This window comes from Apostichopus japonicus, chromosome 21, assembly GCF_037975245.1.
Source record: "Apostichopus japonicus isolate 1M-3 chromosome 21, ASM3797524v1, whole genome shotgun sequence".
NCBI lineage: Eukaryota > Metazoa > Echinodermata > Holothuroidea > Aspidochirotida > Stichopodidae > Apostichopus > Apostichopus japonicus.
In genome coordinates, this window is record NC_092581.1 from 16600938 (window position 1) to 16673026 (window position 72089).

Consider the following 72089-nt stretch of genomic DNA (forward strand, 5'->3'; position numbering starts at 1 on the left):
GAGAAAAGAGGAAGACAAATATATGTGTTTGCTAAAATTGAGAAATGTTCGGCCTTCGTTATTTTACTGAAGATCTTTGGTATAGAGCAGAGTTAAACCAAAACGACGCCATGCCATGTCGGGCTGTCAGTTAGAAACCAAGGCCTGCCTTGAACACTTGGTTAATGTTTCAGTTAACAATATATTTGGTAAATTAATTTTCGGCATCGTTTGTCTCGAATAAAAATACACCAGGCTCAGATTTCGGAAGAAATGACGCTGGTTTCCTCCACTGAATAGCTTTTTATTTTTGGCTAGAGATCAGTTTACTCGAAACCTTCTCGGCGACTGCATGAACATTTTACGTGAGGTAATTCAAGATAAGGCGTCCATTTACAGGGCTTATGTGATTGTCGCATTGGCTACACCTGTTTCCTCTAAGACTTTTAAGATCATACAGCGTTTTATTATTGTTAAGGTTTAAGCTAATTTTACTTTATATTCAAACGCACAAGTAAAGTCTTTCATCTGTTCCATGTTTATAGCGTGTCTGCACGTTAACTATAACTTTGCAAAATCTTGCTCAACAAAGTTCAAATAAGTTTCTCCAAATCGTACAGAAAACATATAATATAAAAGTGTGGATCAAAACTTGAAAGTGTGGCAGAAAACATGAAGGACACTATAGCAAAGAAACCCCACAAGTGTTTAACAACGTTAGCGAAGAAGAATGGTTCATTCATACTTAGTAAAGATTCCTAAATCCTATTGGTCCATTCAGGTCAGCTGACCGTGGTTAATCCTGTGAGTAACGCACGGTAAAATTGCGGGGCATCACTTTAATAAATCTTTGGTTATATGTAACCAAAAATGTTTTGTTTTATGATTTTTCCCCCACACAAATGGTAGTGTATGAATGAACGGGGTTAATCAACGGTCTAGCTTGCGTTACTCACAGGATTAATGCACGATCGGGGGATAATGCAAGCGATGCACGAGGGCGGAGCCCGAGTGCATCCAGCGATAGCATTAACACCCGATCGTGCATTAATCCTGTGAGTAACGCACGCTAGACCGTTGATTAACCCCTTTAATAACTGATAAGAAACAAACAAACTATATATACCGTCAATGACCGGGTGAGGGGGGGGGGTGAGGGGTAGGCAAACCAATGGGAGAAAAGAGAAGAAAAACGAAGTAATATAATTTAGTGATGATTTGGAAGAAATTGCTACTAATAAGTTGGCATTTAAAAGGATTTTCTTTGAGTGATGAAGGAAGAACATATTCCAAGCATCCTGCATGCGATGAAGTAAGTTATTCATATAGCATTATCAAGATACTGAACATAGAAATTTGTCACAGATTTGTATACCAAACGTGAACTTGAACCAACCCGGTATGACGTCATAGCTGCACATTGAACGGTGAACTAACGACACTTGAAACAGTGGACTAATGAAACTATGTACATATTTTAACTATATGAACCCTATACCGATATTGAATCACAATGATTGATCAAACTCAAGGCATCGAAAATGTGTGTCTATAACAATATGTTTATAAGCAAACAATGAATATTATTCAACATATTCATTAACTACGTTGATGGAAAGCAATCAACAACTGTAAGCAGACGACAACCAAAGAAGAAGAATAAACTAATAAAGAAACTATGTTAATGATGACAAACACGTGACGTATTTCATTCTCTTTTATTCCCCCCCCCCAAAAAAAAGCATCTTGTTTTGTTGTTTGCGTGTTTCAGAATATATAATTGAGGGGAATGGATAGTAAATATATCAGCAAATAAATATCCCCGAGGAAGCAGGTGACCTTATCAATTACCAAAATAGAATCTCACTCAGAATAAACTGATTATGCCACATGCTAGAATGATCAATAACTTGAAGTCAATTGAACAATTGTATACAGACTTGTACAACAAAAGAACAAAAGACATCGGCAGCTGATGTTATAATGCAGTTATGTCATATACATATATAATGGACTCGGTTGGGGTGGGGTGGGGTGGGTGTATGTAGGGGGCAGCATGTGACAGGAGTGGATGGTTGGACGTAGCCATGGGACAGACTTGAGTCAGGTCATATGATGGCAAATGCTGATGATAACAAGTTTCCTATTTATATTATGGATCAGTCGTGTGCGCAAGGGGGGGGGGGCAGGGGACCATATCCTCGCCTCCCATCGTCAGGGTGGGTGAGGGGTGGAGGGGGAATAGCTCACTCGGGGGATTTTGTACATTCAGCAGGGAAAAAAGTAGACTACTCGCCGAGTGTGCAGCCCCATTGCAAGAGTATTTACCAGCACAAACTTGCGCTAAGAGCTTATTATAGCCGCCTAATTTATAGTTACCATTCTGACGTCTAAAACTTTGAAATGTTTTTCTGCGGTAAGACCCCTAAACCCTACATGGCACCCGTCTGCACCACCTTAGGGCCACCCCATCCTTTATTAAATCCTTGATTGGCCTCTGGCCCTTCCCATACAAATTAATGTCCCTACCTAAATCAGTCAGGGAAATTAGGACCCTATATACCTTTGAGATCCTGCACGAGCCACTGTTATGAAGAGAATTCTCATGGCAAATCCTCGAACTTCTGCGACTGCGCAGATGACGAAAAAAGATCCAGAAGGAAACAAGTTGGTTATGTCGGATTTTTAAACAGTCAGTGTCAATCCTCTGCATAATTATGACGTCATAAATGCAAAGAAAGGAGAGAAAGAGAAGGAGAAGAAGAAGAAGTAAAAGAAGAAGAAGAAGAAGATGAAGAAGAAAAACCCTCTCCGATGTCTGTCTCCGTCCTTGAAATAGATCGACCTTCTATCGCTGAATGAATTTGTCTTTGTTTTTATTGTTTTCATTACGCAAGTTATTTGAAAGTATTGGTTGCTCCAAGGCCATTTCAATTTTTTTTTAAATTTTCTCCCAGTCAAAGACCCCTTTTGGGCTCTTATTCCTAAATACAAACCCACACCAGAGGCGTCATTAGGCTTTGAGGACTTGGGGGGGGGGAGGGGAGGGCGGTGAATTTGTTTCTAGAATTTCCCATAAGGTCAACTCCTAGCCGAATCATCATGGACGCTGCTACCGCTCTATAAACAAAGAACATTTCAAGTAATGACCCATTAAACTCGCATATATCCCTCGAAATATGAAATCGATATCAATAAATTAAATATTGAGAAGAAATATCGAGATAAAATATCAAATTTACGAGAACAAAATGTGGCAAATTCGAAGTACAAGGTCAAAGTTACGAAATAAATCATCACATTTTCGAGATTATATGTGAGAATTCTTAGATAAAATCTCAAAAGTTAGAAATAAACCTAAAAAACTTCACGACGTAAAAACGTCGGAATTTTATGATGAAATGTCACATTTTAGTAGGCGCTAAAATGTGTAAAATGTTGAGATAAAACATCAACATTTTGAAGTGCATTGTTCAAATGTCATGTTAAAACGTCGGAATGTAGAGAGGAAAGTGTGAACATTTAGAGATGAAGAGGGTAAGTCGTCGATAATTCATAATTTAATAGTTAAAACGTCAATATTTTGAGATAAAAGGTATACCGTCGTAATTTTGAAAAAAAAAGTTTTCTTTTATTTAAAAAAAAAAATTCCAGTATAGTAACTCCATCAAACACGATGACGTCCAAACACGGGTGCATGAAACTAATGCAGATATTTTTTGTTGTTATAGGAGTCAATTATTCTACATATCTCTTTATGATGGTATTCAATCATTATATATTGCATATGACAAACAAACCTATATTATTATAATGAACATAAATTGCTTAGTTAGTAGCAAAGGGGGTTTTCTAAATTGGAATTGTGCCTGACTGCCTAAGGAACCGAATAAACGCGCATTATATGATAATGGCGTCGGGTACACTCTAAATGGAAAATTGGAAACATAAAGAAGAGGAATAAAGATTATATTGATTTATAGACCACATCTCTATGTTTAGCCGGTTATCGACATCGTATATTGTTTCGCTAACGTCGGCCATTGCGAAACGCGCAAGGCTTCATAGAAGATCATGTTTTTTTCTGCCGCTGTTGTCGAACATAAGCGCATTCTATGAACTAATGGACGCCAGGCGGGAATATCTATATAGATTCTACATCAAGTGTTTACTGTTATTTTAATAGATATGGCAATTGAATGGGTTTCATATATACTAATGTGTATTTACTTATTATTATAAGTATTGCTGCTAACAAGAGACAAAACGCTACCGACATTCTATATTTGAGAACAATGGACCGTCGAAGGAGGTCGTGTGGTATAGGCTAACTAACGGTAATATTAGGTATTTGTGATGTGTTTATTTTCTTCATCTTTTTCCTCAAGATACCGGTAACTAATGACTAGAACTAGGGGTGGCGGATAAGAGGGTTGGGATGGGGGAGGAGGAGGGGGTGGTGGGTAGGGTGGGTGGGGAGGGGAGGGGGTTGGTAGGACACGTGACTTAGATGTGAAGGGAACACCACAACGTTACCTCAAAACGTTCCGACAGAATGGATCATGTGTGCACATTTCGTAACAAAACTGAAATTCCAGAATATATTTGAATATTTTTCAACAAAGGTTGCATTTTGACATGCAAAAGTTGGAAAAGGGGTATACTTTATATTACAGAAAGAGGGACACTTCTAATTTATTAAAATCAGCACAGTTTTGACAAACTTCTGTGAGTATGCTTCCTAGCTTTCCCTCGAATCCGCCCCAATTAAGGATGGTTATATAACTATAACTTGTGCGCAAAATGCCCAGACTGTCTGCATACCTGGCTGTAGGGTGAGACAATATTGCGGTTCAGACAGGAGCATTCTATTTTAATCTTACAAAGGTTCTTTTCAAATGGCATCTGAAGGCTTTGTGATTCCTTTGTTCAAGTCCTCAGTGTGAATACAAGCCACCCTCACCCACCATGCCAGCACAAACTCTCAGACAGATGAACCCCAGATGAACTACATCAATACAAAAACGACAATACAAGAAATACAGTTGAATAAAAGCAAGTATCTAAATAAGTGCAGCCGGCAGACAATCTGTAACAAAAGATTAGTATGGGGTCAATGAAAGGTCACAGGAGGTCAGAGGAGGCCAGTACCATGTTACATACTGTATTTATATTGTAGAGGAAAGTGTAACATCAGGCTATCCCAGTGGCGGAGCTAGGGGTATTGGTCAGGGGGGCGAGAATGGTCTGTAGGGGCGCTTTCGACACTATCTAAGCGGAGCGCCACCACAGGTTGGCGCGGAGCGTACATAATTGCTAATTTGCAGATAAACGAAGAATAAAGAGGTGTCATCGCCATTTTGTCAGAAAATTACACCAACAAAATGTGACAAATGTCAATAGGTATTTGAGAGCGCAATAAAAAAGTCAATAATCGCGAAAAAGTAAAAAGTGGTAAAAAGCTTAAAAGGGCACAAGCAGTCCATTTTAGTCCGTCGGGGGGGGGGGGCATCCGCCCCTCTGACTGTATGGACGCTCCGCCACTGGGCTATCCCAGTCACGGTTATACTATGTTGATTTCCTTTATTGCATAATACATTTCAATTAACACTGAAACCTATTCCCTATTCATTTCAGCAATAGTTTTAATGATATCATTAAGGTTTGAAAATGCGGGTGCATCCTTCGATATCGTTTGATAATTTATTCCACTGCATCCATTTTTTGTGTTAGTAAACTCTCTTTGAACAATTCAAAATGAGCATCGTCATAGATGCAACAGACCTACCTGACCAATCATGGCGTAGTTACATCATGTCCAAACAAACATGTCCGTCAAGGCTGAGTCGCTTTGAGAAAGTCAGCGAAGCAGACGATGTTTCTCGGAAAGTGGTGACGCAAAACAGATAAAACGAAAAACAATTGCGTAATGTCGTCGATAAAACCTAGCCACATCGAACAATTGCGTGGGCATTTAAGGACACGTCCTTTTGTTATAATGCTTCCACTGTGACCTCTCTCAGAGGTTACTATGTAGTCATAGTGGCCTCATCGACAAATGCAAGGTTGTACTATAGAACTATAGTCTACACTGCTTGGCATTGAATACTACGTCTATTCTAGTCAAAGTTAATCGGTGTGACGTTATCTTTACTCTTATTCTGTTTGTCTCGGACTTCTCTCTCCCATCTTATCGGGATTTAAAGAAAAGGATGGTAGCAATAAATCTCAAGGGAAGTTCACAACACAGCATGGCTAGTATATTACACAATATTTGATCGTAGTCCGTTGAGGTCACCGCGTTCCCCTTACTGCCCTTACGTTGCAAGATACTTCATAAATGACTATTACTAGCGTATTTTAAGATTTTATTTTTTTATTTGATTTTCCACAAAAGTAAAAAGTGGAGGGAAGTCTTCCATAAAGCTTAAAAGCTTAAACATTTGGAAGACTCCCTGAAGAAAGAAAAGAAAGAATAAATAAACACATATACATAAATGTAAATACAAATTAAATGTTCAATATATATATATATAGTAATTACATACAGGTATAATTTGGTAGTAGTCAGGAACTAGCTATTATTTCCTTACGTAACCACTTCTTAAAGGATGTGACTGACTTTTTACTCTTTAAATCGTTCCTTAGAAGATTGCATGTTTTTGTTGCACGGTTTTGTAGGTTTAAAGTTCCAATGGTGGTATTATATTCCAATGGTGGTATTTGTGCTTCGTGGGCGGGACTATTCATAGTGAAGCTTTGAATCAATGGACGGAAACCGAAATTCATGCACACTGTAACCAACAGTTCTTTAAACGAGGTTTTCTTAGACCTACTTCAGTCGATCGTGGAAATTAATGTTTCGGAACCGCCAGTAAAAATGTTTCACTGGGTATTGCAAGTTAGAATATTGTGGCCACTTTATCATAACTAGAAACATTGACGATGACAGTCACTTCATAGGAAACACATTCACGATTATAATAAAGTGTTATACGAGGTTCATTTCATTAAACTACGTGAGACGTAGAATAACCTGAATTAGAAAAAGAATACTTACTTTATCATGATTACAACTATATACATAGAGCTTCTAACGAGATTGCTGAGGGTACAAATATGTACGAACATAATGTGACTTGGTTCCAATAACTTATTATACACTAAGGTGGATGTACATGCACCGTACAAAGATCATACAGCCTTCGCTTTTGGAGTTATCGTGTTTACACACTTTGACCTCTGTTGACCTCACACGACAGGTTTTATTGTACTCACCTACTAAGTATGAAGTTCATCCACCTTAAATGACTTTGTTACAGTGTTTTTAAAGGTTTTCACACAGTTTGACATGTGTTGAAGCAACTTGGATCTGAGACGTTAATAGAAACTGGTGGGGTTGTTGTATTGAATAAGGTGGTTTCACACATATCAAGTATAATTTCAACTTATCTTTCATTTTACAGTTATCGTGTTCACGCAATGCATTTTGAATCTGACCTCAGTTGACCTGAAACAACCTTTGCCCGCCAGAAAAAAAAAGTGTCATTGCACCCACGAAGGTGGATTCACATTTCGAGTAAGAAGTTCCTCCAACTTTTAATTATGGAGTTACATGCTTACAAGGCGTTCAAACTGTGACCTCTGTTGACCTCAAATGACGTTTGAACTTCACACGAAACGATGGATCCTGACAATCCCTACAGTGGATCCCGCATGCAAAGTATGAAGTTCAGCTAACCTTTATATATGGAGTTACAATATTTACATGCCAAAGGCGTCTCACCCAGCCACCCACGCCATCACCATCGCAAAGATTTCAATTGCCTTCGACTAGAATAACAAATAAATAAATAAATAAAATAAAACTGTTGCTCATTCTAAATTATTTTCTGTCACCTTCAAAACCTTTCCCGTCATAATCAGATATACATTTCTCTAATTAATCATCCCGCTCGGTGTCTGGAGAAATTTCCAAAGGAGGTCCTCTTTGTAACTTCAGCAATTTAGCAATTTCTAACATGTTAAGTTGTAGTCATTATTAAAAAACCTTTATCATTAACATATCGTTCATCACGTGGTGCTTCCAGCGGGATGACAACAATGGTTTTTGACAAGAAACAAATTGTCATCGACCACTGAAATACAATTTTTTTTGTTTCTAATTCGTAAGTTCTCAAAAGATTAATATATCATGCTATAGCTTATGGGTTACGATATGTTCTTACTCTACCATCAACCATTTGTCCTATATAGTTCATATGGTTTATTTTCCATGTTTACCACAACTGCAATCTGCAGGTTACTTCCACCAGGTAATACTAATATACAACACTATTACTTTTATCCCCGATAAACTGCATGTCACTGAAGCTCGGAGAGTCCACCATTTCGTCGTAAAATTGAACTAAAAATACGTAATTTAACAGACAGGTAGACAGACAGACGGGTAGACAGACGGGTATACAGACAGGAACAAGACTGTATCCTCCAGGAAAACAAGTGTTCATTTTCATATTTATGTATATATGTCACACTTCTACATATATCCGGGGTAGGGAGTGGTTCATACGGGGGGCGGTGGCAGTGGCGGAGCTAGGGGTATTGGTCAGGGGGCGAGAATGGTCTGTAGGGGCGCTTTCGACACTATCTAGGCGGAGCGCCACCACAGGTTGGCGCGGAGCGTACAGACATTTTTTGAGTAAAGATACTCCCTAGATCTCCGGAAATGACCCTTTCCGGGCATTGCTAATTTGCAGATAAACGAAGTATAAATAGGTGTCATCGCCATTTTGTCAGAAAATTTTACCAACAAAATGTGACCAATGTCAATAAGTATTTGAGAGCGCAGTAAAAAAGTCAATAATCGCCAATAAGAAAAAAGTGAGAAAAAGCTGAAAAGGGCGCCAGCAGTCCATTTGAGTCCGTCAGGGGGGGGGGGGCATCCGCCCCTCTGACTGTATGGACGCTCCGCCACTGGGGGGGGGGGAGTATGCGGGGCATAGAGTGAATACAGAGTGCTTACACTAAGTTACAAAGAAACTTTATAGAATCATCAAACAAAGTTATCACAACCACGTCCTTGTACAGCTTTGGTTTTGTATCTTGTGGCCAACTTCTGCTCCACAAAAAGCAGGACTAAGTTTTCCAATATGTCATCATGAAAATGTCACGATTTCCTTCTGCTGTTCTGTCAAATGTGGGGGGAACTTATGGGGTGACATGTTTGTGGATCTTTCATCACCATAAATGTAAATGTTATTGCTTGCGAAGTTTTACAAGGCCATGTTCTTCAATCAGACATTCTAAGGGTTACATTTTCACTCAAGTGACATTTTCTTCTCCTTTGTCATTTACATGAGAGTCTCTCGGCGATGGAGAATGGTGTTTGACCTTGGAAGAAGGATAACTTTACCAGAGTTAGTGACATTCTTCATTCTCGCGCTCATGGTCATTTCCCAATAAATGTAAAACATGAAAAAGTCTGCATCCATATATATATTGACATGATATATGCAATAAATTAGAGTAGCATATAATGTTCATTATCGAACGTACACTCTTTTGTATACAATAAGGTAGAATTTACTTCGAAATGCGCGCAAATATTGAGGTACGTGTATAAAGGCAAGAATGACAATGACAACAACAAAAAAGAGAGTAAAAAACATGACCACTTGGTCGATTTAGTGTCACAGCACTAGTCACGAGTCTGTGTCAGTAAAGACTAAAGCTAATTCACACTTACCCAGTCATATTTTCATTATCATCAGCTCTATTTTCGCACTACTTTTATTCCTTATTAACATGTGCTTGGAGTAAGACATTCATTCAGGTGATGTTTAGAGCCTGAAATATTACTTCAAGTTCAGGGGAGGGTTGCAAGCTAAAAAGAGACTTTGCTAATTAGTCTACTCTCGAATCGATTCTACCGACAGTTCGCCCTTTCTGAGAATTTGTCGCTTATGAGCCATTCATTCCTTCGGTTGGAGACGCAAGGAGAGTGGCGCAGGCAGTGGAGTTGAATGTGTGTGTGCATGGGGCGGGGGGGGGGGGGTGGAGGTGTGGCACATATGGAATAACTGTGCACTTTGAAATCAACTTCGTCAAGTTAGGGGAGAGTTTGTACGCTTTCAACCTTGTCCAGGTTGGTTCTAATTCCAAGTCTCTAATTTGAATCATGACATGGGAAGAAGTTCCACTTTATTCGGATTCACAAATTTTAAGAAATGACGTTACTAGTAAATCGGTAATGTTTCTCTGTAATGTGTGTGTGTGTCATTTTGCCATTGCGAAAATAATTCATCAAGAATATGAGTTCAGACTCGAGGATTTCAACTGAACGTGCAGGTGACATGACAGTAACCAGTCTTGAAATCAAGTACTCTTATCCGAGCACCAAGTCCTTTCTGAGTACTTGAAATTCTGAGAACCAAGTACTACAGTCCGAGTACTGATTTTTAACGTCGTCTGAGTACCAAGTACCAGTGTCCCAGTACAACCAAGTACTTATATGATTATTGAATATAACAATAATCTTATTCTTATAAATGTCCCCTGATGATCATTTTAAACAGCTGAATATGATGACATTATTCAGATCCTGTTAATATTTGCCCAAATACAGAATCAGAATAGGGTAGAGATAACAAAAGAACTCATTGTTTCATATTTCAGTGCAGTGTATTTCAGTTGCGACAACAAAGCAATAGACAAGGTATGTACATAAACACCAACAAATGGAGCAGAACCAAGATTTATGAGAGACAAGCAAAATATATATCTATCTCATTGTGGTTATACAGGTATATAGATAACTAAGTACCCACCCCCACTCCCACCCTTCTCACCCACTTCTTCTACTTGTTATAATGAATCAACATATTAGATATGACACCTCTCGCCCACCAGTGTGTAGCTTCCTCCTTTGATAGCATCTGAACCTCTCTGTCTCTTATAGATAGCTAAAACAGGTTGCAAACATCTATTTCCCAACTATTTAATCACTTTATCCCTCCCCCACTCAACCCTGGTCAAAGCCCCTTTAACCTTTAGAAATACTACATGGTTCTTATCAGATATAATATGGCAAGAAAATGACAATATATTTGGATACAAGAAGAGCTTGTAGTTGATGTCAATAATAATTTGAAAATTATGCAGAAATTAAGAAGAGGAAAAAACAGTGCTTTTGAGTGGTGCCTAGTTTATGCAAAACGTATCAAATAAATTTAATGTGATCATAAAAATTGTCTTCTTTATATACAATGATTTACACCTAAAGTTGAAACGCAAGGTCTATTTCCATAGCAACTTTGAGCTCTTGTCTGAAAAATTGGTTCATAATCAAAATGTTAGAAAAAGAAATATCGTCAGGTTTTTCCGATTAGCTGTTTCTTTGTTTGTTTACCTGCAAAAGATGTTTCGATTCATGAGAAGAAAGCTTCTGTTCAGGGTGTCTGTTCAATCATTTTTACCTAAATAATTAGTATGAAATGTTGTATGATCCGAAGATATCGATTAGCAAGCCTTAGATTTAAAAAACCTTTCACACTTTCATTAAAAAAATGCAATTGTGTCCAGAGAGAGAGAGAGAGAGAGAATAAGTAGCATTTATAAATCATCATGCAGAGAGATTATTAAACATCTGGAATAAATTGCTGAAGAATTAAAACATGTACAGTCATAAATAAGCGTAGACATAGATGTCTGAATGTAGCCTGAATAAGGGTGTGGCATAGATCCTGCATAGTCTTGTTGCAGGTGAAGTCTGAATAAGGGTGTAGATCACACTGAGTCCTGTTGCAGGTGTAGCCTGCATAAGGGTGTTACATAGACCCCGCATAGTCCTGTTGTAGGTGTAGTCTGAATAAGGGTGTAGCATAGATCCTGCATAGTCCTGCTGCAGGTGAAGTCTAAATAAGGGTGTAGCATAGATCACACTGAGTCCTGTTGCAGGTGAAGTCTGAATAAGGGTGTAGCATAGATCACACTGAGTCCTGTTGCAGGTGAAGTCTGAATAAGGGTGTAGCATAGATCATGCTTAGTCATGCTGCAGGTGAAGTCTGAATAAGGGTGTAACATAGACACCCAACTTAGTCCTTCTGCAGGTCTATAAAGGGTAACCCAGGTACAAGTATAGCCTAGTTAGCTTAGAACCAATTGGTGCAGCAAAGTTACAAATGTTGTCTTAGAGTAGAGCCTGGATTCAGTGGTATTTCTGGGTAGTCTCTACACCAATGTATTCACAGGTATGAGTATAGCTGACTAAGTATTTTACTCATGTACCAGTTGATGATGAAGGTAATTAGCACGAGCATATCACCTCCTTATTTGGAGTCAGCTATAATGAAAATTTTATTTCTGGATCACTTCATCAAGGTTGGCAGACACATAAATAATTGACTGCTAATATCATAAATTGGATTAAAATGATGAAATGTTTACCAGTGAGCCAACACTACCAATCTACCGGCATTTTCTCCTGTTTTCAGTCTATCTCAGTTGAAGTACTGCTACATCATTAAAACAATGTCGGTTGAGTAAAATTTTCGCTTGTTATAGAAATTTTTCAAAAAAAATATTTTTCAGAACTTTTGAACTAAATATAAGACATACAATTCTTAGAATGCAAACTTTTACTTCAATATTGATTTGTTAAGTTAGAGATCATAACTATAAATACATGAAAGCAAAAGACATATTTCAGATTTTTCTTCAGGCTGAAAGTGAATTTTTAAACTTTTAACAAAAGGAATATGTAGGGTTGAAGAGATTAATAAGAATAGCATGAAATGTGCCACACATTCACCAGTATGCATGACAGGTGCTATGATAATACATGCCTGACAGAGGGCAAATATAACCAATATGCATGAAACAATGCCACACAATTAGCAATGCATGGCACATGCCAAACATCACATATTATGCATGGAAAATGCCAAAGATTAACACTATCGATAGCAATTTGTAAAACAATAGTAATAACAATAGTAAGATTCTGTTATGCATGACAAACACATGCCAACTTTGAAATGTCAAACGATAGGCATTGTTGCATGACACATGCCAAACAAAAAAAAATTATGCATGACATGCCAAACATCCATGACAAATTCAAAACCTTATCATTATGTCGATGCCAAAAAAACAGAAGCGTTATGAGTGGAGTGAAAATGCATGATATGTTTCAAACATTTATCCCTATGCTTGGCAAGTGTCATGCAATAATAATTATGCATGACAGACAGCAAACAGTAAACTATTATACATGACAAATGCCTCTCACATTAATGTTTATTTTTGTTCTTATTAAAGGTGAATTAAAGAGGGAAACTTCCTCCTCTTCCCGGTCGAGTCAAAGCTGCAGATAATATCATAAGAACTTACGGCAAGAGTAATAGACAGAATGTGTAAGAGTGATGTATGTTAACTTCAAAAAACTTAGCTGAAATTAATGTTTTTTTCTAAAAGATATGAAATACGTTGCCATCAAAAAAGTGAAAATATCAGTGTTTATTCTCCCATCCAGTGAAATATGTTACATGAAAATTTGCAATACCTTTAAAAGAGGTATGCTTTGAGATATAAAGACATATCTTAGTCTAAGATTGTAGATGGATTAATAACCCACACTAAAACTAAATTTGTCTGCCAAAAATGGAAAGAAAAAAAAATCCAAGAATATGAATAAATATAGCACGATAGGAACTCCATATATGCTATATATAAGATTCTCCATACAGTGGTCCCCTTGCCTTCACCTCCACAAAACCTCTCCTTAGGATGATGCTTGGATGTTGGCATGGCAACAATTTTGACTTTCAAAATTCTCGGAATGACAATCTAGCCTTATAATCCTTGATGAAAACATTCTTCTCCGAGATCACATTTGGGTACCAATTTCTACCAACGGCCAGGGATGGATCCCAGAGTTTTTTATCCTGGGGTGGTTTGTTCATCGTCGTCATCATCATCATCGTCATCATTAACAACCTCTCATGGGTTGGCTAACATCTGTTTCAGAAGCTCCTCCATTGGGGCATCCCCGATGAGGTCTTGGAAGAAGAGCTGGGTGATGACCTTTGACCTAATATTGCGGAGTGGAGGAAGACTAAGTAAGATGTGGGCGAATCTAAGTGGGTCCGTAGGGTACATGGCGGTTTCATACTCCCCCAATCGGAGTTGTGCTTGGCTCTGATGTGATTCCACCATCCCAGGGTTGACTAGGCCTGGTACATCTGTAACACAACACAAAAGTAAAATAAAACATTTTATAAATTTATCTACTTTTATGATATTTTCATAAAATAAGGAGGACATTTCTGTTTAAATGTCTCAGGTTTATAATAACCTTCAAAAACATGGATCATAGGTTTTCAGGGTTTGACCTCTGATGACCTTTGACCTACACTAAATTTTGTAAACTCTATACGCTACATAATCATACTGTGCTTATATGAGCTCCTTTGTTGATCAGGTTCTGGAGATACAGCACTATTGAGATTTTCACATTTTGCCCTCTGCTGACCCCAAATGACCTCTGACCTTTACGCAAAACAATATCATTCTTGTACTAATTATAGGGAAGCCACACGCCATGTATGAGAATTGCGAAGGTTTCTCATCTGGAGATATTTTGTTTACAAGCTAAGGGCTTCACATACCCACACACACACACACTCCAAACTTGACTGCAAAGGTTACTTGCCTGCCTAAGGCAAGTAACCAAAAAATGACAAAGCCACAGAAAACGTTGTAAAAACAGATGAGTTGAACCTGAAAGCAAAGGTAGTGATGTTTACAAATCAGTTAATAGGGGTAACCTTGAAATTTAATAAGTCACTTTATCAAGTTCAGTATCTTTACGTCAGACCTTGAATGTTCAAGGCCAACATAATTAAAACACCAAAAATTGAACAATCCCATGGAACAATATCTCGTCAAACTATTATTATTTTTTTTTTTTATGCGGTTCCCAGAGCTCTTTTCATTCCAGGGTACGGGTTTCTTTGCTAAAGTACATTCCCCTGATCATCCAAGGTTACACTAATCCAAGTTAATACAAGGAAGGTCACCGGGAGCACCCAGTGAAGGGGAAGAGAGGTCACCGGGAGTACCCAATACAGGAGAAAAACAAGAACGGAAAACAAAGACAGAAAGGAAAGCAACATTTCACTAAACTTCTGTGAGTAAAAGACAAATATACGACCAGAACAGAGAAGAAATGTATCTTAATAAACTCGTGCCAATTACGTTACCAATCCAGAAAGATTACAATGATGAGCATGGAATAAGGGTGTAGTGGGACATGGGGGGGGGGAGGGGGATGAAGGATACGCCTACAGCAAAGAACTTAGTGCTCACATTTTGTGTAGCAGTGTTTCAGGCTTTGAAGTATAAAATACTGCATGGTTTCTGTCCACACACACACACAGCTACACATCTTTGTATTTGTATATATAGCATGCTGCCCATTTACATAGTATTTTGCCATGCGATACCAAAGAACCACATCGTACCCTGACGGCCTGACCTAGTCTAAGATTCGTTCTTTGAGGCACAGTTTGTGCTTGGGTTAGTTGGTTTATTGTCCTTCTTTTATTCATAGCTTACTTTTAAAATGTGCATCCATATTAAACTGCTGCTACAATACCTCACTATGGAAAATTTATACCAACTTATAACCAAGGAGGAACATTTTTTTCTTCTTATTTCTTGGCATTTTGCTCATGAAAAGTACCTCATTGACAGGTAAACATGATAGTTGTGTTAAAGTAAGTTGCCCCATAGCTTAAATAAGTTGTTTTATAGTTTCTATGTAAAAGATTACTACGCATTCCATAAAAGTGGGTGTGGTCATGTCAGACATGTGTTACAAGTTACTTAGGAGCTGTAAGTAATTAAGCAATGCAGGTTTCTATTGAATATAGTAGATATTGTGTAATTTTGTTAAGTTTTGAAAAAGTAGAATGTGTTTGTCTGATTTATTTTTGTTGTTCTTTGTGTGTTGCACACTTTCAAACTATCAAGGTAAATAAATAGCTTAAAGTACAATGAATCCTTGTATTAACACCTTCCTCCTTAGAAACATGTGTACAGTGTTTTTTTTTTTGGTGACCACAATGTTACTGTGATCAGGTTTAAGCATTTGGCAGGCAAGCTATGAGAGAACAGATCAATGAGGGAATTTCTGCAGGAGCAGCCTTGCAGTGAAGAAAAAAGAATTCCTATCGCTTCATGCTTTTCTGAAACTGTACAGTAAAGATAGAAGCTATAGGATGCAACAGTAGTGTTAAGTTTTTCTGTAAGTTGGTCAAACCACATATATTCAGTCTACAATGACAAATACGATCATGGTTGAACCAAACTACCCACAACTTTGAGTTCATTATGAAGCATGAATTTCAGAAATGTTCATATTAAGTATTAACAAAATCTTTGAGTTCCCTAACACTACTTAAAACACTTTTAGAAGTTTAAATAATGACATATCATACAGTGTGGGTGCCATACATTACACAGACTAAGAAAGGCAAATTATCCTGGCAGTGGGAGAATTCTGTCAGAATTAGTGAAACGAGGGTTAGTATTAGTGTCTCAATAAAGAGAGATGTTATGTGAATGACAGTAACATTAACTACAGGCTATATTACATTAACTACTGCATAGCTCGACACTAAGCAATCACTTTATGTTATATTGTATATCCAAGCATCATGTCACAGGCTAAATAACATTAACTACTACAGAACTACATACTGTGATTTTCATAAATAGTACAGTGTTAAGCACTTCATATAGTCTTTGGTCCTTTCTCACATATTACTATTGATTCTATATAAATTGTCATGTGGCTACACCCATATGTCACCATGCTTTACAATCAAATTAAAATTGTCCAAGCAAATACAGAAACAAATGAATCTATGAGAAACTACTAGAGCTGGTTGGCCTTTCTAACAGTCAATTATTTCATTGATACAGTCTTGTAGACTTTCATAATTGTACTGGTATATGCTATCACTTTTTGGCGCCTGTGAGCATTCAACTCTCTAGTATGGCGGTAAAAATGCAATGAAAGGCAAAAATTCAGACTTCAGCAACAGTAGCCTTGAGAATATCATGGTATGGGTAATGGTAAAACTACTCACATATCGTTGGTGCAATGAACTCGTTATGCATCTACTAACTCAGATGTAAAAGGCTTTCCATACCACCACACAGAGTACACTTTCTTTAAGTACTGCTTATTATTTCTATTTCAAGAACAGCTATTATAAATATTTAAGTCTTAAATAATTGTTGCTTTTAAAACCAATATCACCCCACTTGGTATTACACTGCACTTAGTGTATAATGTACATACTTTGGTGGGTTTGGCAAGAGATGGAAAAGGATTATGCAAGTGAAGGCCTGAAATACAACCATCTTCTTTAAGAGGAGGAAACTAAGTAACAGAATCATTGACAACATGGTACATTCTCTGGACGATATGCCATAATCTGCCACACACCCCCTATTATCCCTATGCAATACCATGAGAAGCATTGAACCCTCTCAAACTGGGTGTCTCTCGACTGCACAGCAATGTTCCCTTCTGAATAGGTCATGTTATAACCGTTTATGGGGTGTATTCCCCCCACCCCCTTTATTGGTCCCTCAACCTCAATTCACTATGTATTCAATCTGAGGGACCATAATGCATCCTTTCTTTACAATCCCTCATGAAAGATACGACTGCTTAAAGGTAAGCAGTATTGACCCCAAATATGCTGGATGTTCAAAATATGGTCACGGTTGGTCAAAATTCTACTACTGTTTTTCCTTACCACCTTGGAGGAAATTTACCTCATTGGGACATTCAGTCATCTTGTGTGTATTTAGAATACATGACAACAGTTAAGAGGGTAAACACCTCCAGGAAAGTACTTTTTGAAAATTTCTAGCAAATTATAGCGTGCTATAATTTGGGGTCTTATACAGACTACCTTTAATTGTAAAATATATCCTAAGATAGTGACATTTGAAGTCTAGTAACGATTGAGGTCACCTACTATGCTGACGAGGAACAGGTAACTTCAACAAAATTAAGTTGTTACGATCCAAAACATATTTAGTCATCTTTTGCCAACATTGTAATTAAGAAAATATTTCAGTCCTCTGTCTCCTGAAACTTCATTTACAAGTCATTAATTTATAATAATTAATTAATTTATAATACAGAGGAGGAGGCTTTCTTGATCACAGCTCAGGCCTAATGTAAGATATGATGAAGAAAGGGTTGGAAGGAGCATGGGATGGGTTGGGGTAGGGAAGAGGATAGGGTAGGGGTGGGTAAGAGAATATTATTTTCATTTACCTAAATATACCTATTTCATTCACAACTTTGTCTCAAAATGTATTTAATAAACTTGAATGAACCGATGGTTATCAAGATTTTCTTTTTGTCTTCATCAAACCTCCGATTTTCAATAGTAGATTTAAAGTTTAAATGGCTATAAACAAAAACCTACTGTAACAATATTTTGAAAATGTTTAATTTAGACTTAATTATTTAATTCAATGATTCTTTCCACACACTACATGTGCATCAAATTGTAAAAGTTAAAAACGGAGATTTGAAGCTCTCAAATGGGTTGTGTTTATAAGTTATTTGGTTAGAGTCAAAAACATTTTCCAGAGATTAAAGCTTATATTGAGCTGCTTACCTGCTTGCAGTAGATGCATGTTTGTTCCTCAAAAGAAATTAAAATTATTTTGCATAACTTTCATTGAACCGCTTGTCTTTTGCTCTCCTCTAATAAGAGTTTTAGTTTGCTCTCGCCGGGATGTATGCACCTCCGCTTAAAGATCTCGGTGGAACAGCATGGAAACTGCGTAAAAGAGCAGCAGTGGGAATCCGTGGAATCTGTTAACAACTTATACAATATAGTACTCTTAGAATCCTGTTTGGGGCAGCGACAATGTCCCCCCTGATGGACTATCGCCTGATCTTCTGCCTCCTCCCGGGAGGTGTAAACTGGACTGTGGGAAGGGGTTCTCCTTGGACTGATGCTCAGATTTAGAGGCTGGGGGTTATCCACCGGTGAGTGAGGGGCGTGATGCATCTTCATAGAGCCAACTTTCCGTTATCGAAAAGGTTATAGGAGAGGAAATTACTGTCATAAAAATTTTGAGAGCAAACCAACTTTTTGTAATCCAGATGATTGCCAAGCTAAACAGTTTTTCCGGAAAAAATTGCTTTCCAATGAAGAGATGTCACTAAAAAACTTCAGCTTAGTTGTGAAAGAAAAATATACCAAAGATAACAATTTCCAAGCACTAAAAATTAAATCTCAAAGTTTGACAAAATCTTGAAAATACCGCTGTAAACGCGATGGAATTATTGAAGAAACTTTCCTGCTACTGAAGCCAGAGACACTCGAAAATGTTTTGTGGCAGTTTTCGGTGCGCTAGTAGGATTGTCTTTGATCAACAGTTTGGCCTTGAGACAGATTATTACATGTTTGTGTGTTGCACTTGTCAATGTCACACTGTTCTGCCGCAATGGCCTCGCTTGCAATGACAAACAGCCTTCACAGTGAATGGCTGAACAAACTAATTGGAAACATTTCTGATGCATATTCATCAAGGTCATCAAAGTTTCCTCCAATCAGATTACAGCTTTTACTAGACTTTACTATATAGTAGTTCAAAATATGCTGGCTGTATTAAACTGTAGTTAATTATACGTACAAGGGGTTAATGCCACCTTAACAAGCTGAACTATGGTTAAGAGGAGCGTAGGTGGATGATGGCAGGTTATTAGAGTTTAATGAGATATCTCATGTTGGGCATTACGTATTTATTGAATTAAAACAAATGGAAACAAAATAAAATATTTAGTGTGTTTACTGAAAAAATTTATATTGCTTTATGGAAGAAGAATTATTGCGCTATAGGTCTGCAACAAGCACATGTATGTGAGTGATTGCTATGTTAACATACATATATATATCTTTGGTATTCTCTGCTAAGTACTGTCTTTTAAGTGATGGTAAGGGAGGGGAGGGGGATGGGGAGGGGGGAGGGGTAGTGGGAGGAATAATGGGAAAAGAGAATGATCAGGGATGAAGGATTCGATGTTTTAATTAAGCGTTATAGTTTCATCTACTTACTACTTGTAGTAACGATATTTATGTCTGTTAGTGTGAAGTACTGGACGATACAATTAAAATTTAAACTTTTACAGAAGAAGATAAAAATCAGGCATGCCCAGCACGCTAACCCTCTCAAACGGACCTATCTTCACACCAAAGTATGACTTTCACATCTCATTAACAATACATTTATGGTTTGAATAAATAATATGTTACATGGTTTAGTAAGCACTATGCATATATCAGAGGCAATCAATATTTTATATCATGTGAAATCATGTGAAAATGTGTAAGTCATGTGAAATTTTAAGTATTAAAAAGCAAATTTAAAAGGAAATCCATCAATTACCACCCTTTCTTATACAATCTCAGACCCCCCTCTTCTCCCCACCCCCCACCCCCTCACTCTCCTAGAAAACATCTAAGATGCCATGCCATTCTGCAACTTTTAAGGACTTGTTCCTATTCAAAAGGTTTGATATAAAGGATCAACCATGAGGAAGAGAAAGAAGATGAGGTCCAGGACTGGAAAAAAATAAAGTTACATTTTTCTCTTTACTAAAATGGGAGAAAGACACTGACATTCCTGAAACTGTGCCCTGTTTGACTTTTTCTCCTTACCAGAGATTGATAGTTGTTCAAGTATTTATAAACCGAATATGTTAAATGTCACCGCAATTAAGGAAGGAGTTCTTAACATTCTCCTCCCCCCCCCCACAAAAAAAAAAAAAAACACTCCTCTACTAGTCCATACATCAGACTACCAGCTCTAAATAAGTTTTGATGTTGTGAAATTAAAGTTTTCACATACTGCCACCATTTCCACTTTCACTGCTAGTGGCGCTATTCAAGATTTGCAGTTGCAAAGTTGACTCTGTTCAAACATGAAGTTACAGTTTAGTATTTTTTGTGTGGAAGATTTGTATTATTGGTTTGAGACAATATCAGTTTGGAAAATTAGAAGAAATACGGAAAATGATGGAAGGAAGGGAAATCTTAAGGGGGATGATGGAGATTTGGGGGGGGGCAGGGAAGAAAAAGAAAAGAAGAAGTAGAATTACTTATAATAAACAAATGGATTTGGTATTGAAAACAAATATTCTACCCTCCCCCCACACAGGAATTAAACCCTACAGATGTTGAATATTAAGAACTGGCTAAGTTATAGTTATGATGTGCAGTACTATTTATGGCATTGAGAAAGTTTCTGTTCAGTACTCACATTCCCATGAACAGCAGGCAGGTTCTATTTGAAGAGAATGTTTCTGGTTGTCAATAGCAATAAACAGATAATGCCTACATGGCAGTATATCAGCTGAGATTATTATTATTGATATTATTGATTATATGATTTAATATGCACAGTCATATGGAAAGAATATTTAATGACAAACTATTTTCATGTTCAAATATTACCAGAGCTCTCAAGTGTACAGTAAGGACCATAACTCAACTTTGACAGAAATATGTGCCTTTGTGGTATTATAAGTACCAATCCTTTGGGCTTTTAGTCCCCCACACCTACCCCACCCTCCTCTCTGCAGAATAAGGTCATTATACCACCTTTTGCAATGAAAACATTATATTGATATCATAAACAGAAGGAGTTACTGTCTCTCTAACAGTGATATATCACAACCAGCATAAAAACTCAACAAATACAATGGTTGAAGCTAAATTTAGCAGGCTCCCCTAGCAACAATAATGCCTATAGATCCATATGACTGCTTTACTTAATTCAAGGCATGCTATGGACGACATACCAACATCTAGTTAGTTATACACCAGATGGCCAGTTAGCTTTGTGATTCCTTGCCTTATAAGTTGCTCAAAATTCCACAGATCTGACTTATGTAGAGCAAGTAAGGTAAATTTATCCAACAATTAAGTGAGAACCAGAAGTGAACAGAGATGTCAATCTCTTATTTGCAGCAATCACTTGTGGGTATCAACCAAATAAATTTCACTGGTAAGGATTTTACAGTATAGCATTTTTATTCCAAAATGTGTCAGTATCCAGAAACGACAAGGTGATATCTAGACACATAGATGTATGAGCAAATGGACATTTTCTTTTACTAATTTTGAGTTAGCAAATCATATCTGTGACCAACTATCCCTTTAATGATTGTCATTAAGCAATGAGAATTACATTACATTGTTAATACACTGTGAAATATTTTCAAACCTTACTGCTAAACCCCCAAAGTCATCTAGTGTAAATAAGAGACAATAAGGCTGATTTTGTGACCATTTGAGATAACCAGCTGCTGATCCCTTGGGTCAAGTTTGGGACTATTTGAAATAACCTGTTGACCCTTTGAAGCTCAGGCTGAGCACTGATAAAGTACACTTGAGTCTGTTTAAAGCACAAGAGTAACAACTATTTGAAGCCTGATTTCACTTCATGGATGAATATATATAGGTATAGTTGAAGATCAATTGAGATCTATTTTAGATATTGGGCCTACTCACTGAACAGAACTGAAATGGACCAAACTATGTTCACAATAGGAAAATCATAACATGGTAGAACTCACAGATTAATTGTAGCTTTAAGTTTGGAGTTAAACATGTTTACAAGGATTACATACAAGATTATTATTTGGAGTAATCGTGTTCACACAGTTTTCAGACTTTGACCACACACACACACACACACGTCAGCACAGATTGCAAAGGTTACTGAGCCTTCGGCATCCTAACCAAAAAATGTGAAAGGCTCCATGTTCAGGTGATTTCTAATTTCTGTTCTTGAAGGGAGCCCTCAGCTTATTAAGGCTTTCAATGGCATTTCCACTGGGTGAGCTGTATCAGTTGTACTAATCTGAAATATCCTGTCAGGACACTTGCTACTCGGACTGGAGCCTTTTAGTCTCTACCATGTATCAACAAAACCAAGTTCAAGTTGGGACGTTGAACCACTCAGCCTGCACTTCAGCATGGCCTTGACAACTGAACAGCAGAGAAGTCAATGGATTGCTATTGTTCAGGAATTTAAGTGAAGGCCGACAAGCTTTCATGGGATCTTTGAAGAGTCAGGCCTTCAATTGTTTGGCACAAAGATGAAAGAGAGAGAGACTTGGGGTCTGTAGTTTACTGCTTATCCAGGAACCATATCTGCCCGCACACAGACCAATGAGTTCTTTAATACCCACAAACCCATTAAGAAGGAAGAAAAGGCAGGCCAAGGTCGAGTTGTATTGGCTTAAATGCACAAAAATAGCTGCTAGTAACCATAAAAGTATATTATTAGGGGTAGACGGTAGCGGTTTAGTTCGACTCAATCTATTCAGCAAGTTTTCTATTAGCTCTGTTAGCGTGTGTTGAACCCTTATGACTAAGGTCCTCAAAATTACATTGTTTGTGTAACACTGCAGCAACCAAACATACTGTATTTAAGATACATGATATATATCCATAACATTAATTGAATTGAACATGTGTAGTACCATGCTATAGGCATACTGTAGGTCTGGCCTCGGCAAGTCTTAAAATTACTAAGAAAGTTCTTCACATCAGAGCTGCATTGAACGAACTTCTCCCAGTCAGTTAAATAGTGCCTTAGAAGCTATCCGGAAAAAAAGTCCACAAATCAAAACAGTATCATTCAGAAGTTTACAGAGTTTACAATTATGTAAAGGCCTTATTGATCCATCTATGGTCCATCTTTCCCAACCTGGAGTCCACAGACTTCTAGTGGGTCTGTGAGTTTGGAAGGTACCTGCAGAGGGGGGGGGGGCAGAGCTAGGGGCCCACATGGGGTTCATGCATGTTTCAATTTGCAAAAGTGTTGGCTGTGATATCATTTTACTGGCTTTAACTCTATTAAGACAGTAAGAGCAAGTCTGAGAATGACCTCAAGCCCCCCACCCCCAACCATGGCGGGGGGTCTGAGGTCAGTGTCACTCATTGATGACACTGTCTTAGTCTGAGGGGTCCATAAAATTTGTTTGTTGTCCCTAGGGGTAAACAGATGGAAAATGGTTGAGGCTGCTATGGTCTTGGGTCTTTCTCAAGTACTGTATGCACAGAGCATACTACAGTAGTACAAGTGTAAATACCAACCAGGCTGCTGATGAAACTATAATATCAAACAACGAAGAATCACTACAAGTGAGTGAAACAGCATCAACCTTGGATTATCCAGATCATGGATCATAATTATATAGTAGGCACTAGGCCAACTACAGTACATGTCTTATCACAAGTCTAGGTATTTAAGAAATTAAGATTTCATCAGTATATGGACAAACATTCTGCCAGGGATATTCTGACATTCCAAGGTTTGACTAAACTAATACGTTAAATATTCTCGATGTCATTGAGCTGAGAATCAATTTTGATTAGTTACGTTAGCAATATTTGGTGATAAATCTAGAAGGCTGACTTAGTTTAAATGATTAATTGCAGTTTCTTTTGATTGATAACCTGCACATTTCTTGAAATTAACAACTAAATGCCAAAAAAATTACAAGGTCATTAATACTGCCTACAAAATATGCTAGAAAAGCTGACTAATATGCTAGAAGGTCAACTATTGGTCTCTCATTTTCAAACCTTAACAAGCAGAATACTGCCACCCCTCATAGCCTTGTTTGACTTCTGAGAAATATTTGGTAGAAAAAAATTGAAGCCTAATAAAACTGAGCCTATAATGACCATTGTCAAGCAAGCCAGTATAGGATGATAAGAAGGGACGCTTAACCACCCTTCTAATGTATTTACATTCTTTTAGTACATGTAATAGTAATCCTACCGTTTACCAACCTCTAACAATTTGAACATGACAGCAGACTGGTCACTCACCCACCCATTCAGGATCCAACTGAATTAAGTGGACAAAACTAAGTGGACAAAACCAGGAAATTAAGTTATTTTAGCTGGTGGGGAAAACAAAGACATTTCTCTTTCAATGTAAGAATTCACACTAGTAAACCAAGAAGAGGTCATGTCAGGTCTAAATGTGGGAAGCAACCTATCCCCCCCCCCCACAGGGACATGTCAGTAACCTTATGATTAATGGGTGAATCAACTAGCCAGGCCTATCTTTCACTATCAGATAAACAAATCAAATGAAACCACAGAGCAGTAATACACTATCTCATGTTCAACTTTGAATTGAATGGCTGGAAAAATGCCCACAGGAAGTCTGTGCTTTGTTAGCCCAATAACATAACATGATGGTGTACAGCTTGTTCTTCAGTTCTGTACCCACCCGTTGCAGACATCCTTCCACATGTGGGATGCTATTCTATCATCAAAACAACTTTACTAAAAGACTTCAGAAATTGTTGCAGAAAGCATAAAATTGTTACCCACCCCAAGGACTGAATTGTCCCAAACTTCAGCTTTAAAACTGAGTAACATTTCAAAAAAATAATTTTCAAAATTTCTTGACATCTTCATCATCATCTAATATAACAGAATATTATTCTATTTAATTGGAAATTGAATGATTGAATTGGCAGGTACCGAGTCCTTCCGATTCATATACTTTTTGAAAACTCTTTTTTGAAAACTCAAAAGTAGTGCCAAGTTCAACCAACCCAAATGCACTGCATCGAGGACACCCTTTATGCCACCAACTGTCACTGATAGCCAACCTTCTACTTTTGCAAAATAGTCATCTGGTATTTTTCTAGTAGCATTGTGAGTGAGTTTTTAAAACTAACCTGCTGGGGGCTGAAAGGATGTTTAGTTAAAATGCCAAGTATGCAAGGTTGTCATTTACATGTCACTTGCACAGTAGGCTCTCAGGGACAAAGTTGTCCTTCAAAGTAATAACTCTTTCACAGCCAACATATTATTTTTTGCAAAGGATGCAAGAAATTAAAACTATATAAAAGGCATATTCTGGAAGGCAATGTGAAATTTATAAATTTATAGCCAACAGACCAAAAAAAAAAAAAAACATTACAAGCTGAAAACCTGATCCCATTTTCTTTTTCCGATATCCCATAATGATGCGTGCTTAGGGGTAACTCGTTTTTGGCCAGAAGAAATTCTTGGTCTCCATAGAAAATGCAAAACACACACAAAATTTTAACACACATTACTACTGCTCAAAAGGTTCAACATTATACCAACTCCCAATAACACATATATGTATGCTTCTTTCTGAAAGGTATACCTCTGGTTTCATTAATATCAATGTTGGAATATTAATGAGCTTGACAATCATTCATTACTCTCAGAACAAAAAAAAAAGTAATCTGTACAGCTTGTTTATTAATTCTGAGGACAAAAAGAAAAGTTTTTTTTTCACTTTCACTTTTAAAGATACATGTACTAAGCCTAAGAGTAAAATATGTAAATATGAAATAATATTTGAAGCATTCATTCAAGTTGATGAGGTCAGATTGAATGTGAAGAGGGTGCTTTAGGCCATCTACCGGATTTCGGTTTTTGTATTGTACACTGTATGTGCAGAAACTACATGTTACCATACATGTACTACTGTATATTATAACATTATAGTGTGGAAGTTCATATGTGTCGTCAATAGGCCAATGTACTCTTCATATATGTTTTGCAATGCTTTGTTATAAATAGAAACCTTATGACCGTGCTTAAAACAAAATAATATAGTTTTAGGTTATATTAAGAGACTTAGTCAAATATTTTAGAGTACTGTATATAGAGTACTGTATATGTAGTGTACTGAGATACTCTAGAGATAGAAAGAATTAAGTTGCTATTGATATGTAATCAGTGATGTTTCTAAATATGCTAGGTAGTCCAATAATGGTCACTTAAACTGGAACATCAACACGTACTCTGCAGCTGGCCTTTAATAATGTTCTTTCACTGAGACTTCAAACAGCTACTGTAAGTTTGTAGGTCAGATCCTTTGGGAAATTACTCTTAAAAACTGTTATAAACTCTAAACAGGCTTTCATTTGTAGCCGACCTTTAAGTAAGCTCTGTATAAACCAAAAGACATCTTCCTTTCCTTGCTGTAAACCCCTCCCCCCGCCCCCCCCCCCCAAACTACAGCATTCAACCATGTGTTATTGTAAAGGGAAGCAGAGTGACATAAACCAGGGAGTTGTTATGGAATTAACAACTCCCTGCATAAACAGACAAGACTTGTTTGGAGGCAGCTGTGGACAGAATCAACTATGTCAACTTGGGACCTTGGCTTATACTACTCACCAATTTGTGACCAACCATAACCCCTGAAACAACGACTTTAACAGCAGTGCAATTGTAATATAAATTACAGAACCCTCTAAGTTCACAATTTATCTAGATGTAGCAAAACTTGTATTATTATTGCCTTTACAAACTTTTCTGCTTGGGCAACTTTAGCAGAAGAATTCCATTTCCAGTTGACTGTGGGCTAAAAGTCAAGGTCATCTGAATCTAGTCAACACTGTAACCTACTTGGCATCTTTCAAGCTGATATGTGAGCTTGAGGTGTGAAAACAACTAAATATAAAACCATCTAATCCTTGTTATTTTCAATCATCGGGACTCATGTGTGTCAAATTCTGGCACAAATAAGGTTAAACTGTAGTGACAATTTTGCAAGAGAGGATATTTTTTGGATGGGGGAAGTGGGGGTCAGGGAGAGAAGGGGAAGGGAATGGAAAAGAGACAAATGGAGGAGGAGGAGGAGGCGGAGGCAGAGGAGGAGTAGGAGGAGGAGGAGGAGGAGGAGGAGGAGGAGGAGGAGGAGGAGGAGGAGGAGGAGGAGGAGTGAAGGGTTATATGTGGACATTGGAAAGATATGGAATGGGTTGATAAAGATGATTGGTGTTAATCATTATAGTAAGAAGTGGATGCTAAAGAAAACAACTGTGTCTCATTTGCCAATATGTTTCCATATATCTGGGTAGTAATGGAAACTTATATAACCATAGTTAAAACTTCAATCACAATTTCTTCATTGCTGATAAATGTTCTGAGTTTGTCTGTAGAAGAATTGTTAAGAAAGGAACGTTTTTTTGTGTCGTTTTATTTTCTTCTTCAAAGTAATGCTGGCTGTATCTTACGATGCAACAAGGGCAATTTAATCTTCCTTAAATATTGGCAGAACACACACATCTCATTAATGGCTTAATTGTTACTACCGCACTGTTTTTGCAATTCTGTGTAAAAGTGCAATCACATTAAGCGTGCACATAATCTTGTCCTCCGTTACCCTCTGAAGTGCAAACAGATGTCAATATTTGTCACAATATCAACTATATAAGCATTGTGCTAATAAAAGTGGGTGGTTTATAAGATACGTACTAGGTAATATCCTCATTTGGTAGAAAGATATTGCATACCTAAGTATTCTGGACATATACAATATATGTATTGTGCTGTAGCCTACTGCCTGTTAATTTTTAATGTAGACGTTGTTGTTCCCACATGGACGATTGCCACATGTAAGATTACTTGCCTTTTATCATTGAGTTTATCATTGAGGCTGTTGAGCCCAGTTAACAAATTTACCCACAGTTGGGAGGTGGGAGGGTAGGAAGGTTGGGGAAGGGATTAGAAGTATGGGAGGGGTGGGGGAGGGATTAGAAGTATGGGAGGGATGGGGGAGTAATTTTCTTTAATATTCTTTTGGACAATAAAGAAAGAAAAGAAACATGTCTATGTTTGTGAGCAGTTATAACCTTTAATGATGGACATGTTGAATATTTATCTGTGTACCAGCCAATGATGTTCATTCTTTCATACAGAGGGAGGGAGGGAGGGAGGGAGGGAGGGAGGGAGGGAGGGAGGGAGGGAGGGAGGGAGGGAGGGAGGGAGGGAGGGAGGGAGGGAGGGAGGGAGGGAGGGAGGGAGGGAGGGAGGGAGGGAGGGAGGGAGGGAGGGAGGGAGGGAGGGAGGGAGGGAGGGAGGGAGGGAGGGAGGGAGGGAGGGAGGGAGGGAGGGAGGGAGGGAGGGAGGGAGGGAGGGAGGGAGGGAGGGAGGGAGGGAGGGAGGGAGGGAGGGAGGGAGGGAGGGAGGGAGGGAGGGAGGGAGGGAGGGAGGGAGGGAGGGAGGGAGGGAGGGAGGGAGGGAGGGAGGGAGGGAGGGAGGGAGGGAGGGAGGGAGGGAGGGAGGGAGGGAGGGAGGGAGGGAGGGAGGGAGGGAGGGAGGGAGGGAGGGAGGGAGGGAGGGAGGGAGGGAGGGAGGGAGGGAGGGAGGGAGGGAGGGAGGGAGGGAGGGAGGAGGGGTGACTATCACCAATATTTCATCCAAATCAGATTAAAGTCAAAGGCAAGACAGTCAGCCTTGACAGAGCACTAATAATGGATGAAAATACCCAACTTTCAAAGTCTGGAAATTATTACATCTCAGCAGAGCTGAATAGGTAGGCCTACAGTTAAGTATATACAACATACAGTACATTGCAACACTCTAGTACTAGGCTGCTTTCATGATGGCAACCTGCCGATAATAAAAGTACAGTTCACTCAGCCTACATCTTCCAACAAGCAGGGTAAATCCTGTAAATTTATTATAATTTGATCATCTAACTCTCCCATAGCAAGTTAGCAGGTATTGAAGGACAAATCGTAATGAGCAATTAAGCCATGCCCAGAAATGGGTACTAGCGTAAAGTTCAAGGTTGGCTCGAAAGCAAAACAATTGGTAACATCAAACAGCGCCGAAACAGCATTTTAAGGATAATAAGCATGAATTCATTTCACAATCACTCTTTTGACAAACTAATCTGCTTTCATTAATAATTGCAGTATTATGACTGATAACGACATTTTCAAAGTCTGTTCAAAACAAAGGCACTTGCATCACTTCTACTATTGGACAACATGCAGGTGTTATATGTTGATATGCAGATCAGGTGTACTGCACAAATGTGTGTCAAGTGGAAAAGGATAGACCTACTTGGACATAGGATATGTGTGTAGAATTACCTACATGGGGGGGGGGGGACATTACATACTGTACATAGTAATGTATAAATTAACATAATAGTTAAATCTATAGTATTGGGGCAAGCATCATAGCTGGTTTAAAAACATAGTTAAATGCAAATGCATAGTTAAACGCATAGTTAAATATATGAAGAGCAAGTGAAATAAATATACTTTTACATTAAAAGCACTACATCTTGTACTTTTATCTCATATGAACTTGAGAATATTTTTTTGCAATTATTAGGACTGTCAGAGTTTACATACCAAAATGTTAGGCCTTATTACTGTAACTTGCTGTTTTTACCTCCATGCTTAGAGTACATGATACATGAACTTGGCACAGGCTATCCCCATATATTACTGCCGTAGGGTACATTTGTCCCTGAACATTGGCACGTTTCTGAATGATTGTTTAGTTGTGTATATATATGTTTCATAAGATGAAGCCAACCATATAGGTGTAATGTTGAAGTTTGTAACCTATACATGTAAACAGTACATGTGACTAGTAAATATAATCAAAATGTTGGAAAATATAATCAAAATGTTGGAAAATATAATCAAAATGTTGGAAAAAGTTTGCCAAAATATTTATTACCAAGAGCCAGCTCACCTTGATACTTTTCCAATGACTCCAATGTCAAGATGCTAATGTACACATGGCAATGCACTGAGCTGTCAATACCTTCACAGGCAGTGTTAAATGTATCATGTTTGTACTGTACCCCATCATATGCAAAGTGTTATGTGATGGTGAGACTCACAGTCACAGTATGTTATATTCTAGACTGTTACATCAACTGAGAGAGCTTTAATAAAAAAATTAAAAAAAACTTTTTCTTTTTGGGGGGTTGGGGTGGGTAGACAGGGGACAAAGGAAAGGGGGACAAAGGGTGACCACTCTGGTATAGGAGGCGAGGGATGAACGAACAGACTGATTTCCCCTGGAAATGACCATAAATGTTACTAGCTATCTGAGTACATTATTAAAATAATAGTATCTATAAATTCCTGTAACTCATGAATCAAAAATTTTGTTCCTAATTCCATTTAAAGTGGCTTGGGAAGAAAGTTTTGAAAAAATTAAATCCCAGGTGACTCCAAACCTGCATGTTGTTGTCTATTATACTTCCTCAGAAGTCTTCCAAATAATTTCTGTCATGTTTATATCTTGCTTTAAAATTTATTAATTACAACGTTATTTTATTTATTTATTTTTAATTATTTGTAATTTAGTTTTTTTTGCTTCTCAATCTGTTTATTTTATGTTTTCTTTGTGTAATGAAATAATTTAATTGAATTGAAAATTGGAAGTGAATAATCTGGGTGAAAAGACCTTTATGACAGAAAGAATCTCCAAGTTTGCTATACTGTTAACCCTATTTTAACTAATAGTATTCCCCATGGAGCTCTTTATTGTTCTTGCACAGTGTAAGCTGTGTAAGTATCCAACCTTTATAAAGTGTCTGAATCTGAAATAATACTATGAATTATTCCTCACTGATCACTTCAAAACAGCCAAGTGGATTATTATTCCAAATTGCATGAACTTTGTCTGCACAGTTGTTTGATATCAAGCCTTTTGTGAAAGGATATTAATTTGAACTTCCAAAGACCTTGGGCTCTAATTTTCCTCGAAAAGCCACAAGCTGTGTGTGATGGTGTCATGCCCTTCGTGAAGCCATGATCTATAAAAGAAAACTAACTAGCAGCCTCTCTTCTTGTGGGTTACCATCCATTCACCCACAAATAACAAAATGTTTAAAGTATTATTCCTTTGGATATTATTAAGCAACTTCTTTATGAGTGTGTAAGCTGTACTTGACTTATTGCACTAACTACTAACACAGAGAACCACAGACTTTGAGAGGAGTTCATTGAGAGATCTGTGCTGAATAAATGAGGGGCCTTGTTGAAGGGAATCACAGGGGATAAAAAATACCCTCTAGAGGTAACCTACAAATCGAATCAGAGAAAACTCAAAGAAACATTGATCTTCACTGAAGAATGTAGCCAGGGTTTTTTCAATTCTCAATGGCTTTGATTGCCACAATGAGGAACACTGGCATGTGCGTTGTTTCTCTTCTAGTTGAGTGACACAGATGAAGTACCAGCATATCAGCCAACAATCTCATTCTTTAGTTGTGTTTTTTATTTTTTATTTTTTTGCATCTTTTCAAGGTCTACTTTGTTTTGCTTGCAGATATAGTATGTACTGCCACAACACTGCAACCACATTGTTAAATATGTATTTAGAAACATACATACGTACGTACATACATGCATATATACAGACATTCATACATACATCAGATTTTGTTTTAAAGATTAAAGCTGGTAACCATAATAGGCTAATGGAACTTAATAGCACCATGTGGAGAGGATATATTGTATGCCATACTGTAGGTTTTCAGTGAGCTTACCTGAACTGAAAAAGATTGTGGCTTTGAGGTATGCAAATTCTTTGTCGTCCAGCATCATGGTGTCGCACTTCCTGAAAAATGTGTTCATTGTATCCACGTCGCACTTAGTCGGAATACCTTTCATTGCAACCAGGCACTTGAGAAGGCCCCCTTGAGGGCAGAGCTGATTAGGAGCGACCCCTGCACCTTCCTCTACCCCGGTTTGTTCTTTCTCCTCCTCCGGCGAGGGGAGTTGGGTAATTTTGGCCTCCTCAACTTCAAACTCAAACTTGTACTGGGCCATGGTCAGCGCCAGAAGCTCTGACCAGCTGTGTTGAAACAATAGAGTACGATCCTTGGATGGGAATGCACTGTGTATGGGAAGGGTCCTGACAAACTCCACGGTCTTAAGGAGCAACAAAGCAACCTGTTGGCAAGTCTCTTTAGGGTTACACAATCGGACAGCTGCTGGCGTGTAATGACATGATGGTGTTGACTGTGGTGACGTCCTCGTCGACAATGATGACGATGATGATGATGAAAGCGGTGATGTGCTATTGTTGTGTAACCAAGGTATAAGGTTTCTCGACGATGTTTCTTCTCGCTCGTTCGGAGGGCTGTCCGTGTCTGAACTAGAGTTGCCAGAGAGCAATGAGTATAAAATGCTATCCTTGCTATGTCTGTCGGGACAGTTACAATCCCCTTTATTCCAATCATGATTTCTCCTTTCTTCCATGGTGATAGATAGTCTGTTGCTGCTGCTGAGCAAAGCAAAGAAGAAGAAAGAATGGTTTTAAAACAAAATGCTTTAATATGAATATTCAAAAAGGTGACACAGAATCTATTCATTCCACGTAATCTACAAGTGTTACAATTAAGGTTACTTAAAGTTCAGATGTTGAACTCTCTGGCAATTATTTCTCATGCCAAATATTCTGCATCCTGTTTTCAGACATGGGAATTCTCAGAAATTTAGAATTTGAGAAATTTCCCGGCTCCTACGGTCAGAAGTATGTAAACCACTGTCATGTCACCACCGATGTATTCTTTGCACCACACCACCAACCCTTAATCACCTATTAATGTCCAAGTATTTTGGTCATGAGGTGTTTCATATTTTAAAAACACGATGTCGATGGAACGCCCTACTATCGTGACTTTGTTGCCAAGACTCTGACTTTAAACCCACTTTCGTTTGTTTTACCCATTTTTTCAATTGTTCTTTTGTAAGTTTATTTGCTTTCTTTGTAAAGCGCAGTGAGCAGTGACTTGTGTCTACTGATTTGGCGCTATATAAGTCTCATATAATTATATTATTATTATTTTAAGTCTCAACTAAAAACTCGTCTTTTTATTAAGTATTTAAGTGACTAATACTGTTTTCTTTTGTTTTAATGTTGCTTTCATTTAGTTTCATTAAATTATATATTTCTGTTTTTGCTTTATTATTTTTCTTACTGACATGTTAATTTTCCTTGTTAAGGAATTTTACTTAGTCCTGTGTAAACTGTACTTTTACATCATCTTTTATAATGTGAAGTGCTATAAAATATCATCATCATCATCATTATTATTATTATTATTTGAGGAAGAAGTCTTGAAACACAATTTAAAACAGGCAAACTGCCATCTGGTTTGGAATCAAGTTTGATTTCCGAGAATTTCAAGAATTGCAGACACAACAGTAACTGAAAAGCTGGCATCTGTTTGTATTTTATCACAACCACAGTAGATATAGATGTTTTTCGCTCCGCTTAATTCGCTCAACTTGTGCAATGTCCAGACAAATTTTACATGTGTTTATTATAATCTCTCAAGGGAAGGTGCAATAACCTAGTCATATTCTTTCCCTTTCTTTGCAATCATTCATTAATAATACATAAAATTTGCACCTTTATTTTCTTAATTTTTCACATATTTTCTAAAATGTTTGTCAATAGAATTATATGTTTTTTGTTGTATGTCTGCATCTATAGGTAGTTGCTGATTTGGGAACCAGTCATCAACAATTCAACATGACATCTGAAGTACTGCACATCAGAAAAAGAAAGATAAAAAATATTAAAAAAATAGTCACCAACTTGATACAAGAAATCAAAGTGATAGTTTCCTCACATATCTTTTCTTTATAAATAGCACTGACAGAGAACATTTGAGTCTTTTGAATTCTGCAAACAATAAACTCATCCCCTGCTTATAAAATTTGAAAAAAAACTCCATTCATAGTACATGGTACTGTCCAACGGGCCTAACAGGCTAACAATCAATTTTAAGGCTATAGAGCACCTTTTCATCTATTTTTGGCACATGTTCATGTAGAACATCCTTTGTGTGGTGAAACTTGAGAATTTGTAAGACAAACAGTCAGCTACGGTCATTTTACAATTTCAGGACTTCTCTGTCCTGTATTAAAAGTATTAAAGACAAATAGTCAGCAACTTTCCTTTCCTGTCCATAAAGTAATATGGTTTGATCTGTTTTCAGCTTCTGTATTATGTTGACTATGATCGAAATAAGAACTATGAAGAATAACAAAACTCTGAGTAGAAAAAATATTTAATACTTTCACTTCCTATTGTATCACACTGTTTTCAGTCAGTTATCCACAATTTTTTTTTTCTCCAAAAATTGTTTTTCCCAGAAGGAAGTAGGCTTAAGTCACCACCAAAGAGGAATGGCCATGCAGCTCTTCAACTACTAGTGAGGATTCATCGCTGCAGGCAAGACAGTTTCTTTCCACAAAATTAGATTTTAAAATTGTTTGTCTTTTACACCCTGGAAACACAACCACCTCTCCTTATATTCAATGCATGACAGCCCGCAAAGGCTATGAATAATTTCCATAGATTGAGAAAATAGTACAAAAGCAAAGAAGTGCATATCATATTGCACACTATAGGGAGCCTCATCCTCCCATCTCCATGGTAACTGCATGTCCTGGAGGGGAAAAGGGTAACAATTGCAAGAGTTTTTTCCAAGCTATGGCTGGAACTCACCTTTTATTTTGGCAACCTACATATCAGATCTTCTTTTGGTTTCCATATATTTTTCAAACCTCTTATCCAATTATTCTTTACGATTGTGTTCTAATGAAAGATTTTCGTCGTAAAACAGTGGAGATAGGCTTAGAAGAATCAAATACTGTACTATATGCATGACAACTGTATGAGACTGACAAAGGGGTTCAACCTGTTAGAGCATTAAACCCACGGTGATATAAGCCATGAGTTTAAATTCAAATTCATGTTTGATGCCACGTGTGTGATGTAGTTGTGGGTTCTACAGAGTGACATAAACTGCATAATAATTATATACAATTCTATGATTTCATTTGTGCTTTCACATCTACAAAACTGTTGGAATCATGTGACTTCATAATCGAGAATAATTTTGTGACCAAGGATTAGGAGTGTGTGTTATTAGAAAACCATTAGAAAAATAGAGTTTAATCAGCTATGTTATTATATTATTAATTTTTTAAGATTTTGAATGTTGTTGCTCTATTGTATGTTTATTGCACAAACATTATGCTAAGTTACAACGGTGTCTGCAGTAGTAGTATCCAGTCTAATTTCTGAACTGGAGATGCTCACAACTCGAAACCCTCAATCCAACTTCTGTACATATTTCCCTGTTACTAAGTCTATTACAAGTCTAAATTACTAGGTCTTAACATAATGAGGTTCTCATGATTATTGATCATAGAAATCTGAATTCTTGAAAAGTTGATCTCGTAAGTTAAACAAATCATTTTATTTTGCACTGGATTGTCTTTTGATTAAAGCAATTAGACAGTCAGAAATGCCTGATACACTGCCCAGACACAGAATACAAAATGTGCAGAATTAATATTTTTCATTTACCATCAAGCAGTCTGTTATTCAAACACAAAGCACTTGAACTGTTATACAGACTAACTAAGTTTTTAAATTATTAACCATTTATGTTTTTATAAAAGGCTTTCAGGTTCTCTTCGTATCCCTTTTGATTAATATTTTATAATTATAACATTGGACAAAGGTTAAACGGCGAATGTAAGTACTTTCTGCATTTCGAGCTTGTACTCTTGTCTTCATGCCTGAGGTCAATAACATCTACTAGTTACTATATAATTCATTGCACAGCCTTAATAAAACAAACTCAGTGATTGAGTACTGTAGTTCCTTTACTGCATGATAAATAAAGGATATTATTTGTTTTGTTTGCTCTTCTATTGCTTTCATTCACTAAAGATATTAATTGACAGTGTGTATATAAACGTATTCAGCATTAGGATTTCCACTGTCTGTATATATGTATTATGTACACAATAAAATATAAAGTATGTCTCTACTGTTGATGTCTGAACAAGCTGCAATGCATGCATCTAATAACCACTGTGTAGATCTACCAATTTCAAATTTGTGTTAAAATACTGAGAGTATGCCCGTTTAACTTTACGTCCATATCTTTACATAAAGCTATTCGGGTGACGGGTCTATCCTTTTCATCAAAAGCAAAGGTTCATTTTGTTTAATAGCACTGAGAAACATGTTAACCTTCTATTAATACAAGGAAATATTAAATACTGCAAGCTACAGCACTGGGATTAGTTTAGCACGCACATGTATGTATTTCAAATACCAAATGCTGTGCGCTGTGAGGTACTGAAGAATATGCAATGATGACTACATGTATACAGACATATTATCAGCTGTGAACCACCATGTAACTGGATTCCCATGGTACAGTATCCATTTAGGCTAAATCTGGGAAGTTTCATGACTACATGGTCAAATTTGAGACCCACTTGCTTTGTGCTAGTGAGTCGCTTAATGTATTGTACACAAAGTTGAAGTCTAGAAATGATCCAAGTTTGCAATCATCACTGTTTGGTTGGTGTTTGGTTATGTACAGTATATAAATAAGATGGTTGGTGTTTGGTTTGTACAGTATATGGTTGGTGTTTGGTTATGTACAGTATATAAGATGGTTGGTGTGTGGTTATGTAGTCTATAGCAGAGGCGTAGGAGACCAATTTGATTTGGGGGGCTGTAACGACTTGCCTGAAAAATATAACCAAAATTTTTCGCACGCTCCGCGCGCGCTCAACATCTTAATGTGCATATCATATAGGCATGCATCGGTTATTACATCACATGCCAATAACATACAATCATTTGCCGTCTTATTACCCTTCCATGTTGATTAGAATTATTGGGGAAGTCGTTACCATAATAATGATAATAATAATATCAGTTTAACCATTGAAAAACACATTGCAAATTATTTCTCTTTCAGTAGGTGCCCGAAAAATTCTCAGCATATTGCCCGAATTTTCACAAAATTTTTTGGTTGGGGGGCTGCAGCCCCCCGCCTCCTACGCCTATGTCTATAAGGTGGTTGGTGTTTTGTTATGTATAGTATATAAGATGGTTGGTGTTTGGTTATGTACAGTATATTAGATGGTTGGTATTTGGTTATGTACAGTATAAGATGATTCATACAGTTATTTGCTTGTGTCTACTGAAGAATATCCCTGGGCAAGTTATTCATTCTAAGCATTTCTTATTGCAAAGATGATATATTTGATGTGCCTTTTGTTCCACACAAATACAGTACAACTATAAACAGACTGCACCATAATGCAACACCCAGAGATGACATCACTGAAGATACTGTTACAAACAATGATGCACATTTGGGAAGTGCATTACAGAGGTTGGTTATAATTTTCAGACATTTCATGAATAAATATTGTCACTTAAAAAATTATTTGGGTTTCTTTCTATGTTTCTCACTAAAATGCTCAGTATAATTTTATCTTAAGATATACAGTACAGACTATAGTACGGACAGACAATTGCTCTGTAATGTAAAGCCAGATATAGCTTGAATAGGTAAATTATTATTTGATGATGGCAAAACAGAAGAAGAGAAAAACATCCCTAGGCTATCATAACTTAATTAAGACCATGTATCTGCATATTGCCTGGAACAGACCGGAAATCCTTGGACGAAGCAAAACAGACATATGTGTTGACAAGTTTCACAGTACGTAGAGAAAGTTCCTAATACTGCAGTAGGACTACTTTACTAAATCTGGTTTATCCATTATAATGAACACTTTATTAGCAATGTCTTAAGCTAGTCATTAAGACTTACCAGACGCAAATACACTGTATCAACAATGTAGCAAATAAAGGCAGTGTCACAAAGTCGGCTTTCAGATTATTTAAGTGGTATGGTTTTGGGAGGTGTATTTACACTGACAAGCTAGCAGTTTAGGATCTTCAATCTCTCACACTAACTTGTTACATTAGCCTACGGTCGCCGTGGCTTAAGTTTTTAACCAGGAGCGCCATGGTTAAACTGTCAAACCCAAACAGGCGTTACGTTAGGCTGCTATTGAATACGTCAAACTACTGAATATTGAGTAAGCACTAACCTACTGGTAGTCCCTTGTTAGGCTTCGTCCAATTGACGACGACATCCTACCTTAATTATGAACTTAAAGTTGGTTCGGTTGTCATCTGGCATTAGATGTGCAAGACATTTCAATATGATGACAAGAATTCGACTTACAATGCTGATTCAGAGGTGGTGTTATTGTATCCCTCATTATTGAGTCACTAACGTATATATTGTAGGCTACTGTATATATGGCAGCAGACGACATATAGGTGAACAGCGTGACCAGAATACACACCGATCACAGTTGCTAAATTTCGTCGCATCTCGCGGTTAGTATTTATATAATATACTAGACGTATGCATGTTTATGATCCCACATTTCTGTAATTACAAACAAACCCATGTTTGTAGCGTCTAGAGTAGCCTACATAATTCTCTGGAAAATTCATGAAAATGACAAATGATTAATTGACTAATTCTTGCAATAGATACAATTGGACTCTTAGCTTTAAGACAAAAGTGCTAAAAAACAATTGGGGGATCTTTGATATCTGTTACCTAATATGATTTATTTATTTATGTGTGGACTGGATGTTAAAGTGTTCTAATGGACGTATACGTGGTGCAAACACTGAGAACAGTTAGAGATGATTTTATCCTTTCCTTCAGAGAGCAGCGTGTTGGCAAACCAGAGACTTGGATTCTAGTAACGACACACATATTGCAAAACAGCTCTAGCACATGGCCATGCTAAGGAAATTGGAGGTGCCACGCATGACCAATTACGTATCACTGGCTGCTACAACTGTGAGGCCCAGGTAGCTGTTACCAACTGAAAACTTCTACTTACAAGAGCTTGAGAGACGATATTACTAAGTTTGATGATTTATTGTGTAATTCTAGTTTGTCAGCAAGAAAATGAATTATGCCACCATATGTGCAAGTAATGAAATCGCAACTGAGGCTATCTATTTAGTGACCACCGTTGCCCATAAAGAGATGGTGTTTAACCTCATTATTACTTTACTGATAAACATAGTTTGACACGGACAACAGAAGTTATGGCACACATATAAATTACTTTTTACTAAAGTATTTATGGATGAGATACGGTACATCGCTAACTAACAAACAGATGCCACCTTATATGTACTCTCCTTGCGAACGATATGATACCGGTATGAGATGAGGTATAGTGAGTGAGGTACGGTGTATAACCACCACACAGTCTACTTTCGCTATATACTCCCCAATCGCCAAATGCATGAGTCATATGGGCGGTATCTGTTGAAAACAGCGCTCTTCAAAAGTGAAGAAATGTTTGCACAAAGACATCCACGATAAAACTGGTTCACTGAACCCATCACTGCAGGCATTAATATATCATTAATGCATGCAGATTACGAATGCGTTACCAAAGTCTTGTATTCTTGACTGTACTTCAAAAGAACTAGGCCAATAAATAGGCAGCTTATATACCTTACTTTAACAAGATTACTTTACTAGCTTATAGTATTCTTCGTTACGAATACATTTAGAAAGCGAAAAACTAGGACAATTCCCCATGTTACTTGGCCCAGTTTCTGGAGGCAAAAGTGAGGGAGAACTTTGCCAACGGTGGCATCTATAGTGACGGCACCGAGCGGTTATACTCGGTCTAAACTCAAAAGAAGTATAACAGCGGATTGCAGCCGTTTTCAAACAACTTCGACGACAGGCCTGAAGTTTCTTTGATTTGTATCAGTTAAAGTCCTAAATCCACAGTGGGATTGGGTCGTTTGCTCATTGTTAAAATTTCATTGATGCAACCGAGCAAAATAAATGTCCAAATGTCTGACATGACCGCACTATTTTATTAAAAGCAAGAAATTGCAATGAAAAATTCTTTAACTGCAATGAGATAAGTCTTGCCAATGTGAGGTAGACTATATAGGTGGAACCAAAGGATAGACTATCAAAAGTTCTAAATAGCTGCATATACACTGCTCAATAATTCCATCAATTCTGTACCCCCCCCCACCACCCCTCCCCCGCAACAAAACACGTAACGAGATGTCTTAAAGAAGAACGTTTTTTCACACTTTCGCTCCTCATATGGCAAAGTATCGCTTTAACTTGATCCCAAATCTTCGCCAAGTTAGCGCAGTATTTGGTGAACATACTGCAGGTCTTTAACACCGTGTATATCAATTATTGTGGGTGTAAGCTTGACTTAGTTTCCAGGGCTTTCCGTCAAAGATGATTTCGAGGGAAGTTTTCACGGTCGGGTCAAGAAATCGACTCTCTTGGAAATTTTTTGACAGTGAAACACTAATTAAATGTGGCAAATGAATTAAGCTAAAGGCTGCGGTGTTTTTCAAAGCGTCAGAGAGAGAAATTATCAAATGAAACTTTAAAAAGAGTTTTTTCCTTTCGTCTGGAATAGTATAAACACCAGCAAAGTTTATTCATTCAGCTTAGAAGACTCATCTATGACCTCAAATGACGTTTGGGATGAGTATCAATTTTTTTTCTTTTTTTCCTAGCAGTGATAAGATTTAAGCTGCAATTCTTGCGTGTAACTGCAAGATCAGTAATTTGTAGGTCATTTTGTCAACCTTTCTTCCCCAAACATGAAACTGTCAGGAATAGTTGCACGCAATGGGGCCACCCATTCACATAGAGTGAATGGGTTTAGCTGCCGTATGAGTGATGGATTTGATCACCTTATGTCTTTCTAACAATCATGCACATACACTGTAAAAACACCTGGGTCATTTTGTGTGACCCATCTGCTGAGTCAGCCATACTGTACCCAGAAATGGGTCGTATTGGTTGAGTTATTACGCAAGATTGTTTGAAATTGTGAAATAGCTCGATGAAAGTTTGACTTTTTGCATTGGGTCACTCTCAAAGACTTTTCTTATTGGATAAGTTATGTCATGTGACCACTATAAGCGTTTTTGCATGACGCCTTTCGTAGACGACAGCTGAACACCGTCACACAAATCTACAAATCATACGTAAATTCAGGACCAAGAAGGCAGCCTAAGTTGAATCAAAAACTTTGATGGGCTCTGAAAATGGACACGTTTATTAGTTCATCCTTGATAACTGGGGTTTGCCAATGTAAATACCAATATTCAAAGGTAAATATACGCCAAAGTATGCTGACTAGTTCAGGCCACAGGCGCTCGCAACGTTAATTAGTTAAATACTATATTATAGTATGCCATTGTAGATATGATGATAGGCTAGGCCTAAGTAACATGTTATTAGTGCTGCGAGCGCCGTGGTTCAGACAAGCCCATAATTACCCTGATACAGTGATAGTGATACTGATAGTGGTACATAGATAGCTGTAATGTTAGACCTAACTTTTGGTCTTTGATAAAGCATAGGCCTAACCTCACTACGTAAGTTTAACTAAATATAACGTTAGAGGCTAAGACTAGTATAATGTTACTTGTTAATAGCTATCTTGCTGAACAGAGAGTTAACAGTGCTATTAAATGTAGTAAAACAGTAGCATAATCAGACATTTTAGTGGGGGTGGGGGAGAGCTGAAGGGTAGCAAGGAGTCTGTGCAAGGGGAGGGGGACAAGATATGGGGAAGGGGTGTAGGGGAGGGATAAAATTCTTGTATTTAAGGGGTGGACAAGATGTAAAATGGTTCATCATTTCTATCTTACTAATTTACTTTTAATATGTATGTCAATTTGGGGCGGATGGGGGTGACCAATTGGGGGCTTTTCCCCTACTGGGTTATGCCACTGCAGTAAAATATGATATACTCCAACAAACAGTCTTTGCCAAGACTATAGTCGGTGTAATTGAACAATTGAAGTTAACTATATATGTCCTATTTTTATCTGTGGACTATAGGTAGCATGGTACACAAAAGCCCATGGGAAACATCCTGCTACAGGCTATGCTACAGACTATCTTGAGGAAAGATTGCCCGAAAACGATCCATGCCTTTAAGAAACAAGAAGCAACACCGAAAGAAGTAAAGAAGCCTACACCTGTAAAGTTCAACATAAAAACAGATCCAAAAGGTACTAATACCATTATCTTGAACAGTCTACATACAATATACTCAGTAAGGGATATGGGTCAATTTCTGTTAACTGTGTAGGCTAAGTAACTGATATTCCTACATCCTCAGTCATTCCTACTGGTATGTAATTAAATCGCATAAAATGTCATGATGATTTTTCACTTCTAACAGTCAGCTGCCAAGCTAAGTTGCTTGAACCTTAAACTTAGTATGTAGGTAGCCCTTTGTGAGTAGATGATCCCTCTATTTTTTCATGGAGGTCCAAGGTCATTTGGGGTCAACAGAATTTTAAATCTGCTATGGTAATGATTCAAGTGAAAAGATTTGCTAGATTAAACTAGTGACAACAGAATTAAGTGTGCATTGAAAGCAGCAATTTATTTTCTTTCTTCCAAAGGTTGGGACCAATCTTCCTCAATTCATGGAAGATGAGCTTAAGCAAGATTGAACTCGAAAGCAGCCATTCGTCCTTGCATTTGGTGATAGAAGGTATCCAACTCAGTCATTTGTGATCATCGAAGGGGTTGCTCTGCCAGAAACAGATTTGATTGCAGCTTTTGATATTTGTTTCAAATCATTGTACTTGTTTGACATAGCCTACCCCTGCCAGTGTCAAACAACCTGGGAATTTATACACAAATTCCTCATTAAGGTTAGTGAAGGGAAAGGAAAGGTTTTGACATCCCCTTCAATAAGAAGCCTGCGTGCTTTTTTAAGCAGTCAGTAAGAGAAAAAAGGGTATGTAACCAACTTTGTCAAAAGTAGTGTTTAATATGATTTATTTGGTTTTTTATACATTGTAACCTTTTATCGTATAATTCTCTCAAAACACATATAAGGGATATGAACATATCTCCTGTAAACCTTGGGCAGTGCAACATTAGGTTAACACTTAGTTGATGGTCATTAACATGATGGGATGATTACATGAGGTTTTTTTAATTTACATAATGTGACAAAGTTGTTTGCTATTTATGTTTGCAGGTTATATTACCTTGAACAAGGGTTTAAGTTTCATTTGGTATTTGTTATTGTTAAGTTTAGAGGGACAAAAGAAGCAGAACTGCCTCACAAACAGTGGTGCAAAACTAGTGTTCCATACATCATATGTGCACAACTAGCCAACAGCATGACTGATGTACATTTTTTGCCTGAGCAACTGAAAATTTAATACATATTGTAACATATTGGTGGTGCAAAAATATTCATTCACAGTGTTTCCATTTATTGATGACTTTTCAGTGATTATAAGTCTTGTACTGTATGTTATAAACAAGCTTTGCCTCATTTAAATCTAATGCTGTTTTGGTACAAGAACTACTGAGGAAATTATCACCTTTGGGATATGCTTGCAAGATTTTATTAATTGGCAGCTGGCCATTGGGTTTATCTTGCCCCACCAACCCACTGCAAAATATGTTTGATATTGTCTTTGACTTTTCACTATGACAAAGCCCCCACCAAACATTGAGCTTTCCAAAATATTTGATTTCTTACAGCCACCATTGATGTACTACATGTCTTCTTTGTATACCTAACATTTTATACAATTGATAACTATGGAATGTTGTTTATTTATATTCTTTAAAAACAATTAGAAATGCTAGCTAATAATCAAACTACTACAGTGACTAAGGATACAAGTAGAGAGTGAGTGCATGCTCCAGTCTCGATTACAAACACTGCAGCAAACCTAGCTGTGGATCAACAATTAAAGTCCTTCAAGTAGTACAGAACATATTCCTCAGTGAACTAAAGCTTGCGCACATGAATAAATGATCAGTTTTTTCAGTTAAGTATGTCAGGATTTTTAGGAACATTGCTTAATTTCCAATGATTCTCAATTGGTACATTAGCCTTAGCCTATGTTCTTGTGTTCATTGTTTGTTTAGTTTTATGGGTATCACATTACTCTGATTTTTACTGTTACTATGATGTTCTAGTTGGAATAAAACAAAACGAATATCGATAATTATATGTGAACTAGAAGAAATTGCATGCTTTCATTGTAACACCACTTTGTGATTTGAATAAATTAATTTACCTTTAGGAATCGAAGTCTTATGTCATTTCTTTTATAGACTTCCTGCAACTGCAAATGTAAATTCAGCTTTGACCCATTTACGTGGTCAATTTTTTTGACCCAATCTGCTGGGCTGGTGGAGATTGCACTAACCACTGGGTCAAAAGCTGGGTCAAAGTAGCATATGGGTCAAAGTAGCGCATGGGTCAAAATAACCCAGTTTTAGGTCAGATGTCAAATGACACAGATCCTTGGTCAAATTGACCCAAACCTGGGCTGGTGGAGATTCCACTAAGTTGCTGGGTCAAATTTGGGTCAAAAAATGACCCAAGTGTTTTTACAGTGTACTGTTGTTATATTTTTAGCGAATGAACATCAAACTGATCAAGTGAACCGGTCGCATCCTATACGTTAGTATGATTTTCCCTTCACAACATCATTTGAGATCGCGAAACATTCTCATGAATGAAACTGAATGAACATATACTTCAATGTTTGTACTGTTCCAGACGAATGGAAGCTTCTCATTTTATAGATCCGTATTAACGTCACACCGTAGCTTCAGTTTCAATAGATGTGTATATTTTGACAAGAATACCCGATGTGACGTAAGACATTAAAACAATACTGACAAATGAACCGTTCCAACCGTATAGCCGTCTCTCATGGTAATTGTTATATATAGAAGTAGCTTTGGGGAACTTTCTAGTTTTTTTCAGTAATGTTGAAATCTCGGAGACGAAGAAATATCTATATATACAATTATATAGGAAGCTTTTATAAAATGCTGATTGATGACTGTACAGTTAGGATCAATATGCTATAAATTTGTTATTTACATCAAAGCCGGATGAATGATGGATATAGGCTTACTATACTGATTTTGTTACTTTAATACAATATCAATGCTCTTCACTTCATCAGTCTGGCTAGGCTGCAAACCAATGTTCGTTTATAGTATAAATCCTGAAATTATTATTACTGTATTATGTTTTTATTCATGTTAACATGAAAAACTACCGACTGAAATCTTTAAATACTTTCAATAGTTGAGTCAATGTTAACTTAGGTGAAACTCGTACTCCGGGGACAGTTATGTCACCGTGTTCCGGTTTGCATTCGTTTACTTTCTCTTTTAAATATTCTTCATCCATGCATGTTGATAGGTCCCCTCCATAATGTTCTTTCGGTTTCACTACCCGATCGCATGCAATGGGTTGTATTTCTCCCCCCCCCCCCCCGTCTCGACGGTCGGATCTGTCTGTTAGCTTTACAAATATATATACGGTCAAGAAAAGACAAACAGCTGCTACAAAACGTGAGATTTGGTATTGGTTCACTTACGGCCGATTCCTTAAAGGGATGCATGTAGAAACCTGTCCTGCGGAAGTATAGTCTGTGACATTTGTTCTCACATGTATAGCAGGGAGTTGTTATGCATGTAGTGAATGTTTGCGAGGCCCTGGATGATGTATTAAGGCAGTAATCCAACCTTCTAATAGGAAACATCCATTGTACACTTCTGACCTAATATCGGCTTTGACCCACTTCTCTCACTCGGCTAATCGAATTAATTCCTTCTCCCGCACATTCGGGAAGTTTGTAATTTACGGTTTACGAGTTATATTCTTGATATCAAAATTGGATGATATAATTCTTGATTAATCATACGTCAGTAATATGAATAATATGGTCCAGTGAATGGTTACTATATACTTCCTGGGTAGGATCATTTAATTGATCCGCGGGCTGCTTACAAAGTCACATCCGTAGTGTTAGTACCCCTTATAGTGGTATAAGAGTTAAAAACACGGAGACATTTAGATAAGTTGTAGTAAATGAAACGGCTGAAATAATTACCCTTGATTGTATTTTAAGAAACTATTCTCTCATGCACTCCTAGATCTTCGTTTTAATACATAGACCGAATAATGTTCAAATCATATCATATCAAACTCAAAAAAATGTCAACGTCATGTAAAGAAATATTTCCACTGAGGTTCATTTCATCATATCAATTTCCAATGAATTTTCTAGACTGAAATGGTTTATCAAAAGCAGCCACCCTGCCCACCCCACCCCACCCCCTTCCAGTGAAAGGGATGACCAATCCAAAACAAGTAGTATCCACATTTACGTTAAGTCATTGGCTCCCTGAAAATGACGGGAAACAACAGGATTAATCCAAAAGTATTGAAGACACAGTTTATATCTGTATACAGTAGATACACGATTTACGATTATCTTTTCTTTTTCTTTCTAAAGGGGTGTTTGTGAGGGGACGGGAATGGGCGGGGAGGGGGGGGGGGGTTCAAAATGTGCAAAATGATGTTAAGTTGACTCACATCAAAAGTTACGTAAAGTTTGTATATGTGCATACTGAACTCTTGAAAGTTCTATATACGTGTCACTGTGACCCGAATTCGAATTTACTTTTCACACAAGGACACTTCAGTGACCTTGAAAGCTGTTGATTATTAGAGCGAGGCAATTGATAGGTTCAAGGACACCGATGAAGGAATTAATATATTCATACAGCAAGCAGCAGGCCTCAACAAACTGTCTCGGTGGGTACCCCGGGTATAGTATAAACACCCAGGTCACCGAGACAGGCTTCTCAAGATGTTTTTTATCGGACTCTCTTTTATAACATAGCGGATATAGGACATATAGGCTATATACACCATTGATCAATGCATTGCAGGCAGGAATCACAATTTGTGTTAAAAGTGTGAATTATTTGTGAATCAGCTGCAGCATCGTGTTAGAAATGACCGAAACTGATGGCGGTCATATAGCCGCTAAATTAACTTAGCGGCTGCGGACGTGTCGATATACGTTCTGAACGGTGACAGAATCAGAATCGAAAATCCTATCTTTGACTGAAAGCAAGACTGGGTTGCAGATCACCAATAGGTAGCCAATACGTCAGCAAATTGTATCCTGCTTCAAGCCCCAATAGAAGGAAAACCCGAAAACATTATCTGATCCGGGTTTTTAACTTTTTAATAATTATTTCAATAAGATTCATAGCTTTATGGTAGCACGTGTTGAACAACAATTAAGTCTACCATTGGTTTACGATGTACGGCTAAGTTTTGCTAGTCCACTTCATATAGTTCTCTTTATTGAAGTTTGCAGTGCCCGACAATCACAAGTTGGAACATACAAATCGCGAACAACCACAGCGTTATATAGTCATCATGTAACCCATCCCTGCACCTCAAACGTTAGAAAAGAAATTAAGTTCGAACGCCTGTGGATGACTGACAATTCCTTTCAAAACAAGACGAGATAAAGGGAAAACAAATGAACCATAATTCAAATCAGATAAGAAAACTTGTCCTGTTCAATTTGTGAAAATATAAACTCTGGGCCAATAATAAACTATAATAAAACATTAGAAAGCCTCACCATTCAAAGCTTCTTGGATATTATGTGGGAAAATATTAATTCGTATACTGGCAATTTTGAAGAAAGAGTGCTTTTTGTTTTCCCGAAAGGGAAGCTATGACGCCACTCTTACCGATACCGACCTTGCAAAAATTGCCAGGGGGGCCGCGGATTGCAATGTTGGCAATGACTGTAACGCAGATCTCAAAGTCGGTAATTACTATTACGGTTATATTCGTCCAACACGACAGCATTCTAAAACGTTGTACACAAAGCCAAAGCCAAAGTGAATTAATCCGGTCACACATCCGGAGTTTATGAATGCTAATTTCTTCAATACCGCCCTCATCTCTTTCAGAGAAACATTTCAATCTGTAGTTCTGATTCAAAGAGTTAACGATTTAGCTTTTACTATATTTAAACAATATCAATCTCAGTCATCCTCATATGTTAGTCATAACTAGTTTGCACTACAGTTGTTCATTTCGAGGGTTGGCTAATTAAAATGTTTTGTGTAATGATATTGGGGGAGGGATGAAATGGTGGAGGAGGGGTGGAGAGGGCGGGGTTGAGTTTCATATTCCAAATGGTAAAAGGTTACTACTGTGTCCTATATATAAAGGTTAATCGATTGGTTGGGTTTTTCTAATAACAAACTACCGCAAGTTACAGAATACAAACAAACTATTAACTATACTGGTCGCACACATGTTTGCTCATACAATCTGGGAAGTTGTGATAACATCTGAGCAACCGCCTCAATCTGATAACCCGCGCACTTGCAACAGGCCACGAGTAAATTTATGACTTAGTGGTCACGGGCAAGGCGAACACTTTAACCTTAAACTGAACGTCTGGCTCATCAAAACAACTAGAAAAGAAAGAACACCAGCAATTGCCAACTAACTGAGTACGTGTTCAACGTTAACAAGTTTCTATGTTTTCTGAACAGGATCTCGCTGTTCACTTGTCTAACTAACAGGTGATATTTACATGAATACGTGTGTATATATGTGTTATGGGCGGCATAGGGAGTGCGGGGAGAGGGTGCGGGGTTATACCTTAGCGCTTCTGTGGAGAAGTTCAACCGAAGTTTCCCGGGACTAACATTTACACCAGAAATAGCATTATTGGAGAAACTACTTTAAGGGGAAGGGACAAGCAATTGTTTATAATTTCGTTGTGACCAAGTGCGACACATTAACCATAAACGAGTGACAGCTCTAAAGAAATGTTTTAACAACGTTTTCTTTGAGGAGACGTCAGCCTTAATGCGGGTGAATATACATAACAACAAGCTTATTATGGCTACTATATATGTATACTAGAGTCAAATCGTTTTATCAGACGAAAATATGACACACTGATCCATATCAGTATTTATAACTTGAACAGTTATTATAAGGGCGATCTTTAGTATAGTCCTACGTATTATACGGGAGGGGACGCAGTTTGACAAACGGGCAAAGCTAGGAATGTTAAGTTTTGAAATTTGGATACACTTAATGAAATAGTTGGAAAAGACATCCTCCTCTAATATACTTCACATGAGCCCACAAGATCAAGGATCATTAAGTTGAGCTTCTTTTCACCACATAAGGGAGTGTTAGTCCTCGCTATTCGCTTGATTTGTTATCTCATTTCTAATGAGGGGTTACATGGGGCTTGAATCGTGGAAATGAAGGGGCATCCCCGGCCACTGTTATACACTTTCTTTGCCTCGTACAGATTTAGACACCATATGGTCATTATTTATTGGGCACTATATAACGACTTTCTTTGCGACATGAATCACTGCTGTTTGGTAACAACATGAAACATTGCTTTTGGTTATTGAGAGTTAGTACTGTATACGTTTCATATGGTTTAAATGCATCGTATATAGGGTTTTGTCATGACGTCATTGGAATCCTTAATTCTCAAATCCCTGCATTAACCAGTTCACATAAATATCCTTCCAATAATACACAACAGTTTCAATAAACCAATCACTTACACGATAAACAGTAATACGATTTCAAAGTGCGCAGACTCAATAGTATTCGAGTGAGACGTGACTAAACATCGTGACGTCACAGAGCCGCGCGCAAAATACTGGGTTAACAAATTATTTTCTTTATCTCACACGCTGCAATGGCGGAAAACATTTACCTCACTCGACCTAGTTAAAGATATTGAAACAACCTTGTAATTATCATCTGAAGCGACGACTGTAAGTATAAAGGAGCAAAATGAAACGGCCTGTTAAGGCCGCATTTTCCAAGCTGGAGGTGTTAGCCTTGAGGATATAGTTTTTGTCCGAAAAAATATACAAAACAAAAAAGACAAGCAAAAGTGACAAAACAAAGTTAATCAAAAACTTGACCTTTATCTTTCTTGATTTTACACTTTAATATCACAGCCTACCCCCAAAAATGGTTCGCTAGGCGTCTGGTCAATTTACATCTAGGATATGCCTTTGGGGTCGTTATATTATGAATATGTATATTTATATGTATTTATATTTATGTATGAATTATTATTAAAATGTTAAGTTTTCTTATTAAAATGATTAAAATACACAATGACAGAACATCAACAAATGAGAAAAAGCTTTAGCCTACTGAATCATACTTTGTATTGTTTATTTATATAAATGCGTTCATGATATACAAGTAACGTACCACGTGACTATAGCTGTTATGAAACTGAATTGATTCCCGTTTTGTTTTTACAATGCTGCGTTAAGAACGAAGAAACTACAAAATCAGTTTAAATCGTAGTTCAGATAGGATAATGTAAATATAAGTATAAAAGACTCACTTAATATATAGTAATTGCATTCAGATTTAAAAAAAAAAAACATTTCCATGAACGATACCTATTTTTACATGCATGAATACATGAATACAATAATCAATAATTTCATATTGATATTACGGTCAATAAGATGCATATAATAACCCTAGCGAAGTTATAACTAAATGAAACCCGAAACAATGTTTTCTCAAATCACGCGAAATTCATTTCCTTACGAGCAACAAACACTATCTTGAAGTTGGCCGCAGATGCGCCCTTTGTTTTTTAAAGCCTACAACAAATTTTGTGTATACTTCATCTTCGAAATTCAAGTTTATTATGTTAAAGAAGGCCCCTTAAATCACCATGGCAATGTAATTAGTGTCTGCCTGGTGGTTGGTATCAACGCAATTTTGAGGGCACGTGATTTGGCACCACCCTTGTGATTGTTAACTTCATAGTTTCAAAATTTAAAGATATAAAAATATTAACTGGCAAGTATCCATGATTATAATATTAACAAACCGATCGGCGGGTTTAGTCGGAAAGGACATCTAACGACCAAACTAACACCCAAGGGCATTGATAGTGTTTCTAAGAAGTATCCTAGCGAAACAGAAAGCAAACAAGTTGAGATTGAGCTGTGGTGTACTGAAATGAACCCGAACTTTGACCGGGTCTGTAAACTATAGGGAAATACGCATTCCACGAAAGCACGTAGTACTCATTCCTGCCTTTTACAAACTACTACATCTGTTGATGCCGCCTACACAACAGGAAGAGCATAGGACATTGCACTTAGCCTATACATATGTAAACCATTCAGTTCTTGTATAGCCTATGCTTAATACCTTTCAGTATTAAAAGTCAGACGGTAAAAGGATGTGTATTATGTATGTATTCTTTCTTCAGTCTCAGTACCGTTATTATTACGCGTTTTTATTTGAAATATTTACAACATTTTAAAGGTATAGTGATACTGTTTGATATTCAATGTGGCCCTGCTAAGTTTTCGTAGTTTCCATGCATAAAACTGTATACAATTGTTATTCGCCGCCAAGCTGAGAAAACTGTATATCCGCCGCTTGTTCAGCTGCGTTTATTCACTGAAGTAAGGTATACCAGCATCCATGTTAAGAGGTCTGCGTAACTAAACACTACGGTGATATTATACTGACTATAATGTAAGGAATACAAGCCTGCGTATCTTGCGTGTGTTCTTCGAGTTCTGCGTATGCTTGTAATGATAAAACAATTGAGTCTTGTATATTTTAACCAGAACGCAAAAATGCTTATAGGTTTCAATGACTTCATCACATTAGACTCTTATAACATAAATGGCCTGAACCACCATTGTACACATCATACGATGGCATGATAAAGTCAGGTTGTGTTTGCAAGGTCTTTCAAAATGTCGTGTTTATAAGGTTTTTACAATTTCACCTTTGACATTCACCACAAACAATTGGGTTCTTGTACTTAATATGAGACATACACATGTAATATGATAATCGTTAAAAATTTCCCATCTGGAGATATTGTGTTTACAAGTTTCTCACAGTTTGACCATTGGTGACCTGAAATGACCTTTGAATTCCCAACAAAGCAATAGGGTCCTTCTACTTAATATAGGATACCAACTACCAAGTAAGCCTATGAGATTCGTCAAAGTTTCCCATCTGGAGATATTGTGTTTACAAGCAAGGCATCACACACATACATACCCACACATTCACACACACGCCACCATGATTACATATATAGGTTTCTCTTGTCATAGAAAGCAAATTTCAAACTATAATTCAGTAAAAGCTTGACGTAAGTGGGAACCGACCGAAGGCAATGGCCGCAGCAACACTGAAGCCTGCAGCAACACAGACAAGGGTCTCTATACTATATAGAGTTCTATAAGAACACTGCACATGCGCACTGTGTCGCACGGTCGGTTTGTTCTTGAGATCCTCAAAATAAGGTGAACGACACATACAAATATAATTAACGTGCGGCGAGGTATAATGTTTATAGTAACTTTTATCATATCATAACAGACTGTCATTGAACTGTCCTATTTAAGAAACACTAGTATTGTGCAAATATCTATGATATCATTTATTGTTTGTGCGTGGTTAATTGGTTGGTTCTCTTTTCCTTCTTTAAACATAATTCAGTGGAACATATCCCTGTTAGTTTTCCGTTGATTATTTACTTATACATAAAATAAACTTCCTTACTTTATCAAGAATGAAGTAAAGGCCCAAAAAATTGAAGCGTTTTAAGGCACAAATCGAATCCCAACGATGAAACAAACAACATAGGCCTATTCATACGCCACGACAGGCAGCACGAAAAGTCCCCCACACCCCCTGCCTTTTTCAAAAAAAAAACTTGCACCAATACTCTTATCAATTTTCGAACAGGCGAGTATTGAATATGAATGTTACAGAGATGCTACGAAAACTAATTTGATCCATTGCTGACGACGGTCAAGGTTCGTAAGGTTAATCGCAAAACCGGTACATGGTTCCGATATGCTGCTACCTGGTAATTGCATTCGGGTCAGACACGGTACTTAACGGGTATCATTAATGTTTGAAACATAGAAAACAACTTATACAACATCGAACCAGAGTGCGTTTATATTAGCAACAGTAACCTATTTACGTGCATGTTTTACAAATAGTTAACGCAAGGAGTTGTTAGACACGCAAAGTTAAAGACAAAAGAATATATATATATATATATATATATATATATATATATAAACATATATATACATATACATATATATATATATATATATATATATTTATTTATTTATCGCAAAACCGGTATGTACTACAGATATATACGTATATCATAATTCTTCTCTTACGTACAATATTTCAAATGTTGAGTGTCAATTATCACAGGCATGATATATTACTACAGGGAAGGAGGGGTAACATCTTGGAAATAAGTATTCATATAAATATAACAATACTTACAATCTTTCTGACAGAGATAGTTCTGACAGCTCTGTACAACCACACGTGTTTGATAATAGATAAACTGAATTGGTTATCTTCTTCAAATAATTGACGGTTTTAAATTCAATGAAATTGTAATTATTCATGCAGGGCAAATGATAATTTAATAATATTTAAATACAGAAACTTTCAAAAGGGATCCCCCGACTGACCTCAGAAACCTAAAGGACACCACATGTATTTAAATTAAAATGGTGTGAAATATAGTATACTACACTTGTATATCACGTCTCTCACTCCATGAGGAATCGAACTTTAGGTTCCATGTAAGGTTTCCGATTGCAAGAAAGGTACTGTTTAGTTACAAAACATATCGACGAAACCTCGCGTGGGGTCTGCGGATCAGATATTATGAAATACTAAATGTGTAATAATAATAATAATAATTATTATTATTATTATTTTTAAATGTGTACAAGAATCCTCGTTTAGAAGAATAGTGAGTTACTTTGTTTAAAGGTAAATAAATACATTCTTAGTGATAGATTTATTCTCGGGTTTGTCAGAAACGATAATACTTATGAACATTATAACCTCACGTTTTTTTTTACATTTTATTTACAGAGACTGTGTGAAGAAACATTAATGAATACATTAAATGGCTTATGGCTTGATGAACACGACCTTAATTATGCTAAGAGTATATTGTCTTTCTTATTATAGGCAATAAGTGAACTATTTAAGACATTCACCTTTGAAAGTACTTTTGCGGAAGATTTTTGGCTGCTTACTTTCTTCATCAAAAAAAGTGAAAATGAAACAAAATATCTACCCTATGCACGCGGACATAATAATAAAACTTGTGGTTTCTCTATAATGAATGAGTTTTCTTTACGGACGCCTGCATATATGGATTATCTTTCTCCCTGAATTAAGGAAATGGAAGGTAATATATGTATTATATACTAGGCTATGTCTAATTCGTGACGAAACCCAATAAAGGTGAAATATGTGGGGAAAAAATGCTAATGTCATGTATGGAAAGAACTGTTTGATTCATGAAACAGGAATTAGGAAATATTGTGACTGATTCAAAACACGAATGAGGAAGTGGTTTAAATTGACTCGTTCCTTTCCTTTTACCAGTTAATAAAATTGAAACCTCATATAGGAGTGATTCATGTTACATAAATCATTATTATTAATCGATTATTTTCAATAATCAACATAAAAAGCATTTTAATCGTTAAAAATATCGTAGAAGTAAATAACATAGAAACTTATGGCCTAAATGTAAAAACTATAGCCTATATATATTATGTATAACACACATTTCATTCCGACACTGTAAGTCATTTCAGCATAGTTGTAAATAAGACAACAGAGGAGAAGAGAACATGTTATGACTGCATTTTTACCGGTTCAAGCAACTTGCTTAGCTGTCATTTTCGATTAGTTTATCTCAATATCAAGATGCCGATACTCCACCATTTCAGAAAGATTTCAGGTATCAGGTATACATGAGAAATAATCGATAACTTTAATGGAACAAACTCTCACCAGGAAGTAAGGAAAAAATAAGTTTAGTCTTCAACACTTCAGCACTGAACTAATGTATAGTATATTGTGAGACGATTTTCTTTCTGACAGGAACAAGCGTTGACTCACCATAATACACTAATGAGCAACATTTATAGTGTTGCAATTAAGACGAGGAATGGGGGGTACCTAACTAACTATCTCTGTGAACTTCACCACCACGTACTAGGCAGAAGCTGAAAAGAAATTTCACAAATTTATTTACTTTTCTCTCTGGTTATTTGGAATCAGTCAACAGCGAAGGATTTTAAACAAAGCAAAATTATCACAGAAAAAGTTGCATTCATATATCAATAATATGTAAATCATATTTAGATTAGTAAGATAACGACATTTCAGCAAACCACGCTGCATATATGCGTATATATGTGCTCTATTAACGACATACACATTACGTTACACATTAAAATTATAAAAAAAAAACAGACACGACACGACAAGACCACACCATAATATAGACTGTATAGTTCGTTATCTGTATTAAGTAAAACAAGTGCAAAGTCTAAAGAGTATAGACCTATAACTTTACATAGATTTATAATGTGGTCTGATCGAGGTACAAGTCCTATCTGCGTCTCTTCCAAATCTTTATGATCTCATTCTTGGTCAGTTCGGGGCTCCAAAACAGCTGCACTATATAATTTCTGTCAATGCTGCAGTGATATCAGTATAGTGTGTATACTATAGGACCAAGACACCCCCTCTCCCCCCCCCCCACCTGAGTGATGTGTATCGTTGTCTCTGTCATTCATTTCATGTCTTCCTGTTATTCTTTTGTCTTTGTTATTGTCTTAATATGAATTGTAAAGTTAATATTATTGTCTTCATTATAAATTGTAAAGTTAATAGTTTTGTATTGTTATAAGACAATCCTCTGTGAGAAAGACAACATATTCTGTGGTGTATGAAATATTTATTGATAATCATGCGGACAATTAACTTCAAAGAATCCAAGAAAAAAAAACAGCAATTTTTTTTTTTTTTTTTGTAGAAATGAAAATGAATCCTTATAGAAAGTGAATAATACTTTCCATATCTTCAGACAGAAATATGCAGACTTTGTAATCTTGATTCCTATTAACTTGATACTATTACTTACTTTCTAAATTTAATTCTTGTAACTTTAACTACAATTCCATTTAAATTTAAAATTGTCACTATAAATTGATCTTTTTTCCCCTAATAGATCTTAATTTTAATTAGCTTAATTTAATTAGTTGTTATCAGAATCCGTTTATAATTTTTATTAGACTAAGTTTATATACATAGTGCGAAATCGATAAAAAATAACAGTTGTGTTGTATTTTAGAGATAATTATAAAACAATAGAATCTTGAGATATTTTACCGAAATTGCTACTTGAATGACAATGTCGTTAAATGTTGTTTCGTTTATCTCTTCTATGAACAACTTCATGTTACAAATGAAAATTGATAAATAACAATGTTTAACATAGCAGAGATAAAACAAGAAGTAAAACTCGAAACATGAGGAACAAAAACAACAACAAAACAAGACAGAAAAATAGTCGATAAGGAACCGGTTTATATTATAATATATTAAATTAGTCTTAAGTTGAACTCTTTCACTAATTTAGATAGACTTTCGCCAAAATCAGTCAACAACCTTTTTCAAATTATTTATTGAAATGGGGACACTTTGAGTCATATTTGATAAATTCATTCTAGCTTAACATTTTTTAAGTCGGACTGATCATTTAACTGGCCTTGGCTTCATGATGTTAATATTGTGAGAAGGATTCATGAAACGATTTTCAATTTCTCCAACTTTGTTTAAAAATACTTAATACTCTGTGATATTATGTAACGGAAAAGCTTATAGAACCAATGATTTTAACAATCATAACTTGGATCAGTCTAAAGAACATAAACTGTAACCAAAAAAACTTCCAAAAATATCGATAAGTAATATATTGACTTCACCTACCTGTAATAAACTGACCCACAAAAAATTGGTAATTCTTTCCAAGCAGTATAAAATTTTTGTAGGATTTAAAACGATTCCAAGACACACGATGAATCAATGCCAAAATATTGTTTTATTTTTAATACATATTATGATGTGATGTCTCCTTTTAGACTTCTCGAAAATGCAAAGGCGTTATTCCGAATGAAATCTCGCTAAGGGATGCGTTTTGGAAAATAATATCACAGTTTTTAAAAAGCGTTGTAACACAAACAACTGCCTTGGCAACATTCAACGAGCTATACAAGCCGCAAGGTTTCTGACACACACTGTCTGTGACGGCGGTGGCACACAGTCAGTATGTATGTTAATTCCGCTCAAGAATAATACAATGTTGTTTAATCTTTGCTGCTCCGATAACCACGAGCCCTCGTTCGCACTGAATCGACTGGTGGCCGCTATTTTCAGGGTTTTCGCCAAGTTCACTTCCAACACCGTTGTCTGTGATTTTGGCACGGTCTGCGGCCGAGTTAGCCGCGGCTACACAGCCAATCTTTTGTTCAGCTAGTCACGGCGGACGAACATGCACAACAAGCCGTCCCACTTTGTATAATACGCACTTGCAGTGCTAACGGCGTTTTCAACTCAGTTAGCCAAGCCAGTGTGTAGTATTAAACTTGAACTTGCGGATGGAGGTCAACATCGCTAGATAGGTGAACGAAATTGAACTCCAGAAACGAGGCCTTTCAGATCAGGTTTCCAAGCACGTACACAGCAGTGTGTCAACTTGAGAACGTACAGAAGGTGCAGAATTCATCATATCTGCCTTCTCCATCTATTGACGGACGGATCCTCTGCACTGTATAGAAATAGTCTGGAATGAAATGTTACATATGTATGTTTTAAAGACAAGTATAAAGACAGTCTTATACTCGAAGATAGAATGTATTGCAGTAGAAACTCGTACGTTCGGAACAGTTGGCGGAAATCGTTTGAATAATAATTATAATAATAATAAAAACAAAAACACAAATCCTGACAAGTGGGTTGAAATTTAGGGACTATTCGCTCGAAAGTGGAATACATTAGACAATCCGTTCACATTGATGTGTAATTAATTCATAAAGAAAGGTAATATCTATAGCTTGGCTAGTGATCTACTTTCAAAATTATTCATATATACACCGAAGCTTTGTTTTGTAAATTTAAAAAGGTAAACCACTGCTGTTGTGATACATTTTAAAGCAACAACTTGTGTTTTATATGCCACGGGGTTAATCTCCTACTTGACTGTGTCTAAAAGGAACATTCCTAAGGCATTCTATATATTTAATAGGCTACGTACACTGAGAAAAATGTAGAAACATTACCTTCTTCAAATTTGAACAAATGTGAATTTTCTATGAAACATCAATCTTTAATTGTTTAGTCACGTGATCATCTCTCAGAATTTGCCTTCGTGATCAAGCAAAGATGAAGTGTTGTCAATACTGCCAGCAATGCTAATTTACATATGCGATGATGGGGGGGGGGGGGGAGATGGCAACACTAGCAAGGTTTGTTTCATAAAATACAGCATGATGTATAAAATTCAAAGAATTTCAAAACATAGGGACTGGAATATCTTTTCATTCCGAATACCGTATCATGAGTGTATATATGCTTTAATGTATTATGCTGTATAGGCTATATTATACTAATCCTACAGTACTATACTAATCCTATAGTACTATACTAATCCTATAGTACCATACTAATCCTAATAATCACAACTTGAGTGTATGTCCATGGATAATGCTATGGCAATGATATACATTACCTCACAAGTACTGCTACAAAGGTCCTGGCATTGTGTAATGGTTAGAACTCGAGAATCTGGCCACCAGAGTCCAAATCTAGGTGGGACCTAGTCTTGGCATAATCGTTTGTAATACTCCTTTTCCCACGTGTATAGATGCCTCAGATTCCGTTTATGACTATCATGAATGTGATTGCCTGTACTGCATTGTACATGCCCGAGGATCTGTCTGTTACATAGTATCAATCGAAAGCGTTGCCAGGGGCGTTCTTTCTCTGGGCAGCAAATAATAAAAGGGAAAACAGCTCTGTGAAAAAGAAAGGTACTCGAGGCTGTTCATGCTAAGGTCTTAAAAAGACTAGGTGGGATCTAGAACTATTTTGCTTGTTCGCTTTGGTGTTTCTCTCAACTTATAGGCATATACATGGGCGGCGATCATGGGGGGGACGGGGGGATATGTCCCCCCCCCAATATTTTAGGTGGGGGGATATAGTATCTAATATCCCCCCCAATATTTGGTGGAATAGTTTTTTTTCAAGCATATGTTTTGTATTTTTTTTATGATATCGCTGGTAATTTCAAAATAGAAAATGCTTAGATGCAACTTACAAGGCCTGGGAAGTGCCATTTCCAGCGATCTGGGAGGCATTTTCGGCGAAATTTTCTTTTGGGCTTCGCGCTAACTTATGGTGGCGCTACAATTAGAAAGTCTGGGTACAAGCTTTGCCCCTCCCTTGGCAAATTCCTCGCAAGGCGCCTGTCTAACCGTGTCACAATTTATTACTATATATGACCGAAAGTAGTTTTTTTTTTTTTTCTCGAAATGAATAGCTAGACGGACTGCATCCGTAATGAAATTTGGTTTGCATCTTGTGTTTGAGTGTAAGTACGTACAATCATATATATGATCCACATCGATATGAGTTCACTGGGTTTCCATTTGGCCTGTTTCCTACAAGATTTCTAACCGCAGGTGCGTAGCCAAGGGAGGGGGGGGGGATGAAGGGTGGAGACCGCCCTCCACCTCGAGCATTTTTTTTTTGTATTTTCTATGATTTGATCAATTTCTATGATATCGAAGTTTTATAGTAGCCGTTATAAGAGGTTTAAATATTTGTACACCAATAATTTAACTGTGTCTGAATTTTCAAAAATTCCTTGACCAACATTCTTCATCATACTTCCCTCTACTCGTGCAATTTTGACCGGTCTATTAGGGGTTGAGGGGGGTTTTTCTATATTGGTTGTCCATAGATGAAATTTTGTGCAACATTATGGGTGTGTTTTGAAGTGAATTTATTATTCAAATTCTGAACAAATAATGGGCTTAAAACCTTGAAAAGTGGGGCTGACGGGTATTGTGGGGCGTTACGTAGAATTACCTACAAAAGCAATGATCCACAGGAGATGCGATGAGGTCGAACATGATGTGTGACTGGTGACAATCTTGAAAAAAAGTTATGAATGAAAAAAAAAACTATTCTGAAAAACTTGGTTCTCAGGCAAAAGTGTACATCTGGTTGGTCATTTTCAAGCCCGAGAAGTGCCATTTCCGGTGATCTGGGGGGCTACCAAAACCAGAAATTTTCTTGTACGCTGCGCGCCAACCAATGGTGGCGCTCCGCTTTGATAGTAATTCGCCTGCATCCAAGCAAATGTCCCCCCCAATATTTGAAACAGATCGCCGCCCCTGGGCATATACAATTGTATAATTTGGTATATTTATGACTGTTTTGTACAATAAAATTGTCATTAAACTAAAAGAAAACAGAAGGGTATTATAATCGATTTAAATTCGCTGTCAGGTGATGGTCTGGACTGTGAATTATCTGTGAAATTTCATACATTGGTGAAAACGTTTCCAGAAATTTAATTTTGAAAACTAATATTCTACCAAACTCAGGACGAACTTACTAACCAAGAAATATTACATACAAACGTGAATAACTTGTCTGTCGTTTGCATTGGGCATATTTCAATACTTATTCATCCATAAGAATTTTTATCTTTTAAATCCTCTTTGTTTTTACGTCAGTTTCTTACCTAACTTTTTAACCACACGTTTTAGTAGCGAACGGTAAGTTAGATAACTTAATGCTAATTCTTTAACTGTCTCTTTTTTAATTCCAACTTCCAAACAGTAGCGAATCAGACCGCTCTTCATCGACAACAAGAATGCTACCGGTGTTCAGCGATGAACCACGTGCACGCATGCTTCTTGTGTTTGTATAACTGACCTTACCCTGACCTATGTCCCGGACATGCGCAGTGTAAATCATATTTTAAAAAAAAGAGGCTATTTTATCGTTTTTCACAGGGTGCAGAAAACACTTAGATGTTATCCATACTAATATGCGCGTATAATATATAGGCTACTTAAATAAAAACCAACGGTAAACTACATTATAGCCGAGTAAATATTCAGATAAATGAGGGAATTGCAAAACCCCCTCAGTGACGACATTTATGGAACATCAAACTAGTTTATTTCGAAGTCTCTATGCGTTCTGAGTCAGCACTCATGAGATGTAAAAAATTTCCCGCACCTTTCCGATTGACCAGGAAAGTAGCTGGAGTAAACATCTTTTCGCCTCAGAGTATAAGACTTTGTCAATTCCCTGGTATGACTGTGATGCGGTATAAAAAGAAGAAAACAGCGGAAAGTTTCTGAGAGCAATATCGTACATCCAGGTCATCTTCTTTCAACGGCTTTCTTATTCTTTGGCAGAAAAAAAAATCGATCGAGATACTATGAGCTGCCCTACAAATCGACTTTCAACCAATTCGTACTTTCAGGCTTTTCGTGGCAATAATGCTTTAAAGAGGTAGTGTAGTGTTTGTATGAGCCGATGTTTATCGAATCTTGCAGGCACAATCTATACAAATTTACATAGGTAGTGGTGATTATGTGTTATTCTGTGTGTAATTCTAAATTTAGTCTTATATATAAGCATATTCACCCATACATATGCTTGTATCTTATTTATGGTTTCCCAAGCGTATTATCTGTTTCTCGCAGTATCGTATTACGTAATGTTTTCGCCTTTTCCAATCGGGTTTCGATCAAAACATGTAATACAATAGGGCAATACAGCCATTATTAGCAGAACACTTTTATTGTTTCTGTGAAATATATATCAAACAGAGCATAACTACACATTTTAAAGGAACGCATTGAACTTTTTTGTAATCTTGTGCCAGTCTGAAAAAAAAGCCTTATGCCAGGCTCGTACGCAGGCTGGGGCACGGCCACACCCTCACCTCTCGTGCAGACTAGTGTTCCCCATTCCCATTTCTGCCACCATCATATGTTTGAAACAAAGATATTGTGCCTCTCCTTAAATTGCTTGTGCCCCTCCCCACCCCCACCCCTGACTCCCTAACTCAGAATTCTTGGTGTGGGGCCTGGGCAAGTATTCATGCATATTCAATCATGTTTAACTTGAAGGTTCATATGGTTTCAACCAGTTGGTTTTGTTTTATCCTAATTAGCGAGTTATGCACCGTTTAGTCCTATACTAAATATATTGTGTCCCACAAATTCAATTTAATATTTTATTTATTTATTTATTTGCAGACTTTTGAAGTTTGTAACTTTTTTACTGGCTTTAGTATCATATTATGTGTTCGAGTTTCGATGTTCCTCTTCATATAATATGGTACCACAAGATCGCAACAATTTTATCCATTTTACTGAAAATGCATCTCCATGAATTCTTGCTCCGTCAGACTTGTCAACAATATATTAAGCTAATAATTTGCAAACGCTCACATATAACAGAATATTGTTAATACCGTTCCCTTATCGGTACGCTCCGGTGAGCAAATCAAGTAAGATATCAAAAAAAAGTACGGGTAATCCAAGTTCTAATTAAAAAAATGAAATTTTAAAGATTGTTTTAAAAAAGTGAATTTTAGAGTATTCCTAAAAATTACAAGGCGGATGAAACTTTAAAACTAACAATGCAATTGATTGCGCTGTTTTGGTAACATCATTTCCTATATGTTTATTTCCAGCTCTCCCGGCATAGTTTGTCATGTTTCTGTATACGGTCATGCCCATATATATTGTTAGTACAATATAACAAAAACACACAGCGGATATTGATATGTAAAAGTCCAGGAAGTATAAATATATAAGCCTGCAATCAAAACCATACCAGCAAATATACATATTTGGGCATATTCTGAAGTTATAGACAGTCTCTTGTTCATCAAATGAAAAGAGCTCTTGCAATGACGTCATTACTCCGCAATCCTATTTTAAACATGAAGAGCTTGACCTATAACTGTTACGTTCCACTTTTAAGTTATCCGTTGTTGTTTCATATAAGGGTGTTATTAATTTTAAATCTTTCGAGAGTTTTTGTTTTCTCTTTGTGCTAAAAGTAATTAATTTCATCAAGTATTTGAAGTGAATAGAATCAGCAACTCAGCCGTATCTATGGCTCTGAATCAAGGTTATAAACAGCGCCGTTTTTGTTTAGTTGATAAGCTTTTATTCATAATCTTATTATTTTTTTTTATACATGACCTTTTAAAGCCATGATCTCATATTTAACCTTCAAAGCATAAATAATCTGATATCAGAATATGAGTAAGACAAAAGACAATAGGACTATACATCATAAGACAATAGGTATAGTAGGGTCATTGTTTCTCGTCAATTGCCTTCTGCATATAATTGTTCCTACGTTTCAATTAGTTTTTTAATCAAACATTCAGTGTATATGGGATATATGCAACGGTCCCTCAATAGTTTCCATAGCAACCATTTTCCACACAGTTGTAGCACCGTTAAACATATGTCTGAATCCTGCCTCATTGAGAGTGGTGGGGAATGGGGGGAGGGGAAGACAATCAAAGCAGGGACAAAACTTTAGAAAGAAGTACAGACCTAGCCGTGATTAGAGGCATAAAGCATCTAAGACAGGGGTTACCTAACTGGGTTGCATGAAACCCAAGGGGTTGCGTGAGTCCATCCCAGGGGGCTCGTGAGACGTTTCTGAAAGTCATAACTAGAATACTTTTTGTTGAACTAATATCTGATATATAATATAATTTAGTAATGTAAAAAAGTCGTACCGATCGACAAACTCTTGTCGCGTTCCATTCGCATATGTTGCCATAATAGTACCGTACCGTGGATGTGATAAATAACTGAATTATGAAACAGACACAGGCCGTATGACTTTGATCGTGTCTCGAAAAGTTGGGGGTTCGTGAACAACTTTGACATCCACAGGTGGTTCGTTGGGGAGGGGGGGGGGGGATAAAGTTAGAGAAACCCTGATCTAAGGTATCTCTTGAAAAAAAATCGTAGGGGAATGCTTTCATTGTATTTGGTAATGAATTCCACAAATCAGCATACAAAGAGTTATAGGCCTATGTGTGTTCTAGATTTACTAACCTTGTGAATATAGGTAGAGTCCCTTGTCGTTTTGGAGCAGATGGAGGGTCATCCGTGATAATATATACGCAAGGGCGGCGGAACCGGGGGGGCACAGGGGGCACGTGCCCCCCCCCCCACTTTTCCTCAGGTTAAAAATGTGCCCTTTTTCTACATAAAAATTGAGGTGTCTCAAGTTAGCAAGAGGCCAGGGAACCAGAATGAACACTCGGGAAGGGCCGTTTCCGGCCATCTGAGGGGTTTGTAAAACCAAAAATTTTCTTGTACGCTCCGCGCCAATCGGTGGCGCTCCGCTCAGATAGTCGTGCATACAACTTTGCAAATCCTGCATGGCTACGCCCCTGACTTTTAATGAATTTCTGTGGGTCAAACTCAAAGCTATTTCGAATGGAAACAATTTGTTAAGATATTAACAAGAAATAATATCTAATTCGGAAGATTCCTACATTAGCAACTAGCATGATTTCACCTCATTTTGTCTCAAAAGAAAACTTGTTCCTTGTTTCCCAATTTGCACATTGGATATTGCAGTGCTAGTATGCATATTTTCCTTGGGGGGGGGGGGGGGGTTAATGGAGTGATGTGTATACGCAAATAAGATAATACAATAAGAGTTATAAAGGGTACTAAATATAAGGCTGCATCAGTCCAATCGAATTTCTGCAAAGTGCCCTTTGAGGTCGGTGCCCCCCCAGATTAAAAGTGCTTCCGCCGCCCTTGTATATACGTACAACACGTGTTGAAAGAATATGCAAATTATGGAGGGCAACGGTAATCCCAAATCCCCCATACAAATGTTACAATTAAGTAATACCGTAAGTGGTCAAATATACAAATTGTACAATATGACGAAAACAATCATTTGAAGGAAATTACTGAGTCATCATGATGCATGTTGGAAGCAGGGCGAAGGTCGTTTATGTCATACAGTGTCGTTTAGCTTTTTCCATACGGTATTATAGTTGCCTGCTTGTACCGTTTTGAGACGGGAGAACAAGAATGTTAATCAGGTGGGGTTATGTACATAAAAAGACTTGGTGGCATAGAGTTTGTGATGATATATATAAGAAGTTATTTTCCCGAAAAAAACTGTTCAAGTTTTAAAGCTCCAACCTGATGAAATCAATAAAGCTTTTAACGACGCCATGCTAAAATACATATTCTTTACAGTGGCGGAACTAGGGGTATTGGTCAGGAGGGGCGAGAATGGCCTGTAGGGGCGCTTTTGACACTATCTAAGCGGAGCGCCACCACTGGTTGGCGCGTAGCGTACAGAATTTTTTAGAGTAAAGATACTCCCTAGATCGTCGGAAATGACCCTTTCCGGGCCTGGCTAATTTGCAGATAAACGAAAAATAAATAGGTGTCATCGCCAAATTACACCAACAAAATGTGACAAATATCAATAAGTAGATGAGAGCGCAATAAAAAGTCAATAATTGCGAATAAGTAAAAAGTGGCAAAGAGCTGAAAAGGGCGCCAGCAGTCCATTTGAGTCCGCCAGGGGGGGGGGGGCTTCCGCCCCTGACTGTATGGATGCTCCGCCACTGATTCTATAACGAGTTCATCTCTGTAATTGTGTCTGTTCTTATGTTAACACAGGACGATGGCATGACCTTCATTTTTCACTTGCAAGGAAACGAATATATTGAAAATCTAGACGTTTATCTCATGTTTAATTTCAGTTTTAGAACCCAATGGCCTGCAGTACCCCGTTAATAATTTCAACAACATCCGTCTACCGCACTGTGGCATCCGAAAGCGGCGGATATATAGGTTATGCCCGAGTACATATCTACAACAAGTCTTCGTGCGAAGTACCCAAGAAGCTTGCATGTAAAAGACATTGAGAAGATTCGATCCTTCCAAGACAATGAAGACCCAAACTGGAAACAGCTTAAATCAAATAACCTAGACCTACATATTGTAAAAGAAAGACTTTTGTCTACAACCAGAAAACAAACGGGAGAACACTACGAGTAAATAGTCTTCAAGCTGAACTCATAAATCATTTAAATGTGTTATACTTGTTGTTCGTTGTACTTTAGTCTCTTATTTCTGACAAATCAAATCTACAAAGTCATACACGGTATTTGCGGTTGTGCATTTATATTTACTGCGTTTGCTGATCATTTGGATACATTTGAGACATTTCACAACTTGTAGGATACATTTGATAGAGTATTACTTGATTTGCTACGGGCACATACATCTTAAATCTTTTACCTCTATATATCTCCGCCAGCATGGTTTCCTCTTGGAATTCATTTATTTAAAAGCTTTTTCGAGTTTTCATATTTTTCTTCATACAATCAGCCGCCTTTACATCAAAGCCTGATCTAATGTCTTAGACATGAGTTCATTGGCTGGATTCGATCATCATTTGCACTTTTTTCACCTCTCGAGTCTATCAATGGGGAGATCTCTTTGTCCATTAAAGTAAGCTTAACGCATTTGAAAGAAAGTTTCCTTAAACTGCCAGCAAAAGAAATTAACTTTGATGATGTCATTACGGCCTACCAGGGAAAGGACGTCTTATGTAGCCTGCAAAACGCTCGGCTAGATGAATGTCCGTCGACTGTTATGCTGTTGTTATCATGTTACGTACGCCAGGATTTACGCCCTGCAGTATTGCGCCAGGGCTGCGCCATGATTACACGAGGGTTATGCCAGGGCCATGACACCCGGACAACGCCATGCAGCGTTATTAGTATGATTATTTAACACATATTAAAGCGCTTTGATTAACTAAACAAAAACCTTTCCTGTAGATCCGTTCGAATTACCGATGTTCGGACAGTTTTCTCTTCTTTTCCAAAGAGGTGCAAAAAAGCTGGTCATGAACCTCATGTGTCGGTAACCTCAGCAGCTCTGGGATCTGCATCAACATTTTAACACATCCGTTGTGGCATTCATGCAGTTATACAGTTTCTCCTGTGATAGCGTGGTTTATTGATGAAATATGATTATTCCGGAAGGGGGGGGGGGGGGAGGTATGCCGCAATAATGTTGTTCAGAGCGGTAATAATTTTCAAGAGGTCTAAGCAGTTTATTACGTGAGATCTTAAATTATGTTCCCATTTGGTTCCATCACAAAGAGCCTCTAGAAAATGATTCATGACATTCCTATGCTTTTCAGGAGATTAAGCGCACCCCACCTAACCCATGATTCAAGAAATGCTCACTAAATGGACTTGTTGTCGGTAAATAGCACGTTCAACACCACTGTACATTGGACGGTCTAGCTTCTAGCCCCTAGCCCACCAATTCAAACCTGTTTTCCCGGGGGGGGGGGGGGAGAAGTTACACTGCAACGCCCACTAGATGCTTAACCCTAGTATGCCTACAACACTTGGTAACGATGTAATTGTTTTATTTAATTATTTTTTATTATATCCATTATCCAGCCTGTATATGATAACCGAGGCGAAGAGGTTTATTTCGGGCACTGCACTGCAACTTTGTGATAACACAAAGCGAGATATTACATTACGCCTGAGCCTGGCTTGTGCAACACCGATGGAATGGGCTAGTGTATAGATTATTTTCATTTTAACACTTATGTAGCCACGGAAACACGCACAATAAAAGCTATAATTATATATAGCCATACTGAAACTAAACTGCCTTGTTTAGTTCAAAACAATACTTTGTGTTAAATGATATAAATGTAATATAGGTCCATGTAATTGAAAACACAGCCTGCACACTGTGAATGTAACATCCAGTTATATAGCAGTGTGCTGCCAAGTATAATCAATGGATATATATGACTTTCACCTAACAAGAATGTGACTCAACTGTATTGTTGGTGCAATTTTAAAGAATATCGCCCATGTATAATTATTTCAGATGTATTTCAGGTCAACATTTGTTACGTCACCCCTATATGACTTTTAACCTGTATACAGGTCCGGATAACATGAATGCCGTTTCATCAGTATACCTTGCGAAATAAATATGAATTAATTTACTGTCCATTCTGGCAGATTTGTACAAAATCTTTTACGACTTGTGGTACATCTTCAAACACAATCAGCGAAGGCAAAATATGTTGAGTTTGGGTTTACAAGTTGACAAACTTGTTAATGATCTGTGGTATCCAATTGATATTACATATTGCCAGCATTACATATTGTAATATCCAACATACCAGCGGGGTGATGCCAACACTGTTTACTTGTTTACATGAATAATTCTACCGCATCTTGTCGTGTTTATGGATCATGTGATGGAAGAGTTCTTATCTATCGAAATCATAACAAAGAATGAATCATTATATCAACAAATGAATCATCCACTCACATCACTACCTTGCGCTTTGGCAAAGCACGTTGGCACGAATCGAGATCATGAGCAGCATATGAATCTACGGGACGCCAAATGAGCAGTAAGGTGTCGTCGATAAGTCAAACATCGACATTGCCAACTTCTCTCTGCTAAAGAAGGATTCACGAAAGATGTATTGCCGCATGCTGAAGTAAACGCTTGGTTGTAAAAAAAGGCATAAACAAAATCGATAGGAGAATCAGCGGGACTAATAAACATTAACAATTGGGCGATTTATGCTTGAATATCAAGATGGCGAATCTCTTATATTGTAACTGCTGACGTGAAGACCAGGGATTTGTTATTGTCAAGGCGATACCTCTTAATCACCTCTTAAATATATGGCAGGCCAAGTTTTACCTGAGAGATTGTATGTTTACATTTGCAGCTCGACCGGAGCTCCGGCTGCCAAGTCAGATGGGTAGTTTTCTCGTTAAGATCATAGAAATGCTTATAGGAATCAGCCGATGGTGTAAAGTCTATAGACTACCATTGCAAATATAGTACATTAATTTAATGGAACCGACGCATTTGAATGAGGGAATATTTATCACAGGTACAAAGACAGACACTGTGTGTAAGTGTACGGTATGTATCTAAATCAAATGTTTATGGTAAACAATAAACCATTGTACTTTCAGGGCATACAAGCCCGTGGGGACTGGAGGGGGTGGGGGTGGGGGTGGGGCAACACTAGAATATTTGCTCAAAGGAGAACTGTGAGAGTATTCTCTTTCTGATATGCATTTTTGTGGTTGAAATTACGACGAAAATAAATAATTAATCTCCCGGGGGTTTCGTTCCCCCCCCCCCATTACGGGTCTCTATATTTCTGTCTCCACCTGTCTGTCTGTCTGTCCGTCTGTCTGTCTCTCGCCCTTGAAGGTCCCTGCACTTCCGGCCAGTAATAGTTTCACCTCCAATAAATACGCAGCTCTCTTATTTCTTATATTTGCGTCTGAAATAGCCAAGTCAAAAACTGAAGGAAGCTGAGCCACACTTAACAATCACAACAAATTGTAAACATAAATCAGTTTAGAACTGGGTTTAGGAGCTTATGTTATTATGAAGTTTGCTATTAATTCATATTTTTACAGATGAAATATCTTGAAAACAAATACGAACGTAGAAAGAAGATTCAGCACTTAGTATACAATTAGCAGTCCACATATAGTACTGATCTTATGTAATATCATCACTACGATAACATTTCTTCCCCAGTATTCTCTCTGTAAAGCTGCAGTTTGGCTTACCCTCCAACATGTCTATATATGTTATTTAAATTCTCACACAGTTGGATACATCTTCGTCTAGGAGATCTATCTATGGTGAATTTAGGTGAATGCAGAAAAGTTGATTTTTTATAAATATTATTTCGTTCGTGATTTTGTTTTTTGTCGTTTGCAACCCTTTGAAGTCTTGCCTAAGTGTATCATTCCGGTGCCTTTTGTACCACAAAGTAAATCTTAATCTATCACCTTAAGATGAAACACCTTCTAATTTTCATGTCCGCATTTAAATATTTATATTTATTTATAATATATTATATGTATATAAATTTATATATTTATTTATTTCTGAATGCAGAAAAGTTTAATTTTTATAAATAATATTCCGTTTGTGATTTTGTTTTCGTCGTTTGCAACCCTTTGAAGTATATATATATATATATACATATATATATATATATATATATATATATATAAATAAATAAATAGATACACACATATATATATATATATATATATATATATATATATTTATTTATATGTATCTATTTATTTATATATCAAGACGAAATAGAGAATTGAAATTCAAGTCACTTTCGAAAGGTGCGGAGAAATGCGTTCCCCCTTTAAAGCAAAGTAAATTTTCCGAAACGAGTACAAGGCAAATTTGATGCTTTCAGTATATATGTTCGAATTTCGCTAGGTGAGGTGGGAATTAGGTCAAGGAATTCATAAAATAGACTGAATTCTCTTTAAGTAGGTCTCTGGTATTGGTTTTCGGGCGATTTTCTCGCAAACAACTCCTGCCTGCACTGTGTCCATTTATACAAATAGCCTAAGCAGATTGGAAGGGTAGACACGTCACAGCTGCAGTGATGAAAATCTCTCTCTCGGTGAAAATAACATTTTATGTGGGTCTCAGTTCATGATATACTTGGTTGAAAGAGACAGTTGTTATTTCTGTGATAATATTGGTACCTTTTATATGTTGTTATGTGTAGTATGAAATGGCAGCTAGGTAACCAAGAGTACTTTGGGAATTGACGATGAAGGGTGAAAGGACACCTCGTATGTGGATTAATAATATAGGTATACACCGTCTAAATCAATAATACAATGGGAGGTGGAAAGGGGGGGGGGAGGGGCGGTCCTCTGTCCCATTTGTTCCCTTTACATTAAGGTGACCAGACGTCCCCGATTTTCGGGGACAGTCCCCGATTACAGTGTGCTGTCCCCGATGAACAAGTGTCCCCGAAAATGTCCCCGATTCGTCAAAATGTTCAGGAATTTCGAAAATATCCCACATTATTAGTAAAAATAATTGTAAAAACAAAATTCCGGGGAGTAATGCATCAGTAGAAAGGGTGTTTCCTCTCAGCTGAAGGTTGAAACGGTGAAAGCCATGCTGCAAGTCACAACCCATTTCAGTATTTCTTGTGTGGAATTCAGCAAAAAGCTTAGTAGCAGCAATGAAGTATTGATGAAAATACACTCTTCAGAGAAATACACTAAGACCAATTGATCACGAATTTATGACACTAGCACCTCAAAAGCTGTCAAAGAACCACGTTAATTTAAGTGAATTTCATCTAAGAAAAAGCTAAATAAAATTGATTTAAAAAGTGCCTCTAAGTATTACCATTTTACATCTAAGCACCTGAGGCACTTGAAAAGTTTCAAAAGGGGAGGGGGACACCCCCTCCCCTTGACCCCTTCCACATTTTATAGTCACGCATAAAAATGTCCCTGATTCCAGTCAGGAAAATATGGTCACCTTACTTTACATATACCCCTCTCCTTTAGATGCGTTAC

The 72089-nt window shown here is 37.2% G+C and overlaps 1 protein-coding gene and 2 long non-coding RNA genes across 6 annotated transcripts; 2 read left to right on the forward strand and 1 right to left on the reverse strand.

Annotated features, from left to right (window-relative positions):
- Positions 1-9056: 9056 nt before the first annotated feature.
- LOC139963058 (uncharacterized) lies at positions 9057-13535 on the forward strand. The gene is made up of 2 exons (XR_011791491.1): positions 9057-11742; positions 11938-13535. It is a non-coding gene; the product is annotated as an uncharacterized lncRNA (long non-coding RNA).
- On the reverse strand, positions 10641-58317 carry LOC139963056 (nuclear receptor subfamily 0 group B member 2-like). Of its 4 annotated transcripts, none has more exons than XM_071963537.1 (3): positions 57533-58317; positions 32416-33152; positions 10641-14222 (listed from the first exon to the last, which is right to left on the reverse strand). In XM_071963537.1, exons 2-3 carry the CDS (start codon positions 33128-33130, stop codon positions 13981-13983), a joined length of 957 nt encoding a protein of 318 aa, XP_071819638.1. In that variant the 5' UTR covers positions 33131-33152; positions 57533-58317; the 3' UTR covers positions 10641-13980. The 4 variants fall into 4 exon arrangements, with proteins under 4 accessions (XP_071819638.1, XP_071819637.1, XP_071819636.1 ...); XM_071963536.1 differs by having other exon boundaries at positions 32416-33155; positions 57533-58312; XM_071963535.1 differs by lacking the exon at positions 57533-58317 and adding an exon at positions 55655-55692.
- LOC139963059 (uncharacterized) lies at positions 41519-45201 on the forward strand. The gene is made up of 3 exons (XR_011791492.1): positions 41519-41915; positions 42652-42824; positions 43224-45201. It is a non-coding gene; the product is annotated as an uncharacterized lncRNA (long non-coding RNA).
- Positions 58318-72089: the final 13772 nt, after the last annotated feature.

Bases quoted from the DNA above. Each gene is read 5' to 3' on its own strand.
- LOC139963056 (XM_071963533.1), bottom strand. From the start codon at position 55,677: ATGTTGCTCATTAGTGTATTATG. The intron at 33,156-55,654 runs GTGAGTCAACGC...TGCTTTGCTCAG, and splicing joins TTGCTCATTAGTGTATTATG to CAGCAGCAACAGACTATCTA. The intron at 14,223-32,415 runs GTAAGCTCACTG...GTTGTGTTACAG, and splicing joins CACAATCTTTTTCAGTTCAG to ATGTACCAGGCCTAGTCAAC.